Consider the following 67,526-nt stretch of genomic DNA (forward strand, 5'->3'; position numbering starts at 1 on the left):
ACTGTGGTAAAATAGAAAATTATAAAAACCATTCGATCCAGCAATCCCACTACTGGGTATCTACCCAAAGGAGAATAAATCATACCAAAAAGACACCTGATCACAGCACAATTCAGAATTGCAAAGATATGGAACCAAGCTACATCCCATCAACTGATGAGGGGATAAAGAAAGGTGAGTACAGAAATATAGACTAGGGACAACTAAAATACCTTAAAAAATACCTTATAACGTTGGATTTGGCATGGATTTCTTGGACATAACACCAAAAGCACAGACAACAAAAATAAAAACAGATAAATTAGACTATTTCAAAACTCAAAACTTCTGTACATCAAAGAACACAATCAACAAAGTTAAAAAGTAACCTTATGGAATAAGAGAATGTATTTGCAAATCATATATCTGATAGAGGGTTAATATCCAGAATATAGAAACTCCCACAAGTCAACAATAACCCTAATAACCCAATTTTTAAAACAGTCAAAGGACTTGAAGGGACATTTTTCCAAAGACAACATACAAATGACCAGCAAGCATATGAAAAGATGCTCAGCATCACTCATCATTAGGGAAATGCAAATCAAAACCACAATGAAATGTCACCTCACACCCACTAGGATGGCAGCAATCTAAAAAAGCAGAAAATAACCACCGTTGGGGAGGATGTGGGAAACTCAGAACCCTTGTGCACTCTTGGTGAGAATGTAAAACGGTGCAGTTGCTATGAAAAACATACAGTGGTTCCTCAAGAAATTAAAAATAGAAATACCGTAAGATTTAGTAATACCACTTCTGGCTATATACCCAAAAGAACTGAAGGTAGGATCTCAAAAAGATGTGTGTACATTACAGCATTATACCTGTAAATGCAATAATATAGGTATTTGTACATAGCACCATTATTTACAATAGCCAAAAGCAACCCAAGTGTCCACTAACGGATGAATGGATAAACAAAATATGATATAAAATACAATATTATTCGGCTTTTAAAAAGGAAGGAAATTCTGACACATGCTGTGTTCAGCAAAATAAGCCAGTCACAAACATACAAATACTTCATGATTTAACCGATATGAAGTGCCTGGAGTAGTCAAACTCACAGAAAGTAGAAAGAATGGTGGTTGCCAGGGCTGGAGGGAATGGAATGTTTAATGTTATTTAACGGGTACAGAGTTTCAGTTTTGCAAGATGAAAAAGTTCTGGAGATTGGTTGTACAACAATGGAAACATACTTAACACTACTGAAAGTATACTTAAAAATGATTCAGACGGTAAACTTCCATTGTATGTATTTCACCGCAAAAATTTTCACGAGTAGCAACAAATAAATAAAATTGCAAAAACGTGATGTTAGCAGCTATGTAGGGAAATGGATATAATATACTCACAACAGGAAGTGTAGCTTTCTGGAGTCATTTGAGTCTGTGAAGAGTTATAAAAGCGTAAGTGCTCACTGCCCAGGCAATGCCACTCCGGGGATATATATGTACACTAAATTTACAGAGATGCTCACAGCTGCACGATTTAAAATAGTCAACACAGTTTAACAACTCAAGAGATGGGCTAAATATCCTTTAGTATAAGCACAATGGCATAAAATCATGCAATCATTCATTCATGATCTTTTTTGAGGATGAACAAGCAGATGAAAGTTATGCTTTCCACAGAAAAATACACACAATTTCAGAGCATTTATAGACTTCTAGAAACCCATCCATGGGACTTCCTTTGGGAAGGTTAAGAATCCTGAGAAAAAGCCTCTTCAAATGTGTTTGTGAACTCTGCCAGTACAGGGAAATATTAGTGGAAACAAAACTAAGTGTAGAAACAGATCAGACCAGAACATGTACACTGATTCCCGTTGCATGAAAAGTCCAGCGCCAGGCGGGCGGGCAGCCAGCCACAGAACAGGGACTGGGACCCAGGAGGAAGGGGCTAGACCTGACGCTAGGCACCAGAGGGGGCGGGGAAGGAGGGCAGAGGCAGGAGAGTTCACTGTGAGAGCTCAACAAGGAGTAGCTGCTGCCAAACATCTACATTCATTTACTCGCATTTCACAGACACAGGCTCGGGGAGGTTAAGTAACTTGCTCCCAGACATAAAGTTGCCAAGTAGTCCAGTCAGGATTCGAACCAGCTCCAGTGCCCTATTAGGTCCAAATCTACTCAGATGGGGAAACAGAGTCAGGGACGAGCAACAACCAGAGGCCCATTCAGGAAACACCAGCCTGTCCTCGAGGTCTTCTGCAGTGAACCCTCCCACTGTGACAACAACCCTCACAGGACAGGGCTTTCTGGTCACAGGAGGTGGGCTCTGAGAGCACCACGCCCCTCCTCACACACAGACTCCACAACACACTCCACAGGGAATAAGGTTTAAACGTAAAAAGACGAAACCATACAAGTTCCACAAGAAAGTATGGATTAAGATTTATATACTCTTGGAGTGGGAAAGATCTACACATAACAAGTTCAGAAACCACAGTGATAAACTATCCTCAGAAAATCATGTAACTTTTATCTATCTGAAACACAAAATTAAAAGGCAATCTATAAGCTGGAAAAAATATTTGCATCAAATATAACAAAATATTATTAATATCCTTAAGATGTAAATAGCTTTTACAAAACAACCAATAGAAAAATGACTAATTAGGAATTCGAAAATCATACACACACGCACACACACCACAAATGGTCAATCAACATATGGTAGAGATGTTCAATCGCCAGCAGACAAACAAATGCTCACACCCACAGGGAAAGCAGACTCGATCCACTGGAGGAGCAAAGTTTTCAATGTGATAAAGCCCGTTCTGAGGAAGAGGGGAAGGCATCAGGTTTGCCTCACTAGTGAGAACACTAATTGAAAAAAATCCCTCCCTGGTGGGCAGTTCAGCAATATGAACCTGAAGTCTTAAGAGTTTAACAGAGTCATTTCCTTCTCGAAATGTATTTAGCATTCCCAAAGAGATAACAGACGTGAAAAAGTCTGAGCTACAAGGAAAGTCATCACAAGTATTATTTACTAAGAAGAAAAAAAAACCTAGAAAATACCCTGTATATCCACTGAATCAAGATTGTTTAAATTGATAAAGCCATGCAAGGGAACATCCTGTCATCATTAAAAGAAGGTGTTCACTATATACTAGTCACAAAATAGAATTTATGGCATAATCCCATTTTTGTATAAAAATGTACTTATCCCATGCATACAAAAGAAATCCTCCAAAAGCAAATATGCCCATAACGATTGTTAATGGTAAGATTACTGAGGACTTTTTTTAAAAATTTCCTTATTTGCAAACTTTACAGTAAACTTTTTTTTTTTTTTTTTTTTTTTTTTTTTTAGCATATTAGAACTCAATGAAGAATTATTTAAAAGAGAGGAAAGGCAGTGCAGGGCTGGGGGTCCTGGAGGGTGGTGGTGGGTCATTCTAACCAGCAGGCTGGAAGGTGCTGGAGGGGATGTCCTCACTCAGAGGAAGGTCACAGTCACCTGCCTTGGAGCACATACCTGCTCATCTTTTCATAATGTTAGTGTTCATTTTGCTATCTTCCTGTTGCCATTTCCAAACAGCATCAGTATGTTTTTGTTTGTTAAATATGAACATTTAAAACACATCATAAACATCTGAAAGCCTATTTGGGCATGTCTTTACTTCATGCCAGCACTGCACTGTAACGAGTAGCACACAGAGCCAGAGGGTAACACTTCCTCCAGAGGCCTCACCGTACATGGAGAGTTAGCCCTGGCATTAAGGGTCCTTGGAATCCCTTAAGAGTCACACTCAATAAGATGCACTGAGGGCAGCTGAGTCAATCTCCTTTTTGTAACACAGGCCGTTCCTGCAGTTCTCATTGTCGCCAACCTGGGCATACTGACGAGCCTCAACCAATACTGGCTCTCAGGGTCCTTTCCTTTTTAAAAGAAGTTCAAGTTCAACTTTTGCTATTCTTATGTCCCATAACTTTCAATTTGCACAAGATGAGCCATGCCCGCTCACTGAATTCCATTATATTACCCACACCTCTGGAAATTCACAGAAAGTCTGAATTCAGATCTATGCATAAGGATGCAAACTGATTAGCAATAATTGCTGGCACTGCCATCAACACCTCCTGTTGATCTCACCTGATCTGAGGATAATTGAAGGCAAAGAATGTGGCCCCAGCCCCTGGACTGGAGTGGAGGCAAGGAGGGTGGCAAGCTGTCTTCAGCAGTCAGCCTCACCTCTCTGCTCCTGTATCAACAAGTGCCATTTCAGCCCCACTTCTAATCCCCAACATTTATACCCTGTGAATCAATTTTTTTTTTTTTTTTTTTTTTTGAGACAGAGTCTCGCTCTGTCGCCCAGGCTGGAGTGCAGTGGCCGGATCTCAGCTCACTGCAAGCTCCGCCTCCCCGGTTCATGCCATTCTCCTGCCTCAGCCTCCCGAGTAGCTGGGACCACAGGCGCCCGCCACCTTGCCCGGCTAGTTTTTTGTATTTTTTAGCAGAGACGCGGTTTCACTGTGTTAGCCAGGATGGTCTTGATCTCCTGACCTCATGATCCGCCCGTCTCGGCCTCCCAAAGTGCTGGGATTACAGGCGTGAGCCACCGCGCCCGGCCATTTACGCAGAGGCATCTATAGCAGTTATCTTCCAGGGTGGAAGCAAGTTTTGTAATAATCATAAAAAACAAGAGGAGAAACAAGGAGCTCTGAAAAGAAGACAGGGTGGTTACAGAGGTGCTGGGGTAAAAGCAAAGCAAAAGGGTAAGATAGGAAAGGAGGCCTGGATTGTTTCTGGGGCATCCAGGGAAAGGAGTGGCAAGCAGGAAGAGGGCCCTGGACCCTGCACACAGCAGTGCCCCATTCTGGCGGTGCCATGAGCACAGACAGGTTTACTGGGTGGGTGGCTCAGTGACTTCTTTCCAGCACTCAACCCATTTGTCAGTAGTGTACACGTGGAGGGGTCACCCAGATACAACGGCACAGGCAAATAAGACACAGTTGTAAGGACGGCAGCCAGTCCCGCAGCTCGTGAGAAGGAAAGAATCCTTCAGGTCATGATCCCCCACCATTTGTGTTGGTCCCCCTGGCTAGTCCCAGTTCAGCCCTTATCTCCCCTTCTCAGGCCAACAGGCCCAGATGAGTAGAACAAGCCTCCCTTGCTGCTCCCTTTGAAACAAGCACCTTCCTTCTCAGCACAGAGGCTGGCAGTGGCTTCCATTTTATGCCCAATGTTTGTCTCCTGTAAGCATAAACCTTACACCCCAAGAGGTAACACCGAATAGCAGTGCAAGGACAGAACAGTCCCACCCAGGACACAGAGGCAGTTTGCAAGCCAAGATGTACCCTCCAGATTCCATGTGCTTCTGCTCACACCTTTGCACAGCCTCTGCTTGCTTAGTGTAGCGCACACACAGGGAAGCCCAGACGTTTTAGTCACTCAACAAAAGAAAAAAGCCAAATTCTTTAGTGAGATAAGAATTACACATATACTTAGACCCAAATCCCAGACACATTCCAGCCTCCCAAAGACTATGGAATATACATATTATGTGTCCATTTCTGTTTTTATTCAGACTTTCCCCTAACCAAACAAAAATAAGTACCACTTAGAACTCTAACCAGGTAATGTTTTAAAATATTATGGCAAAGTACTCCCCACCTACACACACACACCTTCACTGGCTTGAGTGGTTCATCACATTTCAAACAAATCATTACCAACTCCCAAGAGATACCCTCCCCACCCAGCAGTCTGCAGACCACTTGGGATAATAGCAGTTTTATCTGTGGTTACCATGTTCTCCTACATGGCCTTAATTACTTGGAGCTAGCAAATCTAGACCTAAATCTACAATATGAAGATACATCCACAACTTCCTTATGAAGGCAATGTGATAGGGGTCGAGAAATGTAACATAGCAATACAACAATTCTCATGAGTTTAGAACTCAAACCTTTATTTGTGCTGTAAAGTGGAAGAAAAACGATTAGTAATTACGTACATGACGTAACAGAATTAGTTCTTACCATACAGAGCAACACACCAGTACTTTTACCCATCTACTTTTACAGTTTCAATTTCACAACAGCATACCGGAGACTATTTCCCCATACATGCATGAGGAATACACTCTAAATCCCAACAACAGGATGTTTGCATCATCCCCAAGTCACTGGTTAAGAACTGAACTACCATGTCAACATATTTTTAAACATTTAAAAAACGGAACCCAGAAGACAGAAAGATCCCAAGGATAAAAATAACCATGATTTTAAAAATTTTAAGTGAAATTTAAAGGGAAGAAAGAAATGATAAAAGGCCATTGGTATTACTTTACCAATTCAATACCGCAGCTTATTACCAAGCAGGTTTTTCAGATCACACATGTAGTAAAGGCACCTCACCCACTCCCTCCCCACAATCCCCATCCCCTTTCCTTTTTAGCTCTTGTTTTCCACATGGATTTTAAGTGATAGTTTCCCCTCTAGCCTTGGATCATTTATAAAGCACAAACATTCAAACTAAAACTACAATAAATTATTCATTCTAACCTTAGCAAAGGTACATGGATTCTGTCTGCTACCAAGTATTAATTTTACAGTGACCACAAAAGGTTATTTGGTTCTTGTTACGAAGACTACGATTTGAAGATACTAGGTAGGTAAAAATTTTGCCATTATTAATATCGACCAAACACAGAAAAGACAACAGAAGTGTTTCTAAGGCACGATTTACATACAAAATTCCCTTGAAATGCACTGCAATTTCACTTCACTCACGATTTTCAATCACAAGGTATCTGTGACAAATGAGTTACAAATCCAGAGGAGCCCATCTAATCTCGTCTTAAGCGGTCCCTTAAATATGTCAAAAGCCCACAATGTAGGCATTTACAAGGTTTTTCTAAGACTTCCAGCTCCTGAAAAATCACACCTTCACAGCTTCAGATTGACCACCTAAGTTGCTAAGGGGCAGCGAAGGATGCCGATCTGCTGTGTCTACAAGTCTGACACCCATCTTTCTAGTGATTAATTCACTTGATAACACCCACACCCCAAACAAAACAACCCTCTAAAACAGGCTGCCTTGGTCACCGGGAGGAAGCTGGTAAAGACACTTGCCCTGCCTGTGAGATGGCATCATACACCCCTCCCTGTGGGTTCTCGGAAAACGGGTGACTCTGTGTCATCTGTTTTCGGTTACACTTTTTCAGTCTTCCCCACCTTGCAGCAAAGGAAAACAATTGTTTTGGGTTTTTTTCTTTTCTTTTTTTTGCACTTAAAGTTCTAACCTTTCTAAGCAACTTTTCACTTCCAAGCAACAACTTAACCAACACTTACTATTATTAATTAGTATTTTCTTGGCTCACCCACCGCACAAAACTTCCCAAAGCCCCAGAGAATTTCCCTTCAACCTGCATTTCCTACCACCCACACTATATACCTAACCAACCCTCTCCCCTTCCTCACCTTCATCCCTCCCAGTACCAGTGCCAAGCTGCACACCCCCATCCCCCACACTGCAAATCCCACGTGACCAGTGCCAAGCTGTCCCCTTCTCCCGGTCTCCCACAACTCCCACCTCAGGGTCCTCTTATTAAAATGCCAAAAAAGCATTATGAAATCTAACGAAGTTCAGGTGCAAAAAAACGAAGCAAGAACAAAAGAGCACTACCGGTATACCCACCATTACCTTCTCTTAGTAATCTGCAATGCAATCACAATGCCCAAACTAGACCTGCCATTTTTCACACACAGATTTGGGAATGACCAATTTGTACCCTCCCAGAGTTTAGCATAACACAATGACACTCTTGACAATCTGCTTCCTCTAATACATCCCCCGTCTAAGGCATTTAAAATTAAACAGCTTTCCAACACCCCAAGTTATTTCATCAGGCTAAGAACTTCTCCGAGCAACGCATAGGCAGGCAGGCAAACAGGGGGGGTAGGTGAGAGGTCACGGGGCTCCATCTGCAAGCTCCATCTATAAGACATCAATCTGCGTTGTGGCATCAACGTTAAAATGTTCTACAGCTTAGGGATCTTCTTGAAGCAAGGTTCCAAGCACAGAACTAGTATGACCGGAGGCTCAATTTAGAAGACGCAGCATCTGAAAACCTTTACCCCAGGAAAGGAGGGGTGCCTGCTGGCATTCATGGGCTCTGGAACAAGCATTTATTCAAAGCTGATGGCACCTCGAGCCGGATGCATCTGCTGTGGATATTTTAAGATTGCCCCCCATAAGCTCATCTGAAAACTTTAAATGGTTGCCTCCTGAATACAGGGCTTCCCCAGCAAGGCCTGGAAACACGACATTGGAGAACTTCCTCCTCCTAAGCCTCTGGAAATTCAATCTGCAGGCATCAATTGAGGCGGGCTCTCTCCTCCATGGTCTCCCCTCCTGCACTGCTAGGACTCACACTGGCCAGGGGCTCCATGTCTCCCGGTTCCATCTGCTCGCCATGAGGAACACTATAGTAACAAACCACGGTCTATAAGGCATTTTTATGACTTTCAGCTGGATGGCTGCAGGCCCACCCAGGGGTGCACATTCACTCCCCACCCTCTCTGCAGGCAAGCAACACCGATCCGCCCCACCCCAGCCTCAGCGGGAAGGCCTCTCTTTCTCCACCATTACCAACAATACCGACTCCAAAAGCCACTCGGCTACTGTCCCGGGCTTACCAGACAACCAGGTAATGTTTTAAGTGAATGGGTAAGTTAAAGGGAGGAGGAGGGGTGGAGTGAGCTCACAGAAGAGTTTAGCGCCAAACCTAGAGAAAAGTCCAAAAGGAGCACTGCCACCTGGAAAATAAAGCGTTGGTCAATGTTGTCCCAACACCCGAGCAGCGTGCCTCGCAGTCCCCGCCTGTCAAACATGCTAGGTGCTGCACCAGTCACCAGTGAGGATGGCGCCTTAACTCCACATCACGCCTCAGACCACCCCTCACCTCCGCCCAGGGGCCTGGCTTCGCACCCAGACCTGGACGCTCCACCAGGCTGGGCCCGGCCTGGGCCCTGTCCCAGGCCGAGCGAAAATTACATACCACCCTGGGCCAGAGCGGTCAGCCCCGCCGAGCTAAGTTCAGTTCCACAAGACCAGGCCTCATCCCCAGGCGGGTTCACAGCCCTTGGTCTGGAAAAAAAGGGGCCGCTGGCATGGACAAGTTGAAGCTCGGCCCTCCCGGCCCTTCTGCAGCCCTGCACCCACTGCCTGCCTTCCTGATCGTTTCCAGGGCCGCAGCAGCCCATTCATTCCTCCTGGCTCCTCCACCCCTTCTACCTCTCCCTGCCTTCCTCCTTCCACACAGACCAGCGCACGGGGGCTCGCTCAGCCATGCAAGAGCGGCTCCCTCCCAGAGGTCAAGTTCCCTCTCCAGCAGGCAGTAGGGACAGCCTGGCCTGGAGCATGGCTGTCCTCTCTGGGGGCTCCTGCGGGCATTTTCCACCACGCAGCCTGCCCCACTGTGGTTTCTTCAGACCTAGTCTCCTTGTCAAGCTTCCTTCTCGTACTCCCAGGGCCCCCAGTCTCATCTAACTCAACCATCTCTCCCGGTCTGTCCCGAGACCCTGAACTGGTCACTTCCTCCCCGACAACTACACCCAAGTACGCATCCCTCCCTATCGCTAACTTCTGCTGGACCGGCCACAACTTTTGCTTTTATAGCCCTCGGCCGCGTCACCGGGGTCACTGTTCAACGGGACGATTCCTCCACGGCCACCGGAAAAAAAGTCCCTCCCCGACCCGGCCCGGGGAGACGACCCGGGCGGTGCATGGTCTCCCAGGCGCCCCCGACGCAAGGACCCCAGTTTATCCCCGCTTCTCCTTAGCAGTGCTTTTTGGGATCGCGAACAGCGCTCAAGGTGACATTTGGAAGGCGGATGCCATGACGAAGAAGACTTTCTTCCTGGGTGTTGGGTCGGGCGGGGCGCGCTTCCCAGAGAGAGGGGCTCAGGAAGAGGCGGGCGGGGGCGCCCTCCTAAGTGGGCAACGGGAGCCGCCGGGGTCGCCTCAGGTCACCACGCCCCGACGAGGCCCGAAAGAAGGGCCGGCAGGACGTCTGGAAAATTCCAGGCGGCGGCGGAGGGATCTCTGCAGAGGGCGCGTCCCGCCGGGAGGCGCGCGTGACTCTCGGGCGGCGGCTCCGAGTCTGGCTCGGCCAGTGACGTCAGCGTCCGGGCGCGGGGTGGGGGCGGGGCGGCCCAGAAGCCCAGCGGGGCGCTGCGAGGGGACGTGTAACGCCCCGCACCCCAACAGGCGGTTTCTGTGGTCTGGAAACCCTGCTGCGGGCTGATGGCGTCCAGGATCCAGTGGGTGACAACATGGAATCCCGTGGAGCTGCGCGGGCGCTTCGGGGACAGGCGTCGTGGTTGTGACTGTTCCCAGGGGCCTGGCGAGGGGACGTGTTTCCTGAGAAGGCGCATCCCTGACGGGATAGAACATTCAAGAAGTGTGTTCAGGATGGATTAAGTGGGAAAAGGCCGTTGCAAAATAATGTAAAACCAAGATTTTGTGCGGAAAGCAGTATCTGTCATAGCCGTGGGACCGGCTGTCGGCTCATTTTACATTTGGGTGGGGATGGGGAGAAAGGTTATTTATTTATCTGCGGCATTTGCAAGTAGGCACCCCCAGCCTGGCTCTTCTGGAAGCAAACCTGGTGAACTCTTGAGCCCTCCACCAAGGCGGGCAGGACCCGAAAGTCTGGAGAGGACTTTGGACCGTGTAGCGGGCGCCTCCCTTGCTAGGGGGTGCAGGGTGATGAGGAAGCCCTGGCCCCTGAGGTAGAGGTAGAAAAAGAACCCCGGTCCAAGTAACCAGAACGGAAAATGGGATCTGACAGGAACTCCTTGCCAGGAACCTCTCCCTGGTTAACACCCACACCCCATACAAAACAACCCCCTAAAAACAGGCTCCCTTGGCAACCGGGAGGAAGCTGATGACATTTCGCCTGCGTCTGTGAGGTGGCATCAGCAGGCAGGGCTGGGCCCGACGTGCACCCCTCCCTGTGCTTCTCGGAAAACTGGTGACTGTGTGTCATCTGACCTTCAGCACAGAAGGTGGTGATGTGGCAAGCCCAGGCTTGCTCCCTGGCGGCTGTTTAGCCCTGTTTCTCTGCCGGGGGAAGATTCCGGCAGTGCGGCCTCCTCCAGGATCTGCCCCATCGGTCTCGTCCTGACTATATCTCCCAGGGTGGGTTGGGGTGGGGTGATTTGGCCTGAAAGAACCGTGTGGAAAGAGGGAATTGTCTGTCAGAATGTTGTAGAAAGCTGGGCAGCTTATGAAACCTATGGAGTGACTCCCCTGCTGCTTCACAGTACTGGGCGGTGGAATCAGCCAGGCCTTTCTTTTATCTCTCCAGGCACCTGAGAGGTGGGTCATCCCCACTGTAGTGCTGTTTCCGGGCCCCAATTGATGTCTTAACTTGCTTTTCTCTATCTCAGGTCTCAAAATCTCTCTAATTCACACACATCATTACCAAATCCCAGAAACTATGGTAGATTTTATTTTTCAAAAAAGAGTGGGATCCAATTGCTTTTGAAGGCCAAGGTGGGAGGATTGCCTAGAGGCCAGGAGTTTGAAACCATCCTGGGAAACACGGCAAGAGCCTGTCTGGACAAAAAATGAAAAAAAAAAAAAAAAAAAAAGCCAGGTGCACATGACTGCCTGTAGTCCCAGCTATTGGGGAGACTGAGGCAGCAGGATCTCTTGAGCCTAGGAGTTTGAGGCTACAGTGAGCTAGGATTGTGCCACTGCACTCCAGGCTGGCCAATACAGTGAGACCCATTCTGATATATGTATGTATTTTTTTTCTTAAGTAGGGAGAATTATTAACATACAAAGCATAGGATTCTGTAAAGCATGGGCTTCCCTGTCACAAAGGGAACCAAGGCTCTTTTGTGCCCTTGTGTCTGGAGCTGCCTCTGCCACCCTGGGTTTTTGAGGATAAAAGGGCACTGTTTCAGAGGGTCCTTATGTAGAAGCTTTGCTGGCCTCCAGTTTCCACACAGTTCATTTTTCTCAGGAAAGGAACGTATTTAAGGAGAGATGAGCTGAGGGTAGACAACCACATGGGTATCTCTGTCCTGCCTTAAGGGGCCAAAGCTGTGCCCACAGTAAGAAGGGTACACATTGGACCTGGGTTCTGCTCTCTTCTTCAAATAAGTCTAAAAATACCTCTGCCCTGCTGGAGGGCGAGAGCAGGGAGGCTGGTGTCAGCAGATTTCTCTAGATCAAAAAAAAGTTGTTCCAGAAAACAGCAGCAAACAGAGGCCCTTGGATTCCGGGGTGGGGCTGGGTGGTGAAGGCCCCACCCTGCCCGGGTGGGTGGCCACCGCCTGCTGCTTCCCAGGCAGGCAGAGGAACAGAAGGGGGGGTTGCTTTGGCAACATCTGGATTCCAGGGTCAGCGCCCTGTCTCCAAGGCCTTCCTTTCTTTTCTTTTTTTTGATGGAGCCTTACTCTGTTGCCCAGGTTAGAGTGCAGTGCTGTGATCTCGGCTCCCTGCACCCTCCACCTCCCGGGTTCAAGCGATTTTCCTGTCTCAGCCTCCCGAGTAGCTGGGATTACAGGCTTACACCACCACGCTGGCTAATTTTCTTTTTTGTATTTCTAGTAGAGACAAGGTTTCACCACGTTGGCCCGGTTGATCTCAAACTCCTGGCCTCAAGTGATCTGCCTGCCTCGACCTCCGAAAGTGCTGGTATTACATGGGTAGCCACAGCGTCTGGCTCTGTCTCCAAGCCCTTTCTTGCGTCTATTGCCAGTCAGGATCACTGTCTCCTGGGTGCCTGGCCCCCACATCTTGTTGTGAAGCCAAGTCAGCTCTGTGGTTTCCAAACATAGAGAGAGACCAGTCCCAGGAAGTACCTGGGTTTTCCCATAGGAGCCCCTGGAAAAGGGGAGCAGGAGCTGGGTAAGAAAGGGTGGTGCTTCGGGCTTATACCAAGGGCAGGACAATGACAGTGTTGCTACTACTGCTTGAGAATGTGCAGGGCCCCAGCCCTCCATTCTCCATGGGTCCAGTTCTGGAGCTATGGCCTCCAGGGCCATTTTGGGCTCCCTGCTCACCAGAGATCTGAGGCCTAGGCCCTTTCTGAGCCCTGAGGCCCCTCAGCTCAGGGCCTGGGTCTGGAAACTGCAGTGTCACTGTGTGCTGGCGGGGAGCCCGTCTTTCATGCCTTGTAGCCAAGGCAGGAAACATAAGCTGGGCCCCACCCCCAACTCTAACCGGCCTCTTCCTGTGAGGGTCTGGCCTGCTCTGCCCCCACCTCTCATGTGACCAGGGCAGGCCACCGCACCCAGCCTTGCTTCCCCCATTTTGAGGCTCCTCTCGGCCTTAACATCTCTTGATTCTGACAATGTAGTTTTTCCTGGAACACTCTTCACCCGGTTGCTGCCTAGTCCACCCCCACTGCTCCTTCAGGCTCTGGCCCAAGGTCACCACTCAGCCAGCCTCCTGACCACGGCTGTAAAGCACCCCCCGAACTTGATCTCCTCGAGGGAAGGGTTTCAGTCTGTTTTGCCTGGGATCGCTGTCCCCTGGCACGGGACTCTGCACTTTATGTTTTGTAAAGGTCACTGAGCACGGTGAGGCTCTGGGTAAATATTTGTGGACTGACTGAGGAAGGGAGTTCCCAGGTCAGCTGTGGCCCCACAAATGTGATGACAGGCCCAGCTCTGTGGGTTCCTAGGTCAGGAGGCAGGAGAGGGAAGGGCAACAGCTGCTCTCTGTGGACTGGGACTGCCTGGGGTGATCAAAGGGAACTGGGGTGCACTCTCAGCCACACGTTGGCAGAGGCAGAGGCATTTGAGGGAGAGGGGACTCCCACGGCCCTGGTTTACAAAGCCAAGGTGAGGTGAGCATGTCCCGGAGCTGCTGCACCCACAGGAGCCACTGTGCCAGCCCCAGCCCCACGGGCCCTTCCTCCTTCCCAATTGTCCTGGGCCCTCCCTCAGCACCTCCCATACCCCCCACACATATTGAGCCCTCCAGCTATTTTTAACACTTTGACCTAATGTGGGCTGGTCCACCACGTGTGCTGGAAAGCAGGCTGCCCGCCAGGAAGGCGAGGCAGGGGAGGGCCCCTCAGGAGGGAGCTTCTCACTCTTGCTTTTGACCCCTGTCTCCTCGGGCTGTGTGGGGTCTGTGTGTGCCGTTTCCTCACTACTGCCGAGGCAGATCTAAGGGGGGCTTCCTCTGCGCAGGGCCAAGCCCCAGGCCTCAGGCTGTGCTTTACAGGAAAGAACTTTGCGGTGTCAGCCCCTGCATCTGGATCTCCTGGGACTACCCCCTGTTCCCTGCCATGCTAGAGTTCCTGGGCGCCTGCCCCTTACCCCAGGCCCTGGTCCCCCATCCTCCTGAGCACGCACGCACTCCTTGGAGCCTTGTCTGAGCTGGCACCCCAGAACACCCTGCCCTCCTTGCCTCCTCCTGCCTCTTCACTAGCTCACTGTCACCTCTGTCTCCTGTAGCTCCATCCTCATGGTCACAGCGCTCACCAGACCTTCCTGTTCCCATCCTGCCATGCTGAGCGCCTGTGTCCTCACTCCTGTTCCCGCAGAGGGAAGGCTTGTGGAATGCGTGTTTGGGCCCCATAGCCCTGCCTCCCCGGGCTGCCCTGCACCTCCAGCGGCCCCCAGACCTCCTCCAACCCTCCCCACCTCCCCTTGGCCAAATAAGCAAGCCCAGCTTTCCTAGGCCCCACACTTTTGCCTGTGCCAACCTTTCCAGCCTCCTCCCCAAGCCCACCCACTGGGAATCCTGGTGCCAGCTCGTTTGAGCAGGGAGCCCGGGTGCTGACATCCCACCACCTCCACCCCAGGTCCGCAAAGCCCTCTCTCTTCTCCAGGACCGCCAGCAGCCCTGCCAGAGCCTACCACTTTCTCTTGGGTCCCTGCTGACGGGAATGGCGCACTGTGCTTGTCCCGGTGGCCCCATCACAGCACCGGTTGTGACTGTCCTTGAATCTCTGAAGGAGGCTTTTCTGCCCCAACCCACCTTGGTCTGATTGAGTGCCCTCTGTGAGCAAGTTGGCCGTGGTGCCAGCGCTTCCGCGGGGGAGTAGAACCCCCCTGCCTGCGAGGCTGCTGACCTTGACGATGCTGTATGGGAAGCCTGGCTGGGAGAACCTGTCAGGGTCACTTTCACCCCCACAACAAAGTGCCAAGGTCAGATGGGCACTGGACAAATAAGTCCTTGGGAAGAGCTGGGACTATTATTATTCTCTCTTTTTCAAATTATGCCAAATAGTTAAAAATAGCAGGAGGACTTAGTGTGTGAGGCGGGGACAGGAGGTGCTGGAAGAGGACCCAGGGCAGCTGGGAAGGAGGAAGGGCCCAGGGGCAGAGGCCGGACAGTCAGCTGCCTCAGGAGGGAGGCGACTAGTGCCAGGTTGTGCTCACCCCACCTCTTAGATGTCTGCAAATAGCCCCAGTTTAAATATTTTTACTAAGTTGTCATTTCACAGAAAAACACACGTCTAAAGCAGAATCCGTTTCCAGGACATGGATGCTAATCTTTGGAAAACTCAGGACCCATCACGACGTTGAGGAATGCCCTCCCTTACCACCAGGGAAACAAACCCCTTACCCTGTGTTCTTGAAAGTTGGGGACCCCCATCATGGGCCCAGTGGTAGGAAGAAGGTCAGGGCAGTCAGGAGCCAGGACTCCCACTCTGAGAGGGGGTGAGCACGCAGCGCCAGACCCAAGGCCCCCCACATTCTGCCGTAGGGCACGACCCTGGTTCCAGGTTGCCTGGGCGGGCGGTACTGTTCACTGTCCCTGCAGCCGGTCGGGAGGAAAGAGTGGGCTCAGCTGCCCCCTGCTGGCCACAGCCGAACCAGCAACCTGCAGATGGACGCAGGCTCCACCCCACCCACACTGTCCGCCCAATACGGGTGAGGGGCACTGGACTTGCTGCTTAAAACTGAAGTCCTCAGACCCAGGCCCAGCCCTGCACCCCCGTTCTGGGTGAAGTTGGGTAGTCTGCCTACTTTTTTTGAAATGTGGGGTGGATTTGGACAGGGAGAAAATGCCAGGTAGCTCTGAAGTCCTCTGCGCCAGGGAGAAGAATGAGCGATGAGAATCTGTCCCGAGGCCTGCACCTCCTTTGGGTCAGGACTGTCAGTGTCCCTTAGGCTCAAAGTCACAGGCTTTGGTTGACTGACCCTGCTCCATCCCATGCCCTCTCACTTTGCACCATTTACCTGTATCCTACTGAGCCGGTCAGGCCCCCTCCTCCAGGAAGCCTTCTTTGATCACTGCTCCCCCACCAGTCTATTGTCTGTTTGTCTTTGTCTTGTGTTGGGTGGTGGCCGGCACATCTGTTGGGGCATCATGTGTGTGCAAAGTGACCCATTTTCCTGGTCTTTATGTTCTTATCCCCAGTGTCATCTGAAAAGCTGCCTGGACTCTGAGCTGATGTCTCCATGGGTAACTCAGTTGCTAATCCTGCAACTCTGTGTGCAGGGAGCAGTTGGAATTCCTGCTCCCTGACAAGTGTCAGAGGCCCCTGGCACATCCTCCCCAGCCCTCTCCTTTCCAGCTTTATCTATGCCCCTTGCACCTTTGTTTTGTCAGACTGAGCATGACAGCGTCCTGGGTCGCCTTGGTTGCTGTGGCTTTTCTGAGTCCCAGCAGCACCTCTGGCCTCCCGTGGGTCTCTCCATGCACTACCACTTGGCTGGGGGCTGGCCACATGAAGCCTCAGCTGTGGGTCTGCGCAGGCTTCTTGCTGGGCTTGGGTTGTAGCTGGAGCCTCCTGTGTCCAGCTAGCCCCGGGTTGGGAAGCCCCCAGGAATGCCCCAGCTGCTGCGGTAAGTGGATAATGACCTGGAAACCGCAGCCTCAGCGGGGACAGTAGGATCACATGTGTTGACTGTTCTGGTCACCTCTGCCACCTGCATTCTGAAGAGCTAGGGATCGTCTGGGAACTGGGGACTGTGAGGATCTTGTCCCACTGCACTGTCCTCAGGGGCAGTCTGGGCAGAGCCTCTTCAGGTCTTCCAGCCTCTGGATCCAGGTGCTGGCTGAGCCAGGCTGTGTGTGCCAGGCTGGCGGGGTGGGGAGTCACTCCTGCTGCTCCGTGCAACCCAAGTGTAGCTAGGATTTAAAAATAACAGCCTTTGCTGTGTTAAAGAGCCCCAAAGAAGTCCAAGACAGTAATCTGTAGGGTGGTGGTAAGGGTTAACTGTGTTCCCCCAAAAGGATATGTTCAAGTCCTAACCCTCAGTGCATCAGAATGTGACATGATGGGGGAATAGGATCATTGCAGGTGTTATTAGTTTTTTTTTTTTTTTTTTTTTTTTTTTTGAGACGGAGTCTCGCTCTGTCTCCCAGGCTGGAGTGCAGTGGCGCGATCTCGGCTCACTGCAAGCTCCGCCTCCCGGGTTCACGCCATTCTCCTGCCTCAGCCTCCCGAGTAGCTGGGACTACAGGCGCCCACAACCGCGCCCGGCTAATTTTTTGTATTTTTAGTAGAGACGGGGTTTCACCGTGGTCTCGATCTCCTGACCTTGTGATCCGCCCGCCTCGGCCTCCCAAAGTGCTGGGATTACAGGCGTGAGCCACCACGCCCGGCAGGTGTTATTAGTTAAGATGAGGTCATGGTGGAGTAGGGTGGGCCCGTAGTCTAATCTGACTGGTGTGCTTGTAAGAACACAGCCATGTGAAGACACAGACACTAAGGAAGATGCCAGGTGACCACATAGGCAGAGACTGGCTGTGCAGCCGCAAGCCAATGAATGCCTGAGTGGCTGGCAAGGCACCAGAAGCTAGGAGCAGAAAAGGAAGGACTGCTAGGGTTGCAGAGGGAGCACGGCCCTGCTGAAACCTGGATTTTGGGCTTGTAGCCCCCAGAACTGTGAGACAATCTGTTTACTTTTTCTTTTTTTTTTTGAGACAGAGTTTTGCTCTGTCACCCAGTGCAATGGCACTATCTCGGCTCACTGCAACCTCCACCTCCCAGGTTCAAGCGATTCTCCTGCCTCAGCCTCCTGAGTAGCTGGGATTACAAGCATACTCCACCATGCCCGGCTAATATTGTATTTTTAGTAGAGACGGGGTTTCACCATGTTGTCCAGACTGGTCTCGAACTCCTGACTTCAGATGATCTACCCGCCTCGGCCTCCCAAAGTGCTGGGATTACAGGGGTGAGCCATCGTGCTGGGCGAGTTTCCATTGTTTAAAGCCACCCAGTTTGTGGTACTTCATTATGGCAGCCCTGGGACACTAAGACAGGTAGGAACCAAATGACTTTCGGTCACAGTGAGTCTTAAGGATGAGTGAGTGAAAGAGCCAGACACGATCACTCACAAATGCAGCCATCACAGGCTGCAAATGCTTTCACATCTGTCACCCATAACCCCCTGAAGCACAGGTGACTGCTCCACTACGCAGATGAAGAACCCAGGGCTCCGAGAGCTGACTTCTGGCCTCACAATGGCATGACCACCTCCCCAGACTCTGGAAGTCCAGGTGCCTGCCTCTCCTTTGCAGATGTGCACAAAACACCGTGCCCTTGTGGGTGGGAACAAACCACTACTCTTGAGCCCAGTACCACCCAGGCACGGCAGGCATCATATCGTATCTCTTTTATAACCTGAGAAAGTAGGTATAGGCTGGGTATGGTGGCTCACGCCTCTAATCTTAACATTTTGGGAGACCGAGAAGGGTGGATCACCTCAGCTTAGGAGTTCAAGACCAGCCTGGCAACATGGCAAGACACCCTCAATACAAAAAATACAAAAATTAGCTGGGTGTGGTAGTTTGTGCCTGTAGTCCCAGCTACTTGGGAGGCTGAGCTGGAAGGATCTTTTGAGCCCAGGAGGCAGAGGTTGCAGTGAGCTGTGACCCCCGACACTGCGCTCCAGCCTGGGCGACAGAGCGAGACCCTCTGTCTCTCTCTCTCTAAATAAATACTCTTAAAAAACAGTGAATAACAGAGCATTCTTACTCTGGGCCTGTAGAGTAAGAATAGTCAGTTTCAGCAGGGGACAGCAGTCCAGCCAGATAGGCTAGGGGGAGTGGGGCAGGGGACATGGGGTGTTGGGATGCCTAGGTGGGAAGAGGGTTGGAGAATGCGTTTTTTTTTTTTTTTTTTTTTTTTTTTTTTTTTTTTTGGAGACAGAATCTCGCTCTGTCACCCAGGCTGGAGCGCAGTGGCATGATCACGGCTCACTACAGCCTTGACCTCCTGAACCCACGTGATTCTCCCACCTCAGCCTCCTGAGTAGCTGGGACCACAGGCGTATGCCACCACACCGGCAATTTTTTTTTTTTTTTTTTGAGACTGAGTCTCGCCCTGTCATCCAGGCTGGAGTGCAGTGACATGATCTCGGCTCACTGCAACCTCCAGCTCTCAGATTGAAGCGATTCCCCTGCCTCAGCCTCCTGAGTAGCTGAGATTACAGGCATGCGCCACCACGCCAAGCTAATTTTGTATTTTTAGTAGAGACTGGGTTTCTCCATGTTGGTCAGGCTGGTCTCAAACTCCTGACCTCAGGTGATCCGCCTCCCTTGGCCTCCCAAAGTGCTGGGATTACAGGTGTGAGCCACTGCGCCCGGCCACCTGGCTATTTTTTGTAGAGACAGGGTCTCTGTTGCCCAGGATGGTCTTGAGCTTCAAGGCTCAGGGGATCCTCCCGCCTTGGCCTTGAGCACACCTAGACTTTCAAAAGGGAGGGGAACCTGCTTAGGCAGAAGCCCTGAGGCCGGAGACTGCAGGGTGTTCTGGAAACAAGTGGAGCCACTTGTGGGCCAATATCTGGTGGGCCAAGGACAATCCAGGACTTGTGGGGCCTGAAACATATTTTTAGAGGCCTTTTTTTAAGATAAAATTTTTTTTTTGAGACGGAGTCTCACCCTGTCACCTAGGCTGGAGTGCAATGGCACACTATCTTGGCTCACTGCAAACTCCACCTCCTGGATTCAAGCGATTCTCCTGCCTCAGCCTCCCGAGTAGCTGGGATTATAGGCATGCACCACCACGCCTGGCTAATTTTTGTGTTTTTAGTAGAGACAGGGTGTATCCATGTTGGTCAGGCTGGTCTCAAATTCCTGGCCTTGGGTGATCCACCTGCCTCGGTCTCCCAAAGTGTTGGGATTATAGGCATGAGCCACTGCGCCCAGTCAAGAAAAATAATTTTTATTATTTTTTGAGATGGAGTTTTGCTCTGTTGCCTAGGCTGTAGTGCAATGGCACAATCTTGGCTTACTACAACCTCTGTTTCCCAGGTTCAAGCGAGTCTCCTGCCTCAGCCTCCTGAATACCTGGGATTATAGGTGCCCACCATCACGCCCAGCTAATTTTTTTTTTTTTTTTTTTTTTGAGACAGTCTCGCTTTGTTGCCCAGGCTGGAGTGCTGTGGCATGATCTCAGCTCACTGCAACCTCTGCCTCCCAGGTTCAGGCGATTCTCCTGCCTCAGCCTCCCGAGTAGCTGGGACTACAGGTGCCAGCCACCACGCCTGGCTAATTTTTTGTATTTTTAGTAGAGACAGGGTTTCATCATGTTGGTCAGGCTGGTCTCGAACTCCCGACCTCAGGTGATTCCCTCACCTTGGCCTCCCAAAGTGCTGGGACTACAGGCATGAGCTACCACACCCAGCCTAATTTTTGTATTTTTAGTAGAGACAGGGGTCTCACCACGTTGGCCAGGCTGGTGTCAAACTCCTGACCTCAAGTGATCCACGTGCCTTGTCCTCCCAGAGTGTTGGGATTATAGGCGTGAGCCATTGACCCTGGCCTTCGTCTGCTGAGGCCCCCCAGGTGCCCTCCTTTCACTGGGACATTAGCCTGGATTATGCGAGCGACGCCGTGTAATCAGAGGGTCCTTCAAGAAGAGTCAAAGATGTGAGGACAAAGGTCACTGTGACCTGAGGACTCCACTTGCCTTTGCCAGCTTGGAAGATGAGGAAGGGGCCAGGAGCCAAGGAATGTGGTGGAAAGGGGTTCTCCCCCAGCGCCTCCAGGAAGGAAGGAAGACACTGAGACCTCCACATCTGACTGACAGAGCTTGGCATGATGAACGTGTGTTGTTCTCTCCGTGGCCATGGTCCTGTGTCACAGCAGCAACAGGCAACTGACACAGGTGGCCTGGGCAGACTGGGTTTGGGCAAGAGGGAGGGGCTCCAGGCCCATGAATGGGGGTGTCTCTGCCATCGGCAGCCCTGCCACTCCTGTGGCCCCAGGGCACCCTCCCAGCTTTCCAGACACAGCACTCAGGCGGAGGAGTCTACACCTGTTCAGGGCCTCGGCTGCCCAGACACTAAAGCTCCCAGCAGTCCAATGAGGTGAGCTCTTGTTTTTTTTTTTGAGACGGAGTTTCACTCTTGTTGCCCAGGCTGGAGTGCGATGGCATGATCTTGGCTCACCACAACCTCCGCCTCCCAGGTTCAAGTGATTCTCCTGCCTCAGCTTCCCGAGTAGCTGGAACTACAGGCATGCGCCACCGTACCCAGCTGATTTTGTATTTTTAGTAGAGACAGGGTTTCTCCATGTTGGTCAGGCTGGTCTCGAACTCCCGACCTCAGGTTATCCACCCACCTTGGCCTCCCAAAGCACTGGGTTTACAGGCATGAGCCACCACATCTGGTAGAGGTGAGTTGTTTTTTTGGGGGGTTTTTTGGGGACAGGGTCTTGCTCTGTTGCCCAGGCTGGAGTGCACAGTTGTGCAAACACAGCTCACTGTATCATCGACCTCCTGGGCCCAGGTGATGCTCTAGTCTCAGCTTCCCAAGCAGTTGGGCATGACACACTTGTGCCACCATGCCTGGCTAATTTTTGTATTTATTTATTTTTGTAGCGATGGGGTTTCGCCATGTTGCCCAGGCTAAGCTCAAGTGACCCTCCCGCCTTGGCCTCTCAAAGTGCTAGGATTACAGTAGTGAGCCACTGTGCCTGGCACTGTTATTCCCACGAAAGGTCACAGGTACCCATGGTCATGGCATTGTGCTGCCTTGCCAGGCAAAGACGATCGCACAGAGGACAAGCCACTCACTGTCATGGACACCCAAGGAGACGGCCCTGTTCCCACGACCACGCTGCCGAAGGGACAGGTGGCATACTCCTCCCGTCTCTGGAAACATTCATTGTGAACCTCAATCTCCCAGTGGTGCTCCTCCTGCAGGCCCAGGTCCTGGGTGGCTGCTGCAGGGCTCATAGTCCTTCAGGGGGGTCTGCTGCTGTCCTTTCCCTCCCAGGTAGGTGTTGACAGCAGGATCTGTGGGAAACAAATGGCCTCCTGCCAGGCCTGGAGCATGAGGTGCCCTCAGGAAGGGCATGAGCATCTGCAGTTACCCACCTTGGTCCCCAAAGGAACCCCAGAGCCCCTCCTGGGCAACCTGGGCCTGGCAGTACTATAAGCCACCAAGACAGCTTCACTCGGGTGCTCCATGGGCATCAAACTGGCCGGCCTGAGGGCTGCACACCTCGATACACGTTTCACGAAAACCAAATATGCAGCCTGTAATCAACTCCTGGACTGTCACGGACACACCCTCATTATTTCATATCATGAGCCGCCCCAGAGTTTGTTAGAAACTGATTTTATTAATAAGTCACATGATACAAAAGAATGAGAACATTCAAAGAACGAGTAAAATCCTGCTGTGTCCCAAAGGACAAGCAGAAAATGTTAAGGCACAATGGATGCTCAGAAAACAAGAAGCTGAAGGGAAAACACGTCATCTGTGTCCTCAGACACACACACTCCAACCCACCACACTGACACGCCCTTGCCCGCCCATCAGATAAGAATTCACCTGGAATCAGCTGGGGGCGGTGGCTCACGCCTATGAGCCCAGCACTTTGGGAGGTCGAGGCAGGCGGATCATGAGGTCAGGAGTTCAAGACCAGCCTGACCAACATGGTGAAACCCTGTTTCTACTAAAAATGAAAAAAGTAGTGGGGCGTGGTGGCACGCACCTGTAATCCCACCTACTCAGGAGGCAGAGGCAGGATAATCGCTTGAGGCAGAAGTTGCAGTGAGCCAAGATTGTGCCACTGCACTCCAGCCTGGGTGACAGAGCAAGACTCCGTCTCAAAAAAAAAAAAAAAAAAAAATCACCTGGAATCAAAGCAGTGGGGCTGGGACAACCTGCACTGGAGCCGCCAGAACAGGTGGGCAGGCGGCTTGGTGAGACCAAGCAACTCCGGGAGGGGAGACGAGAACTGGCAGCTGACATGACCCTGTGGCCAGGACATTCCAATAGGCTAGGGGCATTTCCCAGGCCTCTTCTTTCCGCCTATTATTTTAACAAAGTCCATGCTGCCGGAAGGCAAGCCCAACTCAAAACACCTGGCACATTCACAAGCTACCAAAGAGAGGAGGGTGAACGGGCTCTGATACTTGGAGAAGCTTCCTCTCCCACGGCTTTCCACCGGGAACAGAAGACAAAAGCAAGCCCTGTGCTGCCACAGGAAGTCCCAGGAAGCACCTGTGAGACCCACACACCCACCTCGGAGGGTCCCAGGGCTGGGAAAGCCCTCCTCTCGGGCTCAGCTCATCTGGGACAAGACAGAGCCCCTGCTGCCCGGAGGGCAAGCTGGGACCAGAGAAGCCAAGCACCCACATCAAAGTCATCTTTCCAAGTGTCCTCGAGAAAGAGACTGTCTTGTGTAGCCCAGGCTTTTCTGGGCATGCACTGGCCCCAGAGGAATCCATGGCGCCGTCTGGGAAGAAGCGTGCAGCAGAGGTTACCCAAGGGGCTTCCTGGCGTTGCCCTGGCACAACTCAAATGACCAAAGACCAAACTGAAACCTGAAGACCCAGACACGGGGAGGAGAGGGCAGGTCTGGCCAGTCCGCTAGGGGAGCTGCCTGGGCTCCAGGGAGTGCCCACCCGGAGATTTTCAGTTTTTCAGACTATGAGTGTGGGTCTGGAGGCCAGGTGGTCCACAGGACAGCCACCTCCCAGCAGTGACATCACCAAAGACTACCAGAAAGGCATGCTCCTTCTGGTGTCTCATGCCTGCAAAGGAGACCCAGAACGAGGGGCACAGGATCCCAGGTAGGGTCCTGCCTGGCTCCCTCCATTCCTGATTCAACTAGGGAGGTGTGGTGGGGGCCCTCACCGTGTTTCTCTCCTGGTTCAATCCAGAGAGGCCCCTCCCACCCTCCTCAGAGTGGTGGCCCAGCCTGGCAGGTGGCCCTGGTGGCCGGGGGTGGAGCACCAGCAGAAGGCAGGCAGGAAACTGGTCATCCAAGTACAGGGGGTGGAGCACTAGCAGGAGGAAGGTGGGGACTGGTCACCCAAGTTCAGGGAAGAGGTCAAAGGCACACACTGGACCTTCAGGTCCCAAACCTCAATCCTTGGTCCTCTGCTACTGGAGCTGCCACCGGGGTACTTCGGAACAGGGACACTGCCCATCTTGAGGTGGGCACAAAGGCATGTTTCTAGGTGAGGTGGCAGCTGCAGCTTGATCAGATGGTCCTGAGATAGCAGCAGGGCCCAGTGTCTGGGGGAAGGGCGGGCAGGCTGCAGAGGGGCCCTGCGGAAGGCCCTGGCCAGCTTTGCACAGCCCGGGGCCAGTCACTTCTCTGTGGTCTGAGAAATTTGCTGAGGCAGCCCACCCCATGTGCATGACCCATGAGACTGCTGCAGCCAGCCCCTGCCCCTCAGGAGGACAGTGCCGGGCCAGGGCCCCCAGTTGCCCTCCTCCTGCCGGGTGCAGTGTCCTCAGCCCTGCTCCAGGCTGTCGCTGGGTTGCACCACGGTGTAGCTCCCCTGGCCCAAGGATAGCTGCCGGCTGAAGAAGGACGTGGTGCGCTTCGGCTTCACTCGCCTGATCCCCTTGCCTGCGAGGGAACGGGAGGGCACACTGAGCAGAGGTGCTGTCCCTGTGTGATGGGGCTCAGGCCCAGGAAGCCGGGTTCTGGATCCAGCATGACGGCTCCTTCCAGAGCCTGGTCAGACTGAGCTCTCCTCATCCGAGTCTCAGCCCCCCTCAGCGTGCTACAGTATACCTGAGCAGCGCTCCCTAACACTGCCGACCTAAGGTCATCACAAACAAGGAAGGTCTTCATAGCCAAGAGAAGCCTGGGGAGATGCGACAGCTAATGCAGTGTGGGGTCCTGGTGGGATCCTGGCACAGAGTAACGTCTGGAAAACACTATGGAAATCTGACTTTGGCTAATCATAGCAATACCGGGTCATTAATTAAAACAAAAGTACCATATTGCTGTAAGATGTTAGTTTTTGTTTTTTGTTTTGTTTTGAGACGGAGTCTTGCTCTGTCACCCAGGCTGGAGTGCAGTGGCGCGATCTCAGCTCACTGCAACCTCCGCCTCCCAGGTTCAAGCGATTCTCCTGCCTCAGCCTCCTGAGCAGCTGGGACTATAGATGCATACCACTACGCACACTAATTTTTGTATTTTTAGTAGAGATGGGGTTTCACCATGCTGGCCAGGATGGTCTTGATCTCTTGACCTCATGATCCACCCGCCTCGGCCTCCCAAAGTGCTGGGATTACAGGTGTGACAGGGCCACTGTGCCTGGCTAATTTTTGTATTTTTAGTAGAGATGGAGTTTCACCATATTGGCCAGGCTGGTCTCAAACTCCTGACCTCATGATCCACCTGCCTTGGCCTCCCAAAGTGCTGGGATTACAGGTGTGAGCCACCATGTCCCACCCTTGTGTTTTTTTGTTTTGTTTTGTTTTGTTTTGAGACAGGCTGTGTTGCTCAGGCTGGAGTGCAGTGTTACAATCATGGCTCACTGCAGCCTTACCTCCTAAGCCCAACTGATCCTCCCACTTCAGCATCCCCAGTAGCTGGGACTACAGGTGTGAGCCATGGCTAATGTATTTTTAGTTTGTGTAGAGACAGGGTCTTGCTCGATTGCCCAGGCTGGTCTCAAACTCCTGGGCTGAGGTGAGCCTCCTGCCTCTGTCTCCCAAAGTACTGAGATTACAGGTGTGAGCCACCGTGCCTGGACAAGACGTTAATAATAATTTTTTTTTTTTTTAGACAGGGTCTCACTGTCACCCAGGCTGGACTGCAGTGTTGTGATCATAATTCACTGAAGCCTTAACCCTTCTAGCTCAGGTGATCCTCCCATCTCAGCCTCCCAACTAGCTGGGACTTCAGGTGTGTGCCACCATGCCCTGCTAATCTTTTAAACAGAGATGGGGTCTTGCTATGTTGCACAGGCTGGTCTTGGACTCCTAGACTCAAGCAATTTGCCTGCCTCGGCCTCCCAAAGTATTGGGATTATAGCCATTTCACCTGGCCAAGATGTTAATTTTAAAGTCAAGCAACAGAAGAAAAATGAGCAAAAGAAATCATCAGTAATTCAGGAAGGAAATCTAAATATGATCAAGCATGTAAAAATTTGCAATCGGCCAGGCGCGGTGGCTCACCTGAGGTCAGGAGTTCGAGACCAGGCTGGCCAACATGGCGGAACCCTGTCTCTACTGAAAATACAAAAATTAGCCGGGCATGGTGGCAGGCGCCTGCAATCCCTGCTACTCGGGAGGCTGAGGCAGGGAGAATCGCTTGAACCTGGGAGGCAGAGTTTGCAGTGGGCCGAGATTGCGCCATTGTACTCAAGCCTGGGTGACACAGCGAGACGGTCTCAAAAAAAAAAAATTTCCAATCTCACTGTGTTCAAACACCAGCCCAGACAAGTTTCCTTTGGCTCGGAATGATTACACTCATTGTGGGTGAGGGCATAGGAGGCAGATGCCATCTTCTCTACTGTGGAGGGTACACCTGGGTACAACCTCTCTGGAAGGTGGCAGGTATGAAAAGCCTCTTCAAAATCAGCATATTGCCCAGGCATGGTGCTCACATCTGTAATCCCAGCACTTTGGGAGGCCGAGGTGGGAGGATCATTTGATCCCAGGAATCTGAGACCAGCCTGGGCAACATAGTGAGATGCTGTCTTGACAAACAATTTAAAAATCAGCCGGGAGTAGTGGCTCATGCCTGTAGTCCCACCTACTCAGGAGACTGCAGAAGGAGGATTGCCTGAGCACATAGGAGGTAGAGGCTGCAGTGAGCCTTGACTAGGCCGTTGCACTCCAGCCTGGGCACCAGAGTGAAACCCTGTTTAAAAGAAAAATCTGCACCCTTTTACAACAGCAAGGCCATTTCTAGGAACGTATCCTGAGGAAACAGTTCAGATTCTAAGGAAACACTTTGCCGTAGATGTGCTGTTTAGAAGAGCCGAACGCTGAAAACTGTAATGCCCACAAGCAGAGGACTGGGTGAAAATGAGCGCGCTAAAACTATGCTAAGAAATGCCACACAGTGGTCCAAATTACACTGTAGAGAAAGTTTGCTTTTTCTGATTATAAAACTTATTCTAGGGCCCGGCACGGTGGCTCACGCCTGTAATCCCAGCACTTTGGGAGGCCGAGGTGGGTGGATCACCTGAGGTCAGGAGTTCGAGACCAGCCTGACCAACATGGAGAAACACCATCTCTACTAAAAGTACAAAATTATCTGGGCGTGGTGGCGCCTGCCTATAATCCCAGATACTCAGGAGGCTGAGGCAGGAGAATCGCTGGAACCCGCGAGGTGGAGGCTGCAGTGAGCCGAGATCACACAACTGCACTCCAGCTTGGGCAACAAGAGTGAAACTCCGCCTCCAGAAAAAAAGAAAAAACAATTATTCTAAAAATTACAAAACTTGTAAAAGATTTACGTGCTCCAAGAAGTACGAAGAAAAAGTCAAAGCTACAGCCGCTGACGGCCACAGCTGGGCCCTCCCGCCTCATGCGCGTGGCTGCGCACATGCTGTCCTGTTACTCATTTCTTTTTTTCTTTTGAGACAGAGTCTTGCACTGTCGCCCAGGCTGGAGGGCAGTGGTGTGATTGCGGCTCCCTGCAAGCTCCGCCTCCTGGGTTCACGCCATTCTCCTGAGTAGCTGGGACTATGGGCGACTGCCACCACGTCCGGCTAATTTTTTTTGTATTTTTAGTAGAGACAGGGTTTCACCGTGTTAGCCAGGATAGTCTTCATCTCCTGACCTTGTGATCCGCCCACCTTGGCCTCCCAAAGTGCTGGGATTACAGGCGTGAGTCAACGCGCCCAGGCTACTCATTTTTCTTTTTTTTGTTTGTTTTTGTTTTTTGTTTTTTGAGACGGAGTCTCGCTCTGTCGCCCAGGCTGGAGTGCAGTGGCGCGATCTCGGCTCACTGCAAGCTCCGCCTCCCGGGTTTACGCCATTCTCCTGCCTCAGCCTCCTGAGTAGCTGGGACTACAGGCGCCCGCCACCGCGCCCGGCTAATTTTTTTTGTATTTTTAGTAGAGACGGGGTTTCACCGTGGTCTTGATCTCCTGACCTTGTGATCCGCCCGCCTCGGCCTCCCAAAGTGCTGGGATTACAGGCGTGAGCCACCGCGCCCGGCCTCTTTTTTTTTTTTTTGAGATGGAGTGTCACTCTGTTGCCCAGGCTGGAGTGCAGTGGTGCAATCTCGGCTCACTGCAAGCTCTGCCTCCCAGGTTCACGCTCTTCTCCTGCCTCAGCCTCCCGAGTAGCTGGGACTACAGGCACCTACCACCACACCTGGCTACTTTTTTGTATTTTCAGTAGTAACGGGGTTTCACCATGTTAGCCAGGATGGTCTCGATCTCCTGACCTCATGATCTGCCTGCCTCGGCCTCCCAAAGTGCTGGGATTATAGGCATGAGCCACCGCGCCTGGCCTATTTATTTATTTATTTTTTGAGACAGAGTTTCATTCTTGTTGCCCAGGCTGGAGTGTAGTGGCATGATCTTGGCTCACCACAACCTCTGCCTCCTGGGTTCAAGCGATTCTCCTGCCTCAGCCTTCCAAGTAGCTGGGACTACAGGTGCCCACCACCACGCCCAGCTAATTTTGTATTTTTAGTAGAGATGAGGTTTCTCCATGTTGGTCAGGCTGGTCTCGAACTACCGACCTCAGGTGATCCGCCCGCCTTGGCCTCCCAAAATGCTAGGATTACAGGCGTGAGCCACTGTGTCCGGCCAGGGTATTCCTTTTTAAAAATAGGGTCTCGGGCCGGACATGGTGTTTCACTCCTGTAATCCCAGCATTTTCGGAGGCCAAGGCGGGCAGATCACGAGGACAGGAAATCGAGACCATCCTGGCTAACATGGTGAAAAGCCATCTCTACTAAAAATACAAAAAATTAGCCGGGCATGGTGGCGGGCACCTGTAGTCCCAGCTACTCGTGAGGCTGAGGCAGGAGAATTGCTAGAACCGGGGAGGCAGAAGTTGCAGTGGGCCGAGATCACGCCACTGCACTCCAGCCTGGGTGACAGAGCGAGACTCCATCTCAAAAATAAATAAATAAATAAATTAATTAATTAAAAAAAAATATATAGGGTCTCATTGTTGTCACCCAGGCTGCAGTGCAGTGGTACAATCGTAGCTCACGCCGGGCGCGGTGGCTCAAGCCTGTAATCCCAGCACTTTGGGAGGCCGAGGCGGGCGGATCACGAGGTCAGGAGATCGAGACCATCCTGGCTGACACGGTGAAACCCCGTCTCTACTAAAAAATACAAAAAAAACTAGCTGGGCGAGGTGGCGGGCGCCTGTAGTCCCAGCTACTGGGGAGGCTGAGGCAGGAGAATTGCGTGAACCCGGGAGGCGGAGCCTGCAGTGAGCTGAGATCCGGCCACTGCACTCCAGCCTGGGCGGCAGAGCGAGACTCCGTCTCAAAAAAAAAAAAAAAAAATCGTAGCTCACTGCAAACCTCCAACTCCTGGGCTCAGAGATACTCCTGCCTCATCAGCCTCCCAAGAAGGTGCACTACAGGCATATACCATCATGCTCAGCTAATTTTAAGTATATTTTGTAGAGACAGGGTCTCACTCTGTTGTCCAGGCTGGTCTTGAACTTCTGGGCTCAAGCGATCCTCTTTATCTTGGCCTCCCAAAGTACTGGTATTACAGGTGTGAGCCACTGTCCCCTGCCTGGGTACTGTATTTTTACCAGCTGCACTGAACACCCCAGGATGTGGTCACAACAGTGATTTACCCAACGCTTTATTTATTTATTTCTTTATGAATGAGACGGAGTCTTGCTCTGTTTCCCAGGCTGGAGTGGAAAGATGCAATCTCGGCTCACAGCAACCTCTGCCTCCCAGGTTCAATCAAGCGTTTTTCCTGCCTCAGCCTCCCAAGTAGCTGGAATTACAGGTGCCCATCACACACCTCGCTAACTTTTTTGTATTTTTAGAAGCGACAGGGTTTAACCACGTTGGCCAGCCTGACCTCAGGTGATCCTCCGGCCTCGGCCTCCCAAAGTGCTGGGATTACAGGCGTGAGCCACCGTGCCCTGCCTACCCAACACTTTAATAACAGATGTTGAGTAGTTTCCCGGATCACATCCTGGACAATGCTGCAGAACACGTCGTGACGTGGCAGTGAGAAGGGACAGGAAAGGCACTATGGCCAAGGCCCAGGCTCGCCCTGCTCACAGCTGGGTCCTGAGATGGAGGCCAGCTCACACTGGGTCTGGAGCTGCTCTGCAATGCCTGTCCTCAGGAACGCCCCCCGGCGTGTGCATGTGCATGCGTGTTTGTGTGTGCATGTGCACAGAAGGGCTGCTCACCGTCCTCCACGTAGTCGATGGTGGAGAGATGCTGGATCCGGCTGGACACCACGCTGCCCTGCCTCCGCAGCTTGGGGCGCTCAACAGGAGCCGGTGAGGAGCTGGGGTCCGAGGGCGGGCCTGTCGCACTGTCCTGGGGGCCTGCGGGCTCCGCCACCTGGCTCAGTTCAATGCAGTACTCAATGAGGCTGCTCATCAGTTCGGCCTGGGGAGGAGGGAGCAGTGTGATGCCTGGCCAGACCCCCCTTCCATGCCTGTTGCTGAGTCTGAAATGAGCTCTGCTCTCTGGTTGGGGAAGCAGGGGAGGGGACACACATCGCTCAGGAGGGAGGGAGGGAGTGGGGAGGCAGGGGAGGTGTCCCACTCGGATGACTGTGAAGGTGAGTCCTGGTGGATGAGGAGGGGTCCCCAGGTCTGGGAGTTCGGGTGGGAAAGAAAGAACATTCTAGTCAGAAGGCACAGCCCAGGAAGGCTGACCCTGTGGGCAGAAGAGGTGGGGAGGGAGGGGGAAAGGAGCCCGGCTGCTGCAAAGAGGAGGAAGAGTGGGGAGGCGGGGCGGGGAGGCGGGTAGTGCTGGCTGGGAGGAAAACCTGTAGCCAGGAGGAAGGGGCGAGATGTCACAGGGCAGGGGCGGGCGGCTCCCCGTCGGCACATTCTTCAAAAGTGACTCCTACTCAACAGGTGTGAAGCATGAGGCACACTGACAGAAAAGATACAGCAGCCGGGTACCAGCAGGCACAGCTGGGCGCCAAGGACAGGGCCCTCAGGGGTCTGAGGGAGTCACAGACAGAGGGCATCAAGAGGGTGGTGCCCCTTAGTCAGGACACAGGTATTTCCTGAGTGCCTCCCACGTGCCAGGCACTGCTGCAGGCCTAGGACAAGGTGAGTCCAAGTAGACAGGAACGGTCACCTGTGCTCCTGACTGGTGGGGCCGGGTCAGACGCCGGGAGTGGCCCTGCGGAGACTAGCCTGGCTCCTGCCTTTCTAAGGGCAGCCACAACCCCTCTGGGTGGGTGAGGAGGGGGCACTGCTGCCCGGCCCAGAAGGAAGAGCAGAGGCCTGGTGGACTCTCCACACTCCCCGCCCTCATCTCAGTCCACCCGCACTCCTCTGCTCACCGAGTGGACTCCACCAGCCAAAGGGCAGTGGGCTGGCGAGGGGCCGGCAGCTGGTGGGGACGGAGTCCTGAGCTGCAACCCTAACAGGGAAGCCTTCTAAGTTCCCTAGAACAAAAACTGCACAGCAACATGCCTTTGAGGCTCAGGGAGCCTGCCGTTCACATGCAGATGAAAGAGGAAGTTCCGTTGAACATCCGTCCAAGAAAAAACTCAGCAAGCCAGGGTCAGAAAGGAACTTCCTCAACCTGATTAAGCACATCTCTGAAGAACCCACAGCAAAATCCCACGTATTCAGTGAAAGACAATGCTTTCTCTCAGGCCGGGTGCGTCAGGGACGCCTGCTCACACCTATCCATCCTACACTGGGGGTCAGAGGCACTGTCAGGCAAGGCAAGCAAGAGGCACAGATAGGAAAGTGAGACCCAGCTTTCCCCACTCACAGACCACATGACTGTCCACATAGAAAGTCCCAGGCCAGGCCAGGCGCCATGGCTCATGCCTGTACTCCCAGCACTTTGGGAGGCTGAGGCGGGTGGATCACCTGAGGTCAAGAGTTTGAGACCAGCCTGGCCAACATGGTGAAATCCTATCTGTACAAAAATACAAAAATTAGCTGGGCGTGGTGGCAGGCTCCTGCAATCCCAGCTACTCAGGAGGCTGAGGTGAGAGAATCGCTCGAACCTAGGAGGCGGAGGTTGCAGTGAGCTGAGATTGCGCCATTGCACTCCAGCCTGAGCGACAGAGCGAGGCTCAGTCTTAAAAAAAAAAAAGGCCCAGGCAGACACAGGGGCTCACGCCTGTAATCCCAGCACTTTGGGAGGCCAAGGTGGGAGAATCATTTCAGCCCAGGAGTTCAAGATTAGCCTGGGCAACATAGTGAGACTTTGTCTCTACAAATATAATAAAATAAAGTTAGCCTGGCACGGTGGTACACACCTGTGGCTTGGGATGACAGCTTGAGCCCAGGAGGTTGAGGATGCAGTGAGCTATGATTGCGCCACTGCACCCCAGCCTGGATGACAGAACAAGAGTGTTTCAAAAAAAACAAAAACAATTGGCTGGGCGCGGTGGCTCACACCTGTAATCCCAGCACTTTGGGAGGCCGAGATGGGCGGATCACAAGGTCAGGAGATCGAGACCATCCTGGCTAACACAGTGAAACCCCATCTCTACTAAAAATACAAAAAATAAGCCAGTTGTGGTGGCGGGCACCTGTAGTCCCAGCTACTCGCGGAGGCTGAGCCAGGAGAATGGCGGGAACCCGGGAGGCAGAGCTTGCAGTGAGCCGAGATCATGCCACTGCACTCCAGCCTGGGCGACAGAGTGAGACTCCATCTCAAAAAAAACAACAAAAAAACACAATTATATTTCTATATAAGGAAATGATCAATTGGAAATTGAAATTAAAAACAGTGGTATTTACAGTAGCACCGAAAGAAAGACAGGGATAAATCTAACAAAAGAAATAGAAGCTTTATATGCTGAAAACTATAAAATATTAATGAAAGAAATCAGAGACAAATAAATGGAGATACAGAAATAAATGGAATGGAAGACTTAAGAGGTCAGTTACCTCCAAAGTAATCAATGCAATCTCAATAAAAATCCTAGGCAGCCTTTTTTCGGGGGGTGAATCGGGGAACGTCCTAGAAATCAACAAGCTGATGCTAAAACTTCTATGGAAATGCAAAGGAACTGGAATAGCTGAAACCATTTTGAAAAGAACAAAGTTCTGAACATCAGTCTACCTGATTTCAAGACTTATTATAAAGGTTCAAAAATCAATATATCATGTGATTATTAGTGAAAGACACACATAGATCAGTGGTTTAGAAGAGGGAATCCAGAAACAGACCTATATATATGCACAGCCAATTGATTTTCAACAAAGAGGTCAGGGCAATTCAATGTCTGTTTTTCTTTTTTTTTTTTTTTTTTGAGATAGAGTCTCACTCTGTTGCCTAGGTTGGAGTGCAGTGGTACCATCTCAGCTCACCACAATCTCCACCTCCTGGGTTCAAGTGATTCTCGTGCTTCAGTCTCCCAAGTAGTAGCTGGGATTACAGGCGTGTGCCACCACACCTGGCCAATTCTTCGTATTTTTCGTAGAGACGGGGGTTTCGCTATATTGGCCAGGCTGGTCTTGAGCTCCTGGCCTAAAGAGATCCTCCCACCTTGGCTTCCCAAAGTTCTGGTTTTACAAGCATGATCCACCGTGCCCGCCAATTCAATGTCTTTTCAACAAATGACACCGAAACAATTGAGAATCTGTAAACACAAACATGAACACTGACCTGTATATCACACCTGATGTAAAATATTGACTGGGATGGCTGGTAGGCTTATATTTACACAACTTCCACAAGAAAACGTGACAAAATCTTTGTGGTCTTGGGTTAGGCAAAATTTCTTAGGAAACAAAAAGCATAAACCAGTCTCCGTCTCAAAAAAAAAAAAAAAAAAGAAAAGAAAATTGTGAACTTTGAACATAAAGGTGAGAATATCTTGGAGTTCAAAGCCATGAGGCAGGGACAGGAGTGCCCTCGAGGGGGGCCAGGAAAACGGGGAGCAGCAAGGGAAGCTGGGGGAGGAGGTGGCTGGTGGGGGCAGAAAGAAGCTTCCAGGAGCGTGTGGTTAAACTGAGAAGGGGGAGGGGCCTCCTGTGGCAAAGCCGAGGCCCATGGGTCTAGGAGCAGCCCCCAGCGTGGGAGGCACGGGGGTGGGGTCTGGCTGTGAAGGGAGGGGTGAAGGTGGGGAAGGGCACCAAAAGGAAGCTGGAGAGGTGTGGGATGAAGGATCCAGAGAGACCCAAGATGAAGGCAGGACGGGGTGGGAGCAGTCCTGAAAGGGCCCTGCAGCAGGGAGGGGCCTCTGATGTGACCCAAGTGGGAGAGGAAGGGGCAGGGGAGGGAGGCTGGGGTGGAAGAGGTGCTTGGTGCTGAGTAAAACACGCCGAATGAAGGGGAAAATCAAACACAGCCTTGGAGAGGCCCAGTGCTTCCACGCCCACCGTGGGTGACTGTGAGCAGCGTCACAACAGCACTGCTCTTGGGGACAGGAGGGGAGGGTGCAGGCTGGTCTCAAAGCACTGGGCAAGCCCTCAACAAACAGCTGCCAGAACCCATAGCTGCCACTGCCACCGGTGTGGAGTCCGCAGACCAGGCCTCCTGACCTCCCAGGGCGGCTCTGGGTCAGCAGGAGTCAAGGCACCCCTTGTACCCAGGCCGCTTTCATCCTCAGGCCCAAGGCAGCTTCTCACCTCCTTCCCTGCCAGCCTGGTGCCTCTAATCGTCTGGGACCCAGGACACCTGGGCCCGGCCTCCCCACCCGTGTGCAGGCACCACCCGCGCTACCTGCTTGGAGTAGATCTTGAGGAGCTTGTTGACAGGCGTGCCCTCGCTGTCTCCGTCGAACTCCAGCCACAGGATGGGCTCCTCCTCCTCGGGGGAGGTGTGGTCCCACGACAGCTCCTGGAAGCGCAGGCCCAGCAGGACGTGCTGGCCAGCAGGAGACACAGAGCCAGGCTTGACCCCTGGGCAGAGGTCTGCTCCCCACCCCATCCCACTCAGACACCACCAGGAGAGGACACCTGGCCAGGGTGTGGGCCTCTCCAAGGCTGAGTCTACATTTGTTCGTGTGTTTCTCTAAGGAGAGAGCCTCAGCTTTCATCAGAGCCTTCCGGGGGCTGCGGTCCAGGGAGGCTGAGATCCCCTCTCCTACAACAGTCCCACCAGCGGGCCAAGCCCCTGACAGCTGGGGATGCACGTGGGAGAGGAGGCAGGTGGGGAAGGGGAGCCTCTTCTATGAGGTCGGGGGTGGCATCTAGCATGAGGCTGAGCTGGGCCCTGCCTCCCAGGGCACAGATGGCAGGAGGGGCTGAGGTCCCTCTTCCGGGACAACCAGAAGCCAGTCAAAACTCCTCTGCTGGCTTAGGGGTGAATTTCTGCCAGGGACAGGTAATCTGCCCCACGGGGCTGGCTGCTGACGCGGTCCTCTACCCAGGGCTGGCCACCAAACGCAGGAAGAGGACATGGTCAGCCGAAGAGGGCTCCCCCGCAACAGGGTCTTCTGGAGCACCAGGCTGCTCTCTAGCCATCAGCCGGGCAGAACAGAGGGCCCTGCTGCCCTCCCTCCACTCAGGGGTGGAAGTCCTAGCTGCGGCCTCCCCTGCCCCGGCCACGCCACAGCCTAGCATGTTGGGCAAGAGGACCCAGGATCACCCTCAGGGGCTACAAAGACATCTGAGGGAGGCAGGGTCCCTCCCAGATAGTCCACCCACCTTGCCCCCAGGCCCCCACAGGCCCAGAGGAACCAGGAAGGCCTGAGTCAGGAGCCCCCTCCCATCCTCTCCACCCTGGAGGAGCTGGGGGCGGTACCTTTTCTCTGCTGTCGATGACGTGCACGCCTTCCAGACTGATGGCCACAGAAACTGGCTTGCGCCCACCCCGGTGCAAAAAGCCTTGGGCCGGCTTGTCAACCTCGCCATGGAAGAAGGCACATCTAGGGAGCAGACTGGGGTCAGCCTCTGGCCGGCAACAAAAATGCTGAGGGAGGCTGCTCGAGGCCCCAGCCTGGGCCCTGAGAAGCTTCTGCTGTTTGGGTGACTAAACCCGCTCTGGGGAAGGGAGAAACGGAGGTGGGATGAAGGGGAGGCTTCGTGGGGAGACAGCATCTGAGCTGGCAGTGTGTGACTGGAGGGAGAAGGGCCTGATGGCACACAGAAGGGTGGGCACTGCAGGCGGAGGGAAGTGCGTGGCCCCAGGCGTGGAGCAAACCAGTCATGTGGGCCTGGCACTTGGTCTGGGGGCCAGGGCTGCAGGAGGCGGCCAGGAGAGCCGGCTGGCCACTGTCCAGGCAGACACCTTTCAGCAGCAGGGGCCTGCTGGGAAGCGCGAGGAGGTGAGGGGAGTGGCTCTAGGGCTCAAAACTGAGAAGAGCTGCCGCCTGTCCCTCCTGCAGCCTTGCCTTCTCCCATCCCTCGGGTTCACCCTTGCCCTCACCACCCACTGAGCCAGAGCCCAAGTTAAACCCCGCTCTCTCCATGCAATGGGACGGAGCCGGAGACCAGCACAGGCCACCTTGAATCCTAGGGCCGTCCGCTCCAGACTCCTCTGGAAGACTTCTGTCCCCCAGGCTCAGCTGATGGCCAGACCTCCGATTTCACTGAGGAAACCGAAGCAGCCAGGAGAGGGCCACCTGCCGGTCAGCACACATGGCTGTCACCTCCTCCTCAAAATCACTACAAGACCTGTTTCTTCACCCCATTTTACAGCAGGGCTGTGACAGCTGGTCACACTCGCTGTCTCCATCCCTGCTCACGCTCGCCCACCAGGCTGGAGCCCACATCCCTCGCTGGCTGCCAGGAGGACAAGCGGGACGTGCGCTCGGAGCTACTGCGGGTGGAGCCCTCCTGCCTTGCTAGGGGCCCAGGGCCCCTTCTCACCTGGCCCACACTTGCCTCCCAGCATCTCTCCAGGCTTCAGGTGCCATCCATATGCATAGGATTCACCAAATATGAGCTCCAGTTCAGACTGCACTAGACACCAGATGCCCACTCAAAGTTGCCAGTGGGGCGCCTAACAAGCATCTCAAAATCAACATGTCCAAAGCAAGCTCCCAGCCGGGCACGGTGGCTCACGCCTACGATCCCAGTGCTGTGGGAGGCTGAGGCGGGAGGATCACTTGACCCCAGGAGTTCCAGACCAGCCTGAGCAACAGGCAAAACCCCGTCTCTACACAAAATACAAAAATTAAGCCAGGCGTGCTGGCTCCCAGCACTTTGGGAGGCCGAGGCGGGCGGATCACCTGAGGTCAGGAGTTCGAGGCCAGCCTGGCCAACATGGTGAAGCCCCGTCTCTACTAAAAATACAAAAATTAGCCAGGCATGGTGGTACGTGCCTATAGTCCCTGCTACTTGGGAGGCTGAGGCAGGAGAATCGCTTGAACCCGGGAGGCGGAGGCTGCAGCGAGCCAAGATCATGACATTGCACTCCAGCCTGGGCAACAAGAGCAAAACTCCATCTCAAAAAAAAAAAAAAAAGCCAGGCATGGTGGTACACACCTGTGGTCCCAGCTACTCAGGAGGCTTGCTTGAGCCCCGGAGGTCGAGCCTGCAGTGAGCTATGATTGTGCCACTGCACTCCAGCCTGAGTGACAGAGCAAGACCCTGTCTCAAAACAAAAACAATCACATTCCTAAACTTTCCCTGACCGCTCCACAGCACCGCCCCCAGCTCAGCCGATGACGAAACCATCTGCCAGGGGCTTAGGCCAGTCCTCTCTGCCTCCTCTCCTTTGCTTCGTCCACTGCACATCCATCTGGCAAATCCTGTCACTCTGCCCTCAGATGCCCTGCATCTGACCATCTCGCCTGTTCTGACCACAGGGCCCGAGCCACACCCCACCCTCTGGTCTCCTGGCTGCCGCCTGTGCCCACTGACAGGCTCTCAACCTCTCTGTTCTCGTCTCTCTCCACTAGAACGTCAGCTTCACCAGGCAGGGGCATGGTGTCTGGCTCAGAGCGGCCTCCAGTGCCCAGGGAGCGCGTGGGCAGTAGGTGCACAGAGCTGTTTGTTTGTGTGACAGACACAGCCGGCTGAAGGCGAGGTCGGCCGGGCCAGTGACCAGGTGACTGTGCCAGGTAGGAGGAGAGGACCCGTCCAAAGGGTCCCAGCCCCTGACAGGGGAAAGGGGAGGAGGACAGGTGCCCAGTTTGGGATGGTGGGGCCTGAGGTGCTCGGGACAAGACACCACTTCATGGGGACACAGCTCAGCTGGGGCAGAAGTGGGCTCACTGGCAGCTGTGCTAGCAAAGCCCAAGGACAGTCTGTGGGGGGTTGGGGGACCGCGGTGCTGTGCCTCTCACCCGTAGAAGGGCAGCTCGTGGCACTTGAAGAGGTAGGCACGATAGTGGGTGCCCAGGGCGGCCTCGCACCCGCCGTCGCTGCCAACCTCCTGCACCTGGCGGTAGGCGTTCAGCAGGCCCTGCTCGCCCGGCCCGGCCCTGGTCCCGCGGCCCCGGAGGGCAGCAAAGAGACCCTGGCCCCGCTTACAGAGGTGGGCAGGGAGGAAGGAGTCCAGCTTCTCCCTGTGGAGGAAGGAAGACGGGTGCTAGCAGCCCAACTAGAGGTGCCAGGCTCACAGGGGAAGGCAGGGAAGCAGGGCTGCCTGGAGGAAGCGGACACACATCTACTTCCAAATCAGACGCTGGGTAAGGAGCCCAGGAGGAGACCCAGGCACCAGACGGAGGGGGTTCGGTTCTTGGCCCCTCTCTGTAGGGCAGACTCCAGGGCTGGCCTGCCTCTGCCACGAGCAGCTGTACAGCTGGTGAGAGGCACCTCCTGTCCTGCTCCCGCTTCCTCTGTAGAGTGGGGATGGTGACGCCCCCACCTGTCCTGGGTGAGCTCCCCCGGCCCTAAAACCTGACAAGCTCTCCAAGTGCAGGCCAAGGACTGTGATGGGGCTCCCTATGAGGCCCACCTGGGGCTGTCCCTCTGCCCATCCAACCTGAGGTCACTGTCTAAAGCCAAAGGCTCATCCTGCAGCTCCAGATGCCTGCATCTCCAGCCAGGAACAGGAACCCGGGCCCCCCCTTTCCTGCACTTCCCACCAGTCCTGCCTTAGCCAGCAGCCTCTGCACTGCAGCCGCATGTGCGCCAGGGTCCCCCACAGGGCCTGGTCCTGTCTCCCAACCCTTCCTGCCTCCTGCCTGGTTGGCTACCACATACCCACCCAGGAAACTCATAGCAGCCGAAGGGACAGACTTCGCCCCCAGAAAGGAAGGAGCCCACCACCCTGAGCGCACGCAGTGTGCCCCGCACTGCAGAGGTCCCCCTACCCCCACCTGGAAGGGCACACAGACACACAGGGCAGCCAGGCAAGTGAAGGAGGCCCAGGAGGCGGGCCCAGGTCTGCAGCTCACAGCGAAGGCGAGAGGCTGAGGGAAGATCTGGAGGCCAAGCAAAGAGCCCCCACCCGCCTGGAATCAGACTGCAGCTGGAGGGTTTCAGAGCAATGTCTGTGTCACCAAGTCAGGACCGCTGGGATTTCTGAACTGGTGGAACTTTTACAACCAAAACCGGTGCAGAGGTTTTAATGCTCTCAATGCTTTGTTCTGCCAGATAAAAATGTGAAAACGCCAATCTACAACCAGCACAGGCTCACAAAAGAAAGGGCATCTCCCCCCGACACACGAAGCAGGAGAGGCCCTGGCATAACCGCAGCTGATTCCCCACCTCAGGCAGCGGCTACTGTGTGGGCTGGGGACCAGCCATCAGATAAGCTGCAGTCAGAGCGCTCAGTTCTTTTTTTTTTTAAAGACAGAGTCTCACTCTGTTGCCCAGGCTGGAGTGCAGTGACACACTCTTGGCTCACTGCAACCTCCAACTCCCGGGTTCAAGTGATTCTCCTGCCTCAGCCTCCCGAACAGCTGGGATTACAGGTGCACGCCACCACACCTGGCTACTTGTTGTTTTTGGTAGAGATGGGGTTTCACCATGTTGGCCAGGTTGGTCTCGTACTCCTGACGTTAAACGATTTGCCTGCCTTGGCCTCCCAAAATGTTGGGATTACAGGCGTGAGCCACCATGCCTGGCCCCTTCACTGGAATTATTTCTAAACCTCAGGATAATCCTCCATGGAGACCAGAGACTGGCCTGGACTTTGGCAGGGCAGACTCAATCCTCACCACCCAAGGCCCTGCTAAGTTACACAGCAGAGAGCTCGGCTCTTGGAGAAAGGGCTGGGGGGTGGACAACCAGCATGCTGACTGCCTGGGGAACATCCCAGGAGTCTGGAACTAAGCTGGCCTGTTACTGGTGACAAAGGGTCAGTATTTGGTTGGTCTCTGGCTGTGACTCCAAAAGCCCAGCTCTTCTGACCTCGGCCGGAGGCAGGGCTCCAGATTCTTCTCCCAGACTTCACTTCACCTGAGGCTCCTACCCAGGGCAGGTGAGGAAAAGGAGGCTGAGGGGCAGAGCAACTGCCTAGGGCCAGAGTGAGCATGCAGGGCTGAGGCCTCCTGACTCCAGGACCCTGCCCCAATTTGCGAGACCAAAGACTGCTTGTAAGTTTGAAGACTGCTTGTAAGTTCGATTCCAAGGACAAACTCCCCCATCCAGCGCCCCCACCTCAGGTCACACAGGCCCTCACCTCAGGGCGCAGGCTGCCGGCTGGCCGGGCTGGTAGGGCCCGAGCTGGACGCGGCACACCAGGGCGCCCAGAGCCTCGCAGTCCTCCACGTCGCACGGATACCGCGCGGCCAGCACGTTGCCCTTGGCCTCCTCATAGAGAAGCCGCAGGACCTCTTCGTCGCGGATCTGCAGGCGGGTGTGGCAGGGAGAGCCGCTCAGCTGGGCTGGGGCGAGGTGCGAATGTCCAGAGGTCTAGGGACAAGGAGGCTGGGCACAAGGGGCTGGGCCTGGTGGGGCTACCAGGGCTCCTGCCTCACCTGGAGCTCCCGCCGCTTTGGGAAGAATACGTTCCTCCGGAACTGCAGGAAAGGCTCATCTGGGGAGACAGGCTAGGTCACTGCCAGGCATCCCCATTCTGCTTAGCCCTCCCCTCTCCCCTGACTGGCCCGGGCCCCGGCCACCAACCTCACCGACCCCGGCTGAGAAAACCGGAGGGCTGTGCAGAGGGTGGAGTGCGCAGCTCATCCCAACGTGCCCCCGCAGCTCCCAGCCCACCCCCACTGGGGCTTCTCTCAGGGACCCCGTCCTCCCCTGCCAGTGGCGGCTATCGGAGCCTGGGGGAGACGCAGGCCCTGCCCCTCAGTCAGGGCAGCTCCTTGCTGGCAGGGCCCTGGCTGGGCTGGGAGCCAGAGCTGCAGACTCAGGTGGTCCTGAGACAAGGACAGACAGGCAGCAGCACCGACCCATGGCCACGTCGTCGTCCGGGGCACTGGTGAAGCGCAGCAGCAGCTCCGGCCACTGGCGTCCCAGCTTGTAGGGCTGGTGCTTGGGTTTCAGCTGCACCTCTGCAGGACGAGAGGGGGAGCGGCCCATGCAGCCTCCGGCCAGTCCAGCGGCTGCCCTCCCACCTTTCACACTGCATAGCATGACAACAGTCACAACCAATAGTAACTGAGCAGGTGCCAAGGGTCCAGAGCCATTTACTCTGCAATAACCCTATCTCCCATTTCACCCATGGAGCAAACGAGCCTCAGAGAGGTCAAGTTCCTTGTCCAAAGTCACACAGCAAGCGACGAGGGTCTGGCTCCAGGCACAGCCAGCCACTAACTGTTCACTGCAGCCCCGGGGCAAGCTGAAGCTGGAGGCTATGGCCGAAGGAAGGTGCTAGGGCACAAAGGAACCCGCAATGCCATCAGGAAGCAGAACCTGAAATTGGCAACTGGGGCCCAGAGACCCGAGGGGCTGCCTTGCCCTCCCCCTGGCAGAGCCTGGGCCTCCCCGTCGTCACTTCCCACCCCCAACACCTCCAAGGAGCTCTAGCCGACCTTCCATCCTGCAAGCTCTGCACCTCTGTGGCCCACCCGCAACCCAGCTCCTGCCTGGCCCTCCCACCTTATCTCCTCTCACTGCCTCTCCCGCGCTGCTCCTGCCACCCTGGCCTTCTTAAATCTCCTGACTTCAATCTCAAGTCATCCCCAGCTTGCTTGTGCCAAGGCCTCTGCACCTGCTGTTCCTCTTTTCCTGGACTCCTTTGTCCCAGATCCTCCTGTGGCTGACTCAGGTCTTAGTTCAAGGATCGCCTTCCCTGGACCCCTAACTACTAAGGCAGCCCTTCCTCAAAATTTACCATCACCCCGATGGCGCCACATCTGTTTGCCTTCACAGGCTGATCACTACCTGACATTCCCTGCTGCTGCCACCCACAGGGCTGTGGACTTGTCCACCGCTGTATCCCTGGGGTGCAGTGACCTCACCAGGGGTTGGCAGAATGACCAAGTGCACCAGTCCAGCCCTTCAAACTCCAGGCTGCCCCAAGCCACCAACGCTCCGGACCCAGGACTCAGTGCCTCAGGCCAGGAGGGACAAAGCCTTTCAGCTCACACACCAGCACCCACCAAAAAAAAGTGGCCATGGGGGTCTCTGCCTTTGAGAGGTGTGAGGCCACTTCCAAGTTCATCCAGAGATGTATGGGGATGTCTGTCACCGGGGTACAGAAGCCAGAGCTTGCTCCAAGCCTCCTGAGCCCTGCCTGATCCACATCTCCCCGCTCTACCCTTCCGTGGTCCCCACTGATGGCCGATCGCCTCTCCTGCTGGCCTGAGGCCAGGGGTCCTCATCTCTGCTCTTTGGGCTATCTGGGCCTTCCACCTGGAAGAGCAGTCACAGCCTCCAATTGGGCCCCCTTCCCACAGCCCTTCGACTCATCCCTGCATCCAGCCTCTGCAGCCCTTTCTTGTCCCATCATTTTTCTTGTCCCATCATTTCTGGTCCCATCATTTCTGGTCCAGATTTCCCAGAGGCTCCATAGCCCTCCTTTACAACCTAAACCCTGGGGCCCACCCATGTCACCATCTCCAGTAGGGAAACACCATTTATTTATCCCCAGTAGTCGCCTCCCTATTGACTGGGTGAAAGGGCTCCATCAACTCCCCTCATAGAGTCCTCATGCTCTCTCTGTCTGGAAACTCAAAGGATGTCAGGGTTGGAGGACACAGAGATCACCCACTTTACAGCGGGGAAACTGAAGCTCGGGAAGGCACAATGCCTGAGGCCACATGGGGCTAGTGGCTAAACCAGGAACAGAGCTCTGCTTCCTAAACCTCCCTTCACCATACTTTAGGCTCTAAAGTTCCAATGGTGGTTGGGCGTGGTGGCTCACGCCTGTAATCCCAGCACTTTGGGAGGCTGAGGCGGGTGGATCACTTGAGGTCAGGAGTTCAAGACCAGCCTGGTCAACACGGCAAAACCCCGTCTCCACTAAAAATACAAAAATTAGCCAGGCGTGGTGTCACTTGCTTGTAATCCCAGCTACTCGGGAGGCTGAGGCAGGAGAATCGCTTGAACCCAAGAGGCAGAGGTTGCAGTGAGCCAGAATTGCACCACTGCACTCCAACCTGGGCAACAGAGTGAGACTCTGTCTCAAAAAAATAAAAAATAAAAAATAAATAAATAAAATAAAGTTAAATTAAGTTCCACCAGTGCCTTCCCTCCAGTATTCCCAGCATCTAGAATACCACGTAGCCTGAGAGAGGCTTTGCACGTCCTCGTGGAACGAGCACAGTAACTGACTAGATGGGGCCTAGAGACACCCTGGAGATAAGGATGCCCTTCCTGCTGTCTACAGCCCAGCCCTGACCAGCCTTAACCCCAAGCCCCAGCAGCTCAAAAGACTCCTTCCTGTCTTCAGTGCAGTCCCAGAGACTTCCAGATGGGGCCTTCCTGCCTGGAGGCTGTTGTCTAAATGGGACGGAAGGTCCCTGGAGCCCTGTTCCATGCAGAGCGACAATGGCATTGAGAAGGCTAAGTCCTGCCAAAACATCCGGTATGAAGGGCAGCTCCAGAAGCCGGCGCCCCTCCCTGCCCTTGCAGGGCACTCGCGGCCCTGGAGCATCTGTCACTGGTTCACCCTATCAGGAGTGTGGGGACAGGGGGGTAAGGGTTCTGGGAGGCCCAAGTCACAGCTGAAGTGGCTTTTCAACCTCCCTGAACCCAGCCTGGGAACAGAGTGGGTGCTGACTATGTGCCGGGGTCTTCTGCCACCATCCTCCTGCGTGGGCTGGGCAACAAAGCAGCCCATTCATGTCAGTTCCAGCCTCCGGCTGTGGGAGAGCGGGAATGTGGCGAGGAGGGAGCGGGGACGGAGGAGGTGAGAGGCGGAGACAGGCTGCCCAGCAGGCTCGGGGAGCTTCTCGAGGCAGGGCAGGGGCCGACCCATGCAGGACTGTACCCCTAGCTTTCAGACACAAACCAAGGGGCCCACAGTCCTGACCCGAGGCCCGGAGGTGAAGGGGAGGTGACTGGGCTGGGCATGGTGCGGCCGAGGAGCCGGGGCAGCAGGAAGAGGATGGGCGAGAAGCTCCCAGCAGCAGCTGAGCAGGAAGCTCCTACTGGCAGAGGGGAGGGGGTGGAGGGGAGGATAAGGGTGGGGAACGGGGGTGCCAAATGTTCGCTCTCCCCCCACCAGCAACCGCAGAAGACATAACCCTTGGGCCTGACCCAGGCTGTCCTGGGACTGGTCACCCCCTTCTTGCCTGCGTTCCTCTACAACGAAGGGAATGTGTAAGCTAAGAAAACTCGCCTGACCACGGCACCGATTTACTAAACAACGACATGGGGCAGCCTCTTCCTTGACCCCCTCCTGTGCGAACCAGCAGGCTCAGAGACCCTGTTCACTGAGGGACCCCGGGCTGAGGGTCCAGAGAGCCACTGCCCCCAAGTCCCTCCATCTTGCAATCTCAGCCTGAAAGGGCAGGATGTGGGTGGTCACGAGGCCAGCCAGGCAGGGCTGGAGGCCCCCCTCCCAGAGAAGTCAAGTCTACTCTTCCCACCCTCGCTAAGAGCCTCAGGGTCAGAGGGGCCTATTTCCTGGGCCATGTCCCTTCTCCTCCCTGTCCCCAAGGAACAGAAACAGTTCAAAGAGGCTGACCAGGAAGCCACTCAGGTCTGAATCTGTCTTGCTCCTGCCACACAGTGGTCTCACCACCTTAACCACAACTTCCTCATCTGCAAGACTGGCCTGGGCCTGAGGATAAGGTGAAATCAAGGCTCCCAAACACCACCCAGGTTGTGGCAAAGGTTATGCTCGGCAGACAAGGCCCCCTTCCTCCCTCCCTCCTGCAGTACCGTTCCCAGACCGCCCAGCCCCAGCACGACCTGGGGGGCAGGCGTGGCCACCCCTCCACCACCAGCAGAAAGACAGACAGCAGGGCCAGGAGCGGGGGCCTTCTCAGGGCTCTACGTGCTTAGATGGGTGGACAGCTCAGGATAAACCCAAGTCCCACCTTCCCCCATGCGCAATGGCCAGCAGCTCCAAACACTGCCCCTCCCTCCTGTACTGGTCAGTGCTCTTCCAACCCTCCAGCCTGGGCTCCTCACTGCCAAGCCTTACCCAGCAGAGGGGAGACCAGCCAGAGCGCGAAGACATCCAGGGCAATGTCCGGGAGCTGCAGGACCTCGCGGACGGCGCGGTGCAGCTCATGGGCACTGAGCGAGGGTAGGTTCTCCACAGCCAGGGGCACCACTGTGTCATCCGCCAGGTATACCAGCACGTCAGCCGCTGTGATGGAGGCCAGGCAGGCTCAGCTGAGGCCTCTGCCTGGTACAACCAGGCCAGGCCAACCAGGTACCCTCTACCACCCACTGGGGCTGGAGCCCCCACCCTACACCCCTCAGGGGTGACCAGGGCTACACTCCTGAGACAAGAGTCCACGCCAGAGGCAGAGCCCCAGCAGCCCCAAAAGACCCTATCATGGCTGCTGTCTATTAGTGCTTCCTTGACGCCCTCAAACCACCCAGAAACCCAGTAACTCCTGCCCAGAGACCAGCCCCACCCCAATCCCCCAAGATTAAAATTAAGCCTGGCCATTGCAAACCTGCCCCTCACCGCCATAGCTGCCCCAAGGATTCAGCTGTTCTGCCCTGAACAAGAACATTCCACAGATGTGAAATTACGGCACAGAGAGGCTGAAACCATCCTGAGGCTATGGCAGTCTGTCTATCTGTCTGGCAGCAGCGAGAGCTGGTAACCCACTGCTGTCCTCAGGCAAGTCTCTCTCTGACTCAGGCTAAGATGGGAAGAGAGGATTCCTTAGGTCACCCAGGTTAAAGCAAGTTCTCAGCTTCCTTAGGACTCTTCAAGTCTTAGGACTCTTTAAGCCTCAGGAGTCAATACTGGGTCTTTCAGGTCAGCCTGAAGCAGCCTAGGGAAGAACAGCCCAAATAGCTGAGAGTTCCCTGTGACAACTTGTGGGTTCCAGAGCCAAACGGAGACACCTAGAAGAGCAACCAGATTCAAATCTCCATCCCTGGGACTGCAGGCAAGGCGAAGGAACGCCGAGCTTTGGGGCCGACATACTCGGGTTCCCATCCCTGCCTGGTCGCTGGCCAACTTCAGCGAGCCAATTTAAGTGTCAGTTGCCTCATCTGTAAAAGTAGAGCTAATACTCCTCCCTCCAAGAGTGTGTGGAAGGGCACGGTTTCTCGTCTACACAAGGGAAGGTGCTTCTTGGACCCCCAGTCTGTTATGCTCCAGCAGCTACTCTCAGAGATCAAAAAATCACTTCCAGGAGGCTCAGGTTCAGATCCACTTCACAGGCAAGGAGAACTGAGGCACTGGAAGCTGCAGTACATGATCACCTGGACAGCTTCCACAGCCTGCCTGCGACTTAACCTCCCTAGGGCCCAGTTTTCTCCCTATCAAATGAAGATCATGATCCCTGCTTTCTTTTTCTTTTTCTTTTTTTTTTTGAGATGATGGAGTTTTACTCTCATTGCCCAGGCTGGAGTGCAATGGTGCAATCTCAGCTCACTGCAACCTCCGCCTCTCGGGTTCAAGCGATTCTCCTGCCTCAGCCTCCTGAATAGCTGGGATTTCAGGCATGCGCCACCATGCCCAGCTAATTTTGCATTTTAAGTAGAGACAGGGTTTCTCCATGTTGGTCAGGCTGGTCTTGAACTCTCGACCTCAACTGATCTGCCTGCCTCGGCCCCCCAAAGTGCTGGGATTACAGGCGTGAGCTACCGTGCCAGGCCTGATCCCTGCTTTCAAAAGGCTATTTGGGAGAAAGAAATGACACAGCTGGGTGCGGTGGCTCACACCTGTAATCCCAGCACTGTGGGAGGCCAAGGCGAGCAGATCACGAGGTCAGGTGATCGAGACCATCCTGGCTAACACGGTGAAACCCCGTCTTTACTAAAAATACAAAAAATTAGCCAAGAGTGGTGGCGGGTGCCTGTAGTCCCAGCTACTCAGGAGGCAGAGCTTGCAGTGAGCCAAGATCTCACCACCGCACTCTAGCCTGGGCAACAGAGCCAGACTCGGAAAGAGAGAAAGAGAGAGAGAAAGAGAGGAAAGAAAAGAAAGAACGAACAAACACAAAGAAAGGACACAGAGAAAGTGAACGTGTCACTTTTCTATGTTGCCCAGGCTGGTCTCGAACTCCTGGGCACATGTAGTCTGCCCACCTTGGCCTCCCAAAGTTCTGGGATTACAAGCGTGAACCACATCAGACCTCACTTTTCATTCATACAATCTCATTTGAATTTCACAGCTATGTTAAATAAGCTCATTTTACAAATGAATGTGAGATTCACGAGGACCCAACCTGGCCAGTAAACTAGTGACAGAGCCTCTGACTTCTGTGAGTTTTCCACATCTGAATGTACCTTATTATTTCTTAGTTGATACATAAATTATCTTTAATGAAAAAGAAGACAAGCCAGAGCCACTTCTCCGGGGCTAGGGTCCCAGGAGGGTGTGGAAGAGAGGAGATGCGGGCGGGACCCACCTCGGGCTCCCACGGAGGACACGCTGCTTCGGTGGGACCGCTCAGCGGGGCCGGGCTGCCCGGTACTGCCTTCTGTCCCGTCCATCTGCAAAGGCAAAGAGAAACAGCAGTTACCGGGAGCCAGGGACGGGGGAGTTGGAGGTCTCCTCAAGCTCTTAGTGAGGACGGTAAGGGGTCCCGGGCCGGGTTCGCAAGGTTGAGCGGCGCTGCCTGGAGGGGCCAAGAGTGCAGACCGGGCACTGGTGGGAGGGGTGCGGGTTGCTACGGTCAAGAACGGAGGTCGACCGGGATGCCCAGGCAGGACAAGGCGCACCGCCAGCCGGGGACGGGGGCCCGGGCCAGACGTCGCCGTGCTCTCACCACGCAGGGACACAGAGCCCGCCACCTGAGAGGCCAGGCTCCTGCCCGGAATCCTGCCCCGCCGCCAAGCCCGCCACCGGCCGCACTCTGGCTCCCGCTCAGGATCCAGCTGTCCGGGGAGCTACGCGGAAGCTGAGGCTGGAGGAAGCGCGGCGCGCGAGGCCCCGCCCCTCCGGCCGACGGGAGCCAATGGGAGCCCAGGGCCGCCCCGCGCGGCCCGCGCATGCCCGGACGCCAGCCTCGCATGTCTCGTCACGCCCGTGGGGTGGTGGCGTCACGTACAAGCCCCGCCACCACCCGAGTGATCCAGGGCTAGTTTCCCCTCACAAAGGCCTCGAGTGTTGGCCTGTAAGAGGGTTTGGCGAAGATTCGAGAATCAGGGTAGGGGCGTTGGCATGCCCACGCTGGGACTTCAGGCTAGTTCCCTGCCTGTGAAATGGACACTTCGTGGCACGTGCCAGGGATCCACGCGGCGCTGGCAGTGGCCTGTAACTCGTAGCTCTCTCGGCAGTGGTCAGGAGAATGAGTCCTGGCCCATTCTCATCCTGGACAAGTCCCTTCTCCTCTGGGCCTCAGTTTTCCTCATCTGTAAAATGAGAAGGTTGAACTCAAGGACTCCCAAGGACTATCTCTACTCTCAAATGATTATTAATATATGTCTATGTCAGAAAACCAGGACAGACACTCTGTTTTTCTAGGGAGCAGTCACGTGAGCCCTTGCAATCTTATATAACAGCCTAGGAGACCTTGAGGTGTTCCCAGGCTGGGAGGAGACTTGGGGCCCCAAAGAGGCAGGTGTGAAACCACCTACCCTCAGGGCCATGTCACTGACATGTCCTGGTAATGCAACGTGTGTGCATCTGAGATGTGGAACTCAGGGAGAAAAAGAAGTCCATGGAGCACCTTCTGGGGCCAGAGGAACCAGAAGTTGTTTCAAGTGACAGCAGTGGGCTTGGTGATCAGGAACAGAGGGCGGCGGGTTCACTTTGCCCTGGTTCCCTGGGATTGGAAAGCAGCTCTAGCTCCTGGCTGAGTCCTGCCTTCTTCGGCATGTGAAGCAGCTCTGCCTGCCCTCCTGTGATCCACACTGCCCCACAGCTGAGCCCATGACTCCACATCTGCCTTGCTGATGTGACCTAAGGACTTGAGGAACTCAGACATGGGCTGCAGGGAAGGGTGTCCAGTGAGGGCAGGCATCTCCTTCCTGGTTCTCAGCTCTGGGACCCTCAGACCAGGACACACTGTATCTCCATGGCCTCTCGACCCAGCTGGAGTGAAGCGGGAGCAGAAGAGTTCGGTGTTGTTTTGAATGCTTACTGGATGCAGGGCCTGTGCTAGGTCAGGGGATGGAGACTGAGGGGAGACATGGCCCAGCCCTCAGGAAGTGTCTGTTGTGGTTTAATTGGTGAGTTGAGGAAGAGGGGAAAGAGGAAGAAGCCCAGGAGAACAGCACATTTAAAACCACAGCACTTTGGGAGGCCAAGGCAGGAGGATCACCTGAGGGCAGGAGTTCAAGACCAGCCTGGGGAACATAGTGAGACCCCCTCTGTAAAAAAACCCAAAAATCAGCCAGGTGTGGTGGCACACATCTGTGGTCCTAGCCATTCAGGAGCCTGAGGTGGGAGGATCGCTGGAGCCCAGGAGTTCAAGATCACAGTGAGCTCTGATACTGCCATCCTGCCCCTGTACTCCAGCCTGGACAACAGCGAGACTCTGTCTCCAAAAAAATAAATAAAACCACAGAAGATGACAGCATTGCTTTAAGAACTATGAAATGCTACAAGCAGGAAAAGTCTTGCTGTGTGTGGGGCACGGGGCCAGGCCCTTTCCCCGTTTCCTGTGTCATTCTCACGCTTCCTGAGAGTGGAAATAAGTCTTAGCAGTTGCCATTTATGTGCCAGCCACTTTTTATTTTTTTTATTTTTTTTTTATTTTATTATTATTTTTTTTGAGACGGAGTCTTGCTCTGTCGCCCAGGCTGGAGTGCAGTGGCCGGATCTCAGCTCACTGCAAGCTCCGCCTCCTGGGTTCATGCCATTCTCCTGCCTCAGCCTCCAGAGTAGCTGGGACCACAGACGCCCGCCACCTCGCCCGGCTAGTTTTTTGTATTTTTTAGTAGAGACGGGGTTTCACCGTGTTAGCCAGGAGGGTCTTGATCTCCTGACCTTGTGATCCGTCCGTCTCGGCCTCCCAAAGTGCTGGGATTACAGGCTTGAGCCACCGAGCCCAGCTGCCAGCCACTTTTTAAAGTGCTTTAATCCTTAGAACTCACTAAAAGGTGAGTATAGTATCTCTGTTTTATGTCAAAGACTGACACCGGGGAGTCTCTGTGGTGGTGGTGGGGAGGGTAGAACCCGGGTCTAGCCAAGGAAGGTCACTGGGAGAGAGTCCGAGAGGCTGATGGTGGGGAAGGAAAGGCATTCCATGTAGTGGGAACTGCACGAGCATGGTTAGGACCCCAGGAAAGACCCCCGCTGTGTCAGAGCACAGCAGGTGGGTGGCACCATGGGGGAGGCCTTGAACCCCAGGATGACAGATATGGGGCAGGTGTGTCAGACAGTAAGAACATTTTGGAGGTTGTGAGCTAGAGATTCACAAGATGACGCCATGCGTGGGTGAGCTTCCCTTCAGGAAGGCCCTAGGGAAGTGGGAATGAGGGTCTTGAACTGGGGTGAGGCGGTGAGATTGGAAAAGAGAATGAGACCCATTCTGAAATGAGGGAGGAGGTGGCTTCCAGCCTTTAGAGCCGAGAGGCTTAGACATCAGTTAGCCCGACTGCTGTCCTACTTTGGCAAACGGTAATAGACCCCAAGGCCCACAGAAGGGGCTGCTTAACATCGCTCAGGGAGATCATGTAATCACCCACTGGGTTCACCTTACCCTCTGCCTAGACAAAGCCAGTTTGTCAAGACAAGGGAATTGCAATAAGGAGAGTTTAATTCATGCAGAGCTGGCTGTACGAGAGACTGGAGTTTTATTGTGACTCAAATCAGTCTCCCTGAGAATTCCAGGACGGAGTTTTTAAGGATAATTTGGTGGGTAGGGGCCGGTGAGTTGGGAGTGTTGATTGGTTGGGTCTCATGAAATCACAGGGAGTTGAAGCTGTCCTCTTGTGCTGAGTCAGGTCCTGGGTGGGGGCCACAAGACCAGATGAGCCAGTTTATGGATCTGAGTGGTGCCCGCTGATCATCAAGTGCAGGGTCTGCAAAATATCTCAGGCCCTGATCTGAGCTTTTACAATAGTGATGTTATTCCCAGGAGCAATTTGGGGAGGGTCAGAATCTTGCAGTCTCTAGCTGTATGACTCCTAAACCATAATTTCTAATCTTGTGGCTAATTTGTTAGTCCTACAAAGGCAGTCTAGTCCCCAGGCAGGAACAGGTTTTGTTTTGGGAAAGGGCTGTTACCATCTTTGTTTCAAAGCTAAACTATAAACTGAGTTCCTCCCAGTTAGTTCGGCCTATGGCCAGGAGTGAAAAAGGACAGCTTGGAAGTTAGAAGCAAGATGGAGTCAGTTAGGTCAGATCTCTTTCACTGTAATAGATGTATCAGTTATAGTTTCCCCCACCCCGAGACGGAGTCTCTCTGTGTCGTCCAGGCTGTAGTGCAGTGGTGTGATCTTGGCTCACTGCAACCGCCACCTCTCGGGTTCAAGCGATTCTTCTGCCTCAGCCTCCCAAGTAGCTGGGACTACAGGCGCCCACCACCACACCTGGCTAATTTTTGTATTTTTGGAAGAGACGGGGTTTCACTATGTTAGTCAGGCTGGTCTCGAACTCCTGACCTCAGGTGATCCATCTGCCTCGGCCTCCCGAAGTGCTGGGATTACAGGCGTGAGCCACTGCACCCTGAGCCACTGCAGCCGGCCTGTATCAGTTATAGTTTCTGCAAAGGCAGTTTCAGGAATAGGAAGCAGAACCAGGACTGCAGCCCAAGCCACCACGAGAGGCCAGTCTTTGGGGATGGTCTTTCAGGACGATATTTGTGGGTGGCCCAAGGAGCCCCAGGCAGCTCCAGAGGGAGGAAGTGGGAGGTCCTGTTTCCAGAATCTGTCCACCCACGAGAAAGCAGCAGGGGTGGCTGGGTTCTACCTTAGCCACAATGAGAGGAGAGGTGTGAGCAGGACTGGGCCTTGGGCGTCTCCCATAGGAGACTAGGAGCTGCAGGCAGATGTGGAGGGGATGATGCAGGTGTCACTGGGCCTTGATGTTCCCCAGGGCCTTTTGGCGGTGAGAAGAGGGAACTGGAGCCCCAAGGCTGCCGCTGATGCTGCTCGCTGACATTTCCATTCATTCAGTCACTCAGTATTTATTGAGCGCCCACCCCGTGCCACCTGCTGTGAACAGAACACCCAGATATCCCTGCCCAGACAGACAAGTTCTTCCTGTCACATGTTGGGGTGATAACTGTGATGGAGAAAGAGAGGAAGAGCCAGCAGTGCCTCCAGCTGGGGAGACGGGGCAGACCTCACCGAGGTGGTGACATTTGAGCCCCAGCTGAAGGGGTGCCAGGGCAAGAGTGCCCAGGAAGAGGGAAGAGCCTGGAGGCAGAAGGCTGACTGAAGAAGAATCTGGAGGCTCGGGTGGCTGCAGCAGAGAAAGCAAGGGGGTGGGTGGCAGGACGTGAGGTCAGAGGAGAATGGGCGGCACCCTGTGGCTCACAGATCCTTGAAAGGGTTTTGGTTTTGACTGAGCAGAACGGGGCCATTGCAGATCAACATGCACTTTAAATGATCAAAACCCCCATCTTTCCCCTGGGAAGGAGGAGGCCAAGGAAGGCTGTGTTTCTGACTCACACGGGGGAGTCGGGGGAATCGTAAACAACCCTGGAGAGAACAGCCAGGCCTGGTGAGTCACTCCTGGGAGTGGCTCCTCCCCACCCTGCCACGCAGCCGGCAGCTGCGGGCTGGGCCTACCCCCTGGTGGCCATGCTCCCTCTGCACCTGGCCTCTCTCTGTGGCATGGGGGCGGCCGTGCCCCTTGGTGGCGATGAATGGGAGTGGAGCTGGGCTGGCTGGGCAGGCAGGGGCTTGCTTCTTGCTGACTAAGGCAGCCCTGGAGGGGCCCGACCATGGGGCAGGGACCCAGTTGCCATCTCCAGAGCCAGGATCATTGGCCAGGCTGGGGAATCAAGGCCCCTGTGGTCCTGGCACGCCTGGCCCGTGAGACTGTACTCTGCACGACTCCTCCAGGTGGCCAGGGTCACCGGAGCTGGCTCGCTCCCCTCTGCCAGTTGCTGAAGGTCCGGGCACCAGGCCACATCTCACCTTCCCGCCAGGGTTAAACATTAGTGGGAGGTTATTAGCATGGGCCAGGGGAGGGAGGGGGGAAATTCAACTCTGTCTCCTTTGCTGGAGCCACCAGTTTCTGCAAGCCCAGACAATGCCGGTGGAGGAGTTTGTGGCTGGCTGGATCTCTGGTGAGACATTTTTCTTCCTTCTGTCACATCACACCCAATGGTAGGTCACTCCCTGGGGAAGATGGGTGACACGGGAGGAGTGGAGACCAAAGTCTGAGTTCCAGCCTGGCAGGAGGATCACTTGAGCCCAGGAGTTTGAGACCAGTCTGGGCAACATAGGGAGGCCCCTGTCTCTACAAAAAATCAAAAAACAAATTAGCTGAGCATGGTGTAGTCCCAGCTACTCAGGAGGATTGCTTGAGCTCAGGAGTTCAAGGCTGCAGTGAGCTATGACTGCACCACTATACTCCAGCCTGGGTGACAGAATGAGACCCTGCCACAAAAAAAAAAAAAAAAAAAAAAAAAAAAAAGGCAGGGCATGGTGACTCACATCTGTAATCCCAGCACTTTGGGAGGCTGAGGCAGGAGGATCACTTGGGGTCAGGAGTTTGAGAACAGCCTGGGCAACATAGGAAGACCCTGTCTCTCTAAGAAATTAGAGGCTGGGCCCTGTGGCTCATGCCTGTAATCCCAGCACTTTGGGAGGCCGAGGTGGGTGGATCATGAGGTCAGGAGTTCGAGACCAGCCTGGCCAACATGGTGAAACCCCCAACTCTACTAAAAATACAAAAATTATAGCCAGGTGCAGTAGTGGGCACCTGTAATCCCACCTACTTGGGAGGCTGAGGCAGGAGAATCGCTTGAACCCGGGAGGTAGAGGTTTGCAGTGAGCTGAGATCACACCACTGCACTCTAGCCTGGGCAACAGAGCGAGACTCCATCTCAAAGAAAAAAAAAAAGAAATAAGAAAAAAATTAGCCAGGCTTGGTGGCGCATGCCTGTGGTCCCAACTACTCCAGAGGCTGAGGTGGGAGGAGCCCTTGAGCCCAGGAGGTTGAAGCTGCGATGAGCCATGATCATGCCACTGCACTCCAGCCTGGATAACAGAGCAAGACCCTGTCTTTAAAAAAACAAAAAGTCTGGGTTCCCTGGAGCGCCCCAGAGCCAGCTGTCCCCAGTCCACCGGGGATTGGCCGATGGGGAGAAGAGAAGGTGCAGGTGGGAGGTGCTACCTCTGCCTTCCAAGGTCACTCTGCCTGACACCTGCAGAGGGCGGGAGAGCCAGGTGAGCACCTATACCTTGAGCCCTGCTCTCCAGACCCACCCTGTGGAGCTCACAAAGGAAGCTCTCCTTTGGCCTCACCTGCTGTCCTGAGCTCCCTCTGGGCCTCTGCCCTACCTGGCTGTGGGCCGCAGTCCGGGGCTCTGAGGCCTGTTGTGCTGTGGTCCCAGCCCAGCTTCCGGGTGGCATTCCTCTTAGGAGAAAGAGAGGGACGTTCTGAACCTGCCTCCTGGGAGCGCGACCTCCCCTAAGCTCCAGAACCAGCCTCCGCTGTGGAGGGCTAGGGCTAGCAGTGGGCAGGTGGACGGGAGGGGAGAAGCTCCTCCGCAGGTGCCCAAGCATGACCCCCATCAGGGCCCTGCAGTTCTGCGTGGCCAGCTGGCAGCAGGGCCTGCTCTGGATCCTGGCGACAACATTATGAGTTGAAAAAAAGAGTAAAGCTCTCGGAGAGGCAGGAACCTGGGTGATTCGCCCAGAGTCCCACATCTTATTGGCAGTGGGATACCTGGGTATGGGCTCCAGAGAGGACACATGCATCTTTGGCTGGCTCTTCCCTCCTGGGTGTGCATCCTCAGTGGGGCCTGGGGTCTTACTCCCTTGTCCCAGTGCCTTCCTGGCCCAGTGCCTGCGTGGAGGGGGTGTCGGGGCAGCTGGAGTCTCTGGAGCTTGGCAGGAAGGTGGCTGCACATGTCTGAGATGGCTCTGCTCTCCTTCCTCCTGCCTGAACCCCTCTTTCCTCTTGGCACAGACTTGCTTCCTGGGCCTGGCACGAGGGCCCTCACTCATAGCACCTTCTTGTCACCACAGGAGCTCTGGGCTTGGTCCTGGGACACCCCTTTGACACTGTAAAGGTGAGTTTAGGAGAGGCACCAGAGGAATGAAAGATCGCACCTAACCCAAACGTCAGGGTGCCCTGAGATCAGGCCTGGCTAATCTTGCCTTTCCTGCCTCTCCTGCTGGCTGGCATCCTGCTTGAGGGGGCAGAGGGAAAGGTTGGCCCACCTGCCCATCCCGCCACCCCACCTGCCCTGTTCTCCCACCCAGGTGCGCCTGCAGACCCAGACCACCTACCGGGGCATCATTGACTGCATGGTCAAGATTTACCGCCATGAGTCCGTGAGTGAACCACTCCTTTGGGGGAGGCATCTGGGGCCATTGGTGCCAGCTTCCCGCTCCAGCAGGGTTCTGCCCCTGGAGGAGAGAAGACCATGTCTGGGATCCTTGGGGGGCCTGGGTGGTAGCCTGGCACCCCAATGGCTCAGCCTCAGCCTGTCCCCACCTGTCCCCACCTCCCTGTGGCAGGACTTGGGAGCAGTTTCCAGCCAGAGGCTGCCTTTCCAGGGCTGGAGAGGACAAAGGGGAGGCCCCACGGTGCCTACTCCAGTGCCACTGTGTCTCCCTGCAGCTCCTGGGCTTCTTCAAGGGAATGAGCTTCCCCATTGCCAGCATAGCTGTGGTCAACTCTGTCCTGTTTGGGGTCTATAGCAACACCCTGCTGCTGCTCACGGCCACCTCCCACCAGGAGCGGCGGGCCCAGCCACCCAGCTACATGCACATCTTCCTAGCGGGCTGCACCGGGGGGTTCCTGCAGGTGAGGGGGCAGTGGGTGGGCACACACGAGTGTCATAGGGATGGTCATGTCGATCTGTCCTCTTCCGCCCTGCTCTGGTGACCCACAGCTATGGAGGCACAGGCCTCCTGGAGGGGAACAAGAGGCCTGTGCTGTGGCTTTCCAGGCTGCAGGCCTTTGGGGGAGCGCTGTGGGGAACGGAAGAGGCAAAAGGCAGACAGAGCTGGCGGGCAGTACCAAGAGGGTGCTGGGAGAAGCAGCCTGGGCCACTCGCTCCAGCTGACAGGGCTTGCCCTCCTCCAGAGGGGTCTGCCAGACTCAGGGCTGTGGGGACCCCACTCCCCAAGGAGACCTTTGACCCTGGAGAACTGCCAGCCCCCCGCAGAGCTGTGAGCCCAGCCCCTCTGGCCAGATCCTGATGAGGTCCTGACACTCCCCCGGTCCCGTTGGCTCTACCCTTTGCCTGGAGCGCTTGCATGGCCATGACCTGGGAGCCTCACCTGAGGCCCCGGCATTAGCCATTAAGTCACTGCCGTCATTTGGGCTTTAGGCTTTAGAGGGGCAGATGAAGGGAAGAGGGACCAGCTGCCGCCAGTGGGAGCCGGTACTGACAGGTGCCTGTGAACATAAGCAGGCACAGGGTGCGCCCGGTACCCACTCACAGCCCCACCGCGAGCCAGGGTTGCCCTCTCCTGGGCGGCTGCCCCCAGTTCCCTGTCACACTTCATGGGGCAGAGAGCAAGGACAAAGGACAAAGTCAGGCTGCTCCTTCAAATGAATTAATGATTAATGAGACCCCCGGAGGCCCTGGCTTTTCTTCTGCCCCTTCTTGTGCGAGGTGTCACCTATAGGTTTCCTGAGTCCCACGAGCCACATCCCACAAACACAAGGAAGAGAACCGAGGCCCTCAGCTAAGTGGCCAGGCCCAGCTTCTAAGTCACCCTGCCCCCTCCAGCTCTTTGGAAAGCAGAAGTGGGGACTGTGAGGGCTGCTGATGGAGCCTGGGTTTACAGTCAAACCTGTGGCTTCCGTTTACCAGAGTCTTAGAAGAAAAATGTGTTTTAGTGTGGAGTGGAAGAAGAGGCAGGGATTGGCAGCCTCTGACAGGCACAGATGTTGCCCTGGGCTTGGCCAAAGCTAACCTTCTGAAATAGCATCTGACATTCCACCACCCTGTGGGACTGTCACCTGTCATCAGCCTCGCCCTGTCCTCAGCCCCCAGGAGCTCAGGGCTCAGAACACCCCCCGAAGCCCTGAGCTCAGCCCTGCCAGCACGCTCTGGAGGGTGGCACAAGGCCCCATCTCCCAAGGGATGGTCCCCAACCTATGACCCTTCCTGCCAGGGCCAAAGTAAACAAGCGAAGACTTGGCCTGCCAAACCCTAAGGACCAGCACCGGAGGTGACCGCCAGTCCCCGTCGCCATCAGCCATCGCCAGGGCTGAGGAACTGAGCCCATGAACCTGTCACAAAACAAACGAGCGAAAAACACCTAAGTCCCTCCTAGATAGGCTAGCCTCAACATGGACTCTGACTCTCACCTGGACTCCGAAAGCCATCTTGACCTAGTGGCATCTCTGACCCAAACCTTAACTGCCGCCATCACTCTCTACATCCCCCCAGCACTGACCCTTACCAGGACCCCAGCCCCAATTCCATCCCAAATCTGTGTAGTGTCTGCTTCCGCCGATGCTAAGAGCTCTAGCACCTGCCAAGTCCCCCCATTACCCACCTTCCCACACTCAGAAGCCTCTTTGGTGGAATGCTAATGGGAGGGAGTCTTGCCTCTCCAGAGGCAGGAAGGGCTGGCCCCCATGCCCCCCGGGCCTCTGAGAAGTGGGTGCAGGAGAACAACACTCGCGAGGGGACCTCCTTCACCCTGGGAGAGGGTGGCCTCTTTGCTATTTCACAGTCACAGGCTGAATCCTTCACTTGCCCCTGCTCACTGTGCAGGTATGCTCACTGCCAGCTTTAGGGAGGCCAGAAACCAACCTGCTCCTGCAAAAAGAATCTGGGCTTGTTCTGAGTGCCTGGTGCAGGCCAGGCAAGTGGGTCACTGTTGCATGAGGAGGGGGCAGTGCCTCTCGCTCTTGGGCCTGATGCCAAGGGAGGTGGCCTGTCCCCATCGCATGCAGACATCCTGGCCATCCCAGCCACACGTGCACGTGAGAGGCTGGGCACTGGCAGGGTTCCTGAGGAACCGGATGATGTGGTCGTCTGCCTGCATCCTTCCTCTTGTGAATGTAAGGGGCCAGTTCCCAGCCCAAAGCCCCACCTGGGGCCTTCATGTTTCGTCCCCAACAGGCCTACTGTCTGGCTCCTTTTGACCTCATCAAAGTCCGGCTACAAAACCAGACAGAGCCAGTGGCCCAGCCGGGTAGCCCCCCACCCCAGTACCAGGGGCCCGTGCACTGTGCAGCCTCCATCTTCCGGGAGGAGGGGTACCGGGGGCTGTTCCGAGGAGCCTGGGCCCTGATGCTGAGGGACACCCCCACGATGGGGATCTACTTCATCACCTATGAAGGGCTCTGTCACCAGTACACACCAGAAGGCCAGAATCCCAGTAAGTAAAGTGGTGTGAGAGGATGGGGGACAGAGGTGTGTGTAGCAGGCAGAGGCCAGCAGGGACTGGGGAAGGAGATTAGGGTCTGGGGAGGATGCTGTGTTCTTGGTCTGACCCCTGCTCTGGGCTACCTCTGCCCCAGGTTCAGCCACAGTGCTGGTGGCAGGGGGCTTTGCAGGCATTGCTTCCTGGGTGGCAGCCACGCCCTTAGACGTGATCAAGTCCCGGATGCAGATGGACGGGCTGAGACGCAGAGTATACCAGGGGGTGCTGGACTGCATGGTGAGCAGCGTCCGGCAGGAAGGACTGGGGGTCTTCTTCCGGGGGGTCACCATCAACAGTGCCCGCGCCTTTCCCGTCAATGCTGTCACCTTCCTCAGCTACGAATATCTCCTCCGCTGGTGGGGATGAGCCCTGCGGCAATGCCAATGGCTCCCCATCAGGCCCACGGCCCGGAAGCCAGTTTGAGATTGGAGGCCAGGTTGAAAATCTGCAGCTTGCAAATCAGTGCAAGAGGCTCAGCCCTTCCTGACCAAGGCACCTCCCACCCGAGCAGATCTGGGCTGGGCAGGTGCCTGCAGAAGCCAGAAGCCAGGGGGCCTGGGCAGCCTCCCTGTGTAGCTGGCCTTGACTCCTTTGCCTCCCACGTCTGTGAAACAGGGAGCATGAGGCACAAGTGAGCTGGCAACATCCCAGCCCCTGTCCTGTGCCGTCACCTCTTTTTTTTTTTTTTTTTTTGAGATGGAGTCTTGCTCTGTTGCCCAGGCTAGAGTGTGGTGGAGCGATCTCAGCTCACTGCAACCTCCGCCTTTCCACCTTCCAGGTTCAAGCGATTCTCCTGCCTCAGCCGCCCGAGTAGCTGGGACTACAGGCGGGCACCACCACACCCAGCTAATTTTTTGTATTTTTAGTAGAGACAGAGTTTCACCATGTTAGCCAGGATGGTCTCAATCTCCTGACCTTGTAATCCACCCGCCTCGGCCTCCCAAAGTGCTGGGATTACAGGTGTGAGCCACCGTGTCCGGCCGCCTTCACCTCTTAAGGAGATCTGAGACTTCGCTTCTGAGAGTCCCCGCTGCCTCCCACCTCCCTGCCTTTCAAAGCTCTCTCCCCCATGACAGGATAACCCTATGTCTCCTCTGGCCAGAATCCTTCAGTGGCTCTCATCACCTTCAGGAAAAGCCCAGACTCCTTCCACCCTCCAGGTTCCTCCCTCCCCACGAGGCTTCGTTCTCCTGGGGTTGCTTCCTGGACCCTGAACAAGCTGTGCTCTCATTGCCTGGGCCTGGCCAGCAGTGCCCGGCAGGGTGACTCCACCATTCCCCGGGCTGGCCCCACTCTCCTCTGAGACCCAGGCTGAACCTGGTCTCCCGGTCCTTCCTTGACTCGCCTCCCCACCTGAGGCTGACTTTGGGGTTCCCAGACACTCCACCCACACACCTGCCTTGATCATAGCACTTGCCTCCGCTTCTTCAGAGTCGTTAATTTGCTTCTCGGCTTCCCCACTGGACTGTGAGCTCCCTGAGGTCAGGGATTGCGCTTTGGATGGTTTCCAGCCTGAGCTTGGTGCTTGAACAGACATGTGCAATAAATGCTCATTAAATGATGCGACTGTACTCCTGACCTGTCTCTCCCACGCCAGCTGCCACACCTGCTTTCTTGGTCTTGCCACACAGCTTTCTGTTGAATCTCCCAGCCCCCATTTGCCTGCTCTGACCTGTCTTGAGGTCACCTGCAGTGGAGGATGCTGGGAGCTGGGGGTCTGTCTGCTTTGCCCACTCCCAGCTGATGGCACTTGTTTTCTTTTTCTTTTTTTCTCTATTCTTTCTTTTTTTAGATACAGGTCTCACTCTGTTGCCCAGGCTGGAGGGCAGTGGTGCCATCATAGCTCACTGCGACCTTGAACTCCTGGGCTCAAGCGATCTTCCCACCCTAGTCTTCTAAGTAGCTGGGGCTCCAGGTGTGTGCCACTGCACCTGGCTAATTTTTTATTTTTATTGTTTGTAGAGAGGAGGTCTCACTATGTTGCCCAGGCTGTCTTGAACTCCTGAGCACAGCCAGCCCTCCCACCCTGGCCTCCCAAAGAGCTGAGGTTACCGGTGCGAGCCACTGTCGTTTTCTTTACCCATCTCAGTTGCTCAGTGGGAATTAAAAACTGGCTGAGAGGGTTCTTTTAACTGACAACAAAATTGAGCATCAAGGGCCATTTGTACCCACTAATGTCCCTATCTGGTCTGAGACCAACGTGAGTGCACCTCATGGTGACCTGAATTCCCGCCATTTACCGGTGCCTCCCTGTAGAAACAATCACAGTGTAATGATCACAGCTGGCAGAGAGGCAGCCTCGGCTCAGAGACAGTTTGCAGCTTGTCCTAGGCCACACTACGGGTAAGTCATACGATGTGCTTGGATGCCTCTGAGCTTCCAGCCCCAGCGTCCAGTTACTTAGCTACCCTGCTCCACCTGGGCACATGGGGGTCTTCCGTGAGTCGCCTAAGTTCAACTGCCCCCACACTACCCTGGGCTAGACCCGCCGGGACCATGCTCCGTCACGTGCTCGTCGGAGCTCTCCTTCACCAGATCCTGTGCTGGCCTCCAGCCATCTGCAGCTAGTTTTTGTATTTTTAGCAGAGATAGGGGTTTCACCATGTTGGCCAGGCTGGCCTCGAACTCCTGGCCTCGTGTGATCCACCCGCCTTGGCCTCCCAAAGTGCTGGGATTACAGGCCTGAGCCACCGCGCCTGGCTTTCCTCTGTGATCCCTTCCGAGTGGACAATCTCTGAGCCCACCCAGCAGCACCACAGTGCCAGGGACTCCAGGCTGGACACTGCAGTGACGGTACAGCAGGTGTCAGAACACCACTGGGCAGCCAGAGGCTTGAAGGAAGCAAACAGGATGCATGAGGAGGAGGAGGTGGACTCCTATAAACAGTGCAGAAAGTAGGCAGGAGGGCAGGTAAGAGTGGTCCTCTGTTGTTTGCTATTTCTCATCAAATTACTAGTCAGCGGGAATTCCCATTTGGGCGCCCCTGTTTCTGAGAGAGAGCTGTTCTCCTCTGTCCTTTGCCTATTAAACATCTGCTCCTAAAAAAAAAAAAACCAGTTAGCAAGGGAATACAAAGAAAAACATCTATTTTTTGGCTTTAGTTAAATGGGCTCCCATTCTCTGGTTCTATCCAGAGGCATCTCCTAAAGAGCCTGGAGTGCCCCTCCTCTAAACTCCACCTTTACAGCCAGAGAGAGTGGCCAGACTCGGGTGGGACCAGGGAGTTCCAGGCCCAGGTTCTTTCCGGCAACCCATAGCAAAGGCTACCCGCTGGGCTGGGAGAACAGTCCTGGAGTGAGTTGAGGGTTTAGTATGGCGTGATTAGTGAGCGAATAACTCACTCCTCCTGCACAGAGGCCCCAGGAGGAGATGCCACCACTGGAGGGGAGGGCAGAAAGACAAAGATGGGGCAGGAAGGGACCAGAGAGATTCTAAAAATCTAGATCTTGGCTGGGTGGTGGGTCTCGTCTGTAATCCCAGCACTTTGGGAGGCCAAGGCATGCAGATCACCTGAGGTCAGCAGTTCAAGACCAGCCTGGCCAATATGGTGAAACCCCATCTCTACTGAAAATACAAAAATTAGCCAGGTGTGGTGGCGCATGCCTGTAATCCCAGCTACTAAGGAGGCTGAGGCAGGAGAATCACTTGAACCCGGGTGGTGGAGGTTGAAGTGAGCAAAGATCACCCCATTGCACTCCAGCCTAGGTGACAGAGAGAGACTCCATCTCAAAAAAAAAAAAACCATGAAATCTAGCCAGGCATGGTGGCTCATGTCTGTAATCCCAGCACTTTGGGAGGCTGAGGTGGGCAGATCACGAGGTCAGGAAATCGAGACCATCCTGGTTAACACAGTGAAACACCATCTCTACTAAAAATACAAAAAATTAGCCGGGTGTGGTGGCGTGCGCCTGTAGTACCATCTACTCAGGAGGCTGAGGCAGGAGAATTGCCCAAACCAGAGAGGCGGAGGTTGCAGTGAGCCGAGATTGCACCATTGCACTCCAGGTTGGGTGACAGAGCGAGACTTCGTCTCAAAAAAAAAAAAAAGTTTTTAATCAGCAGGGTCTCATAAGATGCATGTGAAATTGCTTAGGGATTTAACAGATGGTATTTGAGATTGCTGTTATTTTTGAGAACTCTTTTAGACAGAAGAAATCCCTAAGAACTAGGAGATAGTCTGTGAACATGCTTTGAGGTTACAGAGGAGGTGGAGTCTGTCGGTCACTTGCAAAGAGCTGATAACTTGAGCAAACATGTTAAACGAAGTCCCACTGGACTCCTGTTGTCCAGCGTCATACTTCTTTTTTTAGCAGTGACCACAGCTGAAGAAATTCCAGAAGACTAACTTACGTGTGTAGTGACACTCCCTGTGGCTTTCCCCACCGCACTCCAGCCTGGGGAAAGCTACATGCGCAGGGAAAGGGGGAGAGGACACAACCACGAGATGACTCTGCTTAAATCACTTCGACCAGACTCAGGAAACAGCTGAGCCAAGGGGGTCCACACTGTGAATGTGACTTAACTGGTGTCTGCAGTCTGCTCAGGATCCTGAGTGCCAGGCCCACACTGCTGTCTCTGGTCACACATCCTGGGGTATCCCAAAGGCACCTCAAGTTCCCCCAGCCTGCCCTGCTGCCCTCAGCTCTCAGCCTGGGCTGATGTCTCAGAGGAGCTCTCCTTCCCCCACGCCATGCCAAAAGAGTCCCTAACTCCTCTTTTTTTTTCTTTTTTTTTGAGTCAGAGTCTCACTCTGTCACCCAGGTTGGAGTGCAATGGCGCGATCTCTGGCTCAGTACAACCTCCGCCTCCCAGGTTCAAGCAATTCTCCTGCCTCAGCCTCCCGAGTAGCTGGGATTACAGGCACCTGCCACCACGCCCGGCTATTTTTGTGTTTTTAGTAGAGACAGGGTTTCACCATATTGGCCGGGCTGGTCTCAAACTCCTGACCTCGTGATCCGCCCGCCTCGGCCTCCCAAAGTGCTGGGATTACAGGCTTGAGCCACCACGCCCAGCCCCTAACTCCTCTTAACCCTTTGAAAGATTTCTACTCCTTCCCAGTTTTTTAGAGATGGGGTCTCACTATGCTGCCCAAGCTGGTCTCAAATTCGTGGGCTCAAGTGATCCTCCTGTTTCAGCCTCCCAAAGTGCTGCGGTTACAGGCGTGAGCTACCGCATCTGGCCTCCACTCCCTCTTTACCAATCCTAATAGCACAGCCCTGGTCCTGTCTCAGATCTGAACATGTACTTTACCTTTTTTTTTTTTTTTTTTTTTTTGAGACGGAGTCTTGCTCTATCGCCGAGGCTGGAGTGCAGTGACAAGATCTCGGGCCACTGCAACCTCCACCTCCCGAGTTTAAGCAATTCTTTGCCTCAGCCTCCCGACTAGCTGGGATTACAGGCACCCGCCACCACACCCGGCTAATTTTTTGTATTTTTAGTAGAGACGGGGTTTCACCATCTTGGCCAAGCTAGTCTTGAACTCCTGATCTTGTGATCTGCCCGCCTCAGCCTCCCAAAGTGCTGGGATTACAGATGTGAGCCACCACACCTGGCCCACGTGCTTTAACTTTTGGCAGTACGATTCTCCCCAAGTTTCCCTGCTCCTCGGTGGCTTCCCAGTCCTCTGCAGAACCGGGGCAAGCTCCCTCCCGCAGCCTGCAAGGCTCGCAGGCATGCACCTTCGCTTGGTTCCTTAAGCACATCAGGCTCCCTCCCATCACAAGACATTCGCACATGCCCTTCTTTTTTTTTTTTTTTTTTTGAGACAGAGTCTCGCTGTGTTGCCCAGGTTGTAGTGCAATGGCACCATCAAAGCTCACTGCAGCCTCAACCTCTCAGGCTCAAGTGATCCTCCCATCTTGGCCTCCCAAGTAGCTGGCATTACAAGTGTGTGCCACCTTGCCCACCTAATTTTTATTTATATTATATTTTATTATTTTTTTTTTTTTGGAGACAGAGTTTCACTCTTGTTGCCCAGGCTGGAATGCAATGGTGCGATCTGGGCTCACCGCAACCTCCACCTCCCGGGTTCAAGTGATTCTCCTGTCTCAGCCTCCGGAGTAGCTGGGATTACAGGTATGTGCCACTATACCTGGCTCATTTTGTATTTTTAGTAGAGACGGGGTTTCTCCGTGTTGGTCAGGCTGGTCTCAAACTCCTGACCTCAGGTGATCCGCCTGCCTTGGCCTCCCAAAGTGCTGGGATTACAGGCGTGGGCCACTGCATTCAGCCTATTTATTTATTTATTTATTTATTTATTTTTAGTAGAGACAGGGTTTCACCATATTGGCCAGGCCGGTCTCAAACTTCTGACCTTGTGATCCACCCACCTCGGCTTCCCAAAGTGCTGGGATTACAGACGTGAGCCACTACGCCCAGTCTAATTTTATTTATTTATTTATTTATTTATTTATTTATTTATTTATTTATTTTTGAGACAGTTTTGCTCTTGTCGCCCAGGCTGGAGTGCAGTGGCATGATCTCGGCTCATGCAACCTCCACCTCCCTGGTTCAAGAGATTCTCCTGCCTCAACCTCCTCAGTAGCTGGGATTACAGGCACCCACCACCACACCTGGCAATTTTTTTGTGTTTTTAGTAGAGACGGGGTTTCACCATGTTGACCAGGATGATCTCGAACTCCTGACCTCAGGTGATCCGCCTGCCTTGGGCTCCCAAAGTGCTGGGATTACGGGCATGAGCCATTGCGCCCAGCCTAATTTTTAATTTTTTTTGTAAAAATGGGATCTCATTATGTTGCCCAGGCTTTTTTTGAACTCCTGGACTCAAGCTATCCTCTTGCCTTGGCCTCCCACAGTGCTGAGATTGCAGGCATGAGCCACTGTGCCTGGCTGCACATGCCCTCTGCCTGCCTGTGTGCCTCCCACCCAGCCTTCAGCTGTCAGTTCAACCACACTTCCTTAGGGAAACCTTGATCACATTCCTTTGACTTATGCCTGTTGTTTGGAATCCCCTGGGGAATTTGTGAAAATACAGATTGCTGGGTCCCACCGTCGAGTTTCTGATTCAGTAGGCTTGGGGCAGGTCCAAGATTTGCCTTCCATTATGTTGGAGATAGGGAGGGTCTCACTATGTCGCCCAGATGCTGCTGCTGCTGCTGCTGCTGAGAGCAACGCCATGAGAACCACTGGCCCGTGTCCTCACACTGTCCCCCTTCATCAGTCTACAATGACACACTCTCATTCATGTAACCCTTGGGTTATATCTGTCTCTTCTCTAAACTATGAGGTCAGGGAAGCAAAGACCCCTGTGTTAGCTCTTGTCAAAATTCTAACTGGCATACAGAGGTGCTCAGTAAATAGTTGTTGGCTGGATGCCAACAACTGGGCTCACACCTGTGATCCCAGCACTTTGGGAGGCCAGGATGGGAGGATCACTTGAGCCTAGGGGTTTGAAACCAGCCTGGACAACATAGTGAGACCCCCATCTCTGCAAAACTACAAAAAAATGGCCAGGCACAGTGGCTCATGCCTGTCATCCCAGCACTTTGGGAGGCCAAGGTGGGCAGATCACCTGAGGTTAGGAGTTTGAGACCAGCCTGGCCAATAGAGTGAAACCCCGTCTCTACTGAAAATATAAAAATTAGCCAGGTATGGTGGTGCGTGCCTGTAGTCCTAGCCACTTGGGAGGCTGAGGCAGGAAAATTGCTTGAACCTGGGAACTGGAGGTTGCAGTAAGTCAAGATAGCACCACTGCACTCCAGCCTGGGTGATGGAGTAAGACTCCATCTCAAAAACAAAACAAAACAAAACAAAAAAACACCAAAAAAATTACCTGGGTATTGATGGCATGCGCCTGTGGTCTCAGCTCCTCAGGAGGCTGAGATGGGAGGATCGCTTGTGCCTGGGAGGTTGAGGCTGCAGTGAGCCATGATGACGTCACTGCACTCCAGCCTGGGCAACAGAGCAAGACACTGTCTCAAAAATAAGTTATTGAACAAATGAGTAAATGAATAAATAAAAGGAAGCAAGCTAGTCTTCCCTACTTCCCCTGTGGCAGGCTGGTGCTCCAGAATTTATGTAGTGCTCTCCTACTGGAAAGCGATTAGATTCCCTATCAGTGATAATAAACATAATTTTTAACTTAGGAAGCTGAGGTGGAACAAGACTTAAAATAAATTTAAGGCCGGGCGAGGTGGCTCAAGCCTGTAATCCCAGCACTTTGGGAGGCCGAGACGGGCGGATCACGAGGTCAGGAGATCGAGACCATCCTGGCTAACACAGTGAAACCCCGTCTCTACTAAAAATACAAAAACTTAGCCGGGCGAGGTGGCAGGCGCCTGTAGTCCCAGCTACTCGGGAGGCTGAGGCAGGAGAATGGCGTGAACCCGGGAGGCGGAGCTTGCAGTGAGCTGAGATCCGGCCACTGCA

General features: G+C 54.1%; 2 protein-coding genes and 2 long non-coding RNA genes across 31 annotated transcripts; 1 reads left to right on the forward strand and 3 right to left on the reverse strand.

Annotated features, from left to right (window-relative positions):
- Window positions 1-5,938: 5,938 nt before the first annotated feature.
- On the reverse strand, window positions 5,939-9,641 carry LOC141408433 (uncharacterized). The gene is made up of 2 exons (XR_012423088.1): window positions 9,053-9,641; window positions 5,939-8,810 (listed from the first exon to the last, which is right to left on the reverse strand). It is a non-coding gene; the product is annotated as an uncharacterized lncRNA (long non-coding RNA).
- A 546-nt stretch (window positions 9,642-10,187) lies between these two features.
- LOC102137002 (uncharacterized) lies at window positions 10,188-15,167 on the reverse strand. The gene is made up of 2 exons (XR_010580769.2): window positions 15,004-15,167; window positions 10,188-10,432 (listed from the first exon to the last, which is right to left on the reverse strand). It is a non-coding gene; the product is annotated as an uncharacterized lncRNA (long non-coding RNA).
- A 7,367-nt stretch (window positions 15,168-22,534) lies between these two features.
- Window positions 22,535-48,567, reverse strand: FRMD8 (FERM domain containing 8). 10 transcript variants are annotated; one of them, XR_012423086.1, is made up of 12 exons: window positions 48,443-48,567; window positions 48,083-48,167; window positions 45,685-45,852; window positions 41,540-41,641; window positions 41,114-41,172; window positions 40,816-40,982; window positions 38,531-38,752; window positions 36,043-36,166; window positions 35,020-35,163; window positions 33,663-33,934; window positions 30,549-30,753; window positions 22,535-24,801 (listed from the first exon to the last, which is right to left on the reverse strand). XR_012423086.1 is itself a non-coding variant. In XM_005577277.3 (11 exons), exons 2-11 carry the CDS (start codon window positions 48,165-48,167, stop codon window positions 24,683-24,685), a joined length of 1,395 nt encoding a protein of 464 aa, XP_005577334.3. In that variant the 5' UTR covers window positions 48,443-48,567; the 3' UTR covers window positions 22,535-24,682. The 10 variants fall into 10 exon arrangements, 8 of the variants coding, with proteins under 8 accessions (XP_005577334.3, XP_015289954.3, XP_045226489.1 ...); XR_012423087.1 differs by lacking the exon at window positions 41,540-41,641; XM_005577277.3 differs by lacking the exon at window positions 33,663-33,934.
- A 4,271-nt stretch (window positions 48,568-52,838) lies between these two features.
- SLC25A45 (solute carrier family 25 member 45) lies at window positions 52,839-60,699 on the forward strand. 19 transcript variants are annotated; one of them, XM_005577278.5, is made up of 8 exons: window positions 52,839-53,289; window positions 53,806-53,860; window positions 55,770-55,813; window positions 56,007-56,078; window positions 56,368-56,553; window positions 58,835-59,093; window positions 59,236-59,375; window positions 60,215-60,699. In XM_005577278.5, the coding sequence occupies exons 2-8, from the start codon at window positions 53,824-53,826 to the stop codon at window positions 60,350-60,352; spliced, it is 876 nt and encodes a 291-aa protein (XP_005577335.2). In that variant the 5' UTR covers window positions 52,839-53,289; window positions 53,806-53,823; the 3' UTR covers window positions 60,353-60,699. The 19 variants fall into 19 exon arrangements, 18 of the variants coding, with proteins under 18 accessions (XP_005577335.2, XP_073869302.1, XP_065384051.1 ...); XM_065527968.2 differs by having other exon boundaries at window positions 53,129-53,289; window positions 53,799-53,860; window positions 55,711-55,813; window positions 56,265-56,553; XM_065527965.2 differs by having other exon boundaries at window positions 53,129-53,289; window positions 53,799-53,860.
- The last annotated feature ends 6,827 nt before the right edge of the window (window positions 60,700-67,526 follow it).

This window comes from Macaca fascicularis, chromosome 14 (assembly GCF_037993035.2).
Source record: "Macaca fascicularis isolate 582-1 chromosome 14, T2T-MFA8v1.1".
Classification (NCBI taxonomy): Eukaryota; Metazoa; Chordata; class Mammalia; order Primates; family Cercopithecidae; genus Macaca; species Macaca fascicularis.

What these genes read in the sequence shown, in the direction of transcription:
- FRMD8 (XM_005577277.3), bottom strand. Translation starts at nt 48,167, where the DNA reads ATGGACGGGACAGAAGGCAGTACCGGGCAGCCCGGCCCCGCTGAGCGG. An exon ending in GGACGACGACGTGGCCATGG is followed by an intron (nt 41,173 to 41,539) that starts GTCGGTGCTGCT and finishes CTGTCTCCCCAG; the next exon opens with ATGAGCCTTTCCTGCAGTTC. An exon ending in TCAAGATCTACTCCAAGCAG is followed by an intron (nt 30,754 to 35,019) that starts GTAGCGCGGGTG and finishes CCTCCTCCCCAG; the next exon opens with GCCGAACTGATGAGCAGCCT.
- SLC25A45 (XM_065527964.2), top strand. Translation starts at nt 53,748, where the DNA reads ATGGGCCAGGGGAGGGAGGGGGGAAATTCAACTCTGTCTCCTTTGCTG. An exon ending in AGATTTACCGCCATGAGTCC is followed by an intron (nt 56,079 to 56,264) that starts GTGAGTGAACCA and finishes TCCCTGTGGCAG; the next exon opens with GACTTGGGAGCAGTTTCCAG. An exon ending in GCACCGGGGGGTTCCTGCAG is followed by an intron (nt 56,554 to 58,834) that starts GTGAGGGGGCAG and finishes CGTCCCCAACAG; the next exon opens with GCCTACTGTCTGGCTCCTTT.